The sequence below is a fragment of the Echiichthys vipera genome, assembly GCF_963691815.1.
Source record: "Echiichthys vipera genome assembly, chromosome: 14".
Lineage (NCBI taxonomy): Eukaryota > Metazoa > Chordata > Actinopteri > Perciformes > Trachinidae > Echiichthys > Echiichthys vipera.
This window is the reverse complement of record NC_139839.1, coordinates 7,696,505-7,767,065: the sequence shown is the minus strand read 5'-3', so window position 1 is coordinate 7,767,065 and position 70,561 is coordinate 7,696,505. Positions and strand designations below refer to the sequence as shown.

General features: G+C 41.0%; 7 protein-coding genes across 8 annotated transcripts in view; 6 read left to right on the top strand and 1 right to left on the bottom strand.

The window, feature by feature from the left end:
* The window catches only part of LOC310956303 (uncharacterized protein), a 243,809-nt gene extending 238,132 nt beyond the window's left edge, over positions 1–5,677 (top strand). For both annotated transcript variants that reach the window (XM_083926493.1, XM_083926492.1), the window contains exons 28-34: positions 1–85; positions 1,458–1,633; positions 1,868–2,005; positions 2,251–2,355; positions 3,049–3,141; positions 3,343–3,446; positions 4,153–5,677. The exon at positions 1–85 is cut by the window's left edge and continues 26 nt beyond it. In XM_083926493.1, coding sequence (XP_083782619.1) covers positions 1–85; positions 1,458–1,633; positions 1,868–2,005; positions 2,251–2,355; positions 3,049–3,141; positions 3,343–3,446; positions 4,153–4,267 — 816 coding nt within the window. In that variant the 3' untranslated portion in view covers positions 4,268–5,677. The remainder of the gene's footprint in view (positions 86–1,457; positions 1,634–1,867; positions 2,006–2,250; positions 2,356–3,048; positions 3,142–3,342; positions 3,447–4,152) is intronic.
* A 1,946-nt stretch (positions 5,678–7,623) lies between these two features.
* On the top strand, positions 7,624–14,348 carry camlg (calcium modulating ligand). The gene is made up of 4 exons (XM_083926560.1): positions 7,624–7,849; positions 9,547–10,022; positions 10,365–10,430; positions 11,505–14,348. The coding sequence occupies exons 1-4, from the start codon at positions 7,690–7,692 to the stop codon at positions 11,694–11,696; spliced, it is 894 nt and encodes a 297-aa protein (XP_083782686.1). The 5' UTR covers positions 7,624–7,689; the 3' UTR covers positions 11,697–14,348.
* A 912-nt stretch (positions 14,349–15,260) lies between these two features.
* ddx46 (DEAD (Asp-Glu-Ala-Asp) box polypeptide 46) lies at positions 15,261–28,766 on the top strand. Its single transcript, XM_083927506.1, has 23 exons — positions 15,261–15,365; positions 16,566–16,736; positions 17,807–17,929; positions 18,044–18,131; positions 18,227–18,395; positions 18,814–19,061; positions 19,348–19,458; positions 19,668–19,833; positions 20,231–20,351; positions 21,044–21,219; positions 22,022–22,143; positions 22,808–22,886; positions 24,028–24,110; positions 24,490–24,654; positions 24,825–24,987; positions 25,165–25,358; positions 25,499–25,636; positions 25,825–25,974; positions 26,111–26,338; positions 26,715–26,933; positions 27,802–27,946; positions 28,082–28,155; positions 28,331–28,766. The coding sequence occupies exons 1-23, from the start codon at positions 15,349–15,351 to the stop codon at positions 28,376–28,378; spliced, it is 3,198 nt and encodes a 1,065-aa protein (XP_083783632.1). The 5' UTR covers positions 15,261–15,348; the 3' UTR covers positions 28,379–28,766.
* A 4,653-nt stretch (positions 28,767–33,419) lies between these two features.
* On the top strand, positions 33,420–34,031 carry cUnh5orf24 (chromosome Un C5orf24 homolog; the record flags this gene model as incomplete). The annotated part of the gene is made up of 1 exon (XM_083927389.1): positions 33,420–34,031. The coding sequence occupies one exon, from the start codon at positions 33,420–33,422 to the stop codon at positions 34,029–34,031; it is 612 nt and encodes a 203-aa protein (XP_083783515.1).
* Positions 34,032–41,560: 7,529 nt separating this feature from the next.
* LOC310956849 (uncharacterized protein) lies at positions 41,561–46,608 on the bottom strand. Its single transcript, XM_083927224.1, is given in 3 exon segments — positions 41,561–43,548; positions 44,917–45,431; positions 45,433–46,608. Coding segments are annotated over 3 exon segments (3,357 nt in total). The 5' UTR covers positions 46,585–46,608; the 3' UTR covers positions 41,561–41,858.
* Positions 46,609–47,602: 994 nt separating this feature from the next.
* Positions 47,603–52,527, top strand: txndc15 (thioredoxin domain containing 15). The gene is made up of 6 exons (XM_083926609.1): positions 47,603–47,782; positions 48,878–49,197; positions 49,549–49,695; positions 50,347–50,510; positions 51,533–51,663; positions 51,905–52,527. The coding sequence occupies exons 1-6, from the start codon at positions 47,686–47,688 to the stop codon at positions 52,099–52,101; spliced, it is 1,056 nt and encodes a 351-aa protein (XP_083782735.1). The 5' UTR covers positions 47,603–47,685; the 3' UTR covers positions 52,102–52,527.
* A 320-nt stretch (positions 52,528–52,847) lies between these two features.
* LOC310956219 (pterin-4-alpha-carbinolamine dehydratase 2) lies at positions 52,848–70,067 on the top strand. The gene is made up of 4 exons (XM_083926386.1): positions 52,848–53,001; positions 54,294–54,425; positions 66,914–66,994; positions 69,939–70,067. The coding sequence occupies exons 1-4, from the start codon at positions 52,876–52,878 to the stop codon at positions 70,032–70,034; spliced, it is 435 nt and encodes a 144-aa protein (XP_083782512.1). The 5' UTR covers positions 52,848–52,875; the 3' UTR covers positions 70,035–70,067.
* Positions 70,068–70,561: the final 494 nt, after the last annotated feature.

Sequence of the window (70,561 nt, the reverse complement as noted above, 5' to 3'; positions counted from 1 at the left end):
CTGTGTCTCCCTGTGGTGAATTCTCTGTCAGACATCTTTGCCGGGGCGGATGTTCAAGCCATCACTGGACTGCTGGCTTGTATGGGTAGGTACTAAACTATATAACACCTTTTGATGACCTCCTCCATACATGCTTTAAGACATAAATATATTCTGCTTTAAATATTCATTTGGGACAAATGCTGAAATTGCATATATCCCCTCTCCCTAATTCCAAAGTCTACAATGTAAGAATATACAAATAGTGTTCAATTCAAAAGTTTAACCATAGGGCACAAGATGTCTTCTCTTGAAATCCGAAAACCATGTTCACGAGTGCACATGCTAAACTCAGAATCTTTCCCCCTTCAGCAGATGGATATGAAAACAAAATGAGAAACAAGATGCTCTGGTAATAATTATCTCATAAGATTATTTGCTTTGATGCAGATTAGACATAACTTCAATACCATCTCATTTTCTTCCCCTAAAATGTTAACACAAGCCGAAAAAGACACTTGGATTTGTAAAAAGCATCGCTCCCACAAATTATTTTTCATTGTTGCAGTAAATAGTCTTTTGGCTCACAACTAAATCACTGCAGGGTTTTATCTACTTCACTGTTATGACCACTGACAGATGGAGATGAGTGGCGACAGCTGTGGTTACCTAGCAACTAGCACATACTGAGCAGTCGGATCTGTCCCGGCTCATCTCACAGTCGCTTAGAGAACAGACGCTGATATTTTTGTTCTCTTCAAAATATGGCACAGGATGACACAAACACTGGTGATGCCTTTCCACTGCTGATTTAAACTGGTCAAAAATGTACACAATACTAAAAGTCTTACATTGAAATAGGGCCGTGGTTAGAGAATTTGCCCCATTTAAAGAGGCTGAATGTCCTTGTGGCAACGGCCGTGGGTTCAACTCCGACCTGAAGCCCTTTGCCCATGTCTCTCATAAAAAATCTTTAAAAAAAGGTTACATTTGAATAAAAAACAATATATACAGCTTTTTACAACATATGCCTTTAAAACAACAACATTTACGCTTCGTTTCAACATTCATAAGTTTAAACACAAAGCAGTATTCAATGTGTGAACTCCTTTTTATCTCTCCCTCCTCTTATATACATTGAATTAAAGAATAATGAGTAGCAACAAATATTACAAACTATACTAAATTAATAAACCGTCCTGATGTTTTTTCCAGGTTTAGAAACAAAAACTGTGCACAACAGATATTTTATTTAACATAGATATTCTAAACTCATCATGGTAAGTAGTCCCATCTTACTTCCTAGTCCGTATCTCTTGTAAGTCTTACATAGAGCAATTATATACAGAATTTGTACGTGATTATGACATCTGTCAAAGTATCCACTGGGGGGCGCCAAAGTCAGAGATTTTTAAAATCTCATCGTGGCTGAAAGATTGAGATTCCGGCTGCATATGTATCCCTCTCTCTCTCTCCAGCTGTGGACCGCTCAGCAGCAGCCAGTCTGAGTGACGCCAGAGATGCGATGACCAACGCTGCCATTGACTCCCTGACGTCGTTCCGGCAGTCTGTGTTGACCATCCAGCAGCCCGGCCTGCTAGCCCCGGCTTGCCTCAGACTCTTCCCCCTCTTCATCCTCGCCCTGCTCAAACAGGTCAGCTTGTTACAAGATGCAGTCATTACACTGCACTGTCCACCAGTGCCACATTCAAAACTACTTTCAATAAATCTTAATCTGTTAAGATTTGTTAATTTACTAGTGCAACAAACACAAAAACACTTATGAAAGACTTATTAAACAGCCTTTACTTCAAGTATCTTGTGTTTTTGAACCAATCCATGTACCTTAATTGATTCAGTTTGATGTGTTTCTGTGTGAACCCTGCAGAAAGCCTTCAGGACGGGCACCAGCACCAGGCTGGATGACCGGGTGTTTGCCATGTGTCAGCTGAAGTACCAGCCGCTGGTCTACGCAATGCTGATGATTCACCCTGCTCTGTACCGCATCGACGATCTGACCGATGAGGTGAGGAGGGTGAAATAACATCTCAGAGATTTCTGTGTATTTAGAGGTGAAAAAGGTGGTGACCCTGGATATGAGCTTTTATGAATAGAGTAAAAATTTAAAACAACATAAATAACACGTAACATGTTCTAAATAACGGACAGCTTAAACTCTAAATTCAGTCCATGTGGTGTTTATCTTTTTAACAGTCAACCCAATATATTCCACCCTGAGTAATCTTCTCTTCTGTTTCCTGACCCCCTCAGGGAGCTTTGAACATCAATGAGCGGACCATCCCTCAGCCCGGAGTGCTGCAGCTGTCTGTGGAGAAGCTCGGCAGGGAGGGCGTTTTCCTCATGGATGCTGGAACGGTACAAAGCTTTAAGCTGTGGTTTTAAAATTAGCACTCATAAAAAGCTGAAACAGAACTGCAAAGCTCATGTCTCAAACCTGTCTGAGTCCAAAGGAAAGATCCAACTTGAGATGTCACCCAGTGTCTCTCATTTAATGAGTTGCTACATTTTCTCTAATTTCTTTTCTCAACCATTTGTCAGCACATTTCCGATCCATCATTAGTATAGTAAGCATGCATTAGTTTGGAGGGCTAACATGGCTTACTATTATTACATGAACCTTGCTGTCACCCTGAACTTCACACTGAACGTCACACTGAACCCTTTAAAAATCTTGCAGTTCAAAAAAGCATTGCCTGATTGTCTATAAGAAAGGAAAAAAAGGAACATGTGATGTGTTTCCTCTAACACTAAGTCAGTACCATAGAGCAGAGAGGAGACGGTGGTCTCTGAATTTGGCTGCCATATTTACGTGCCATAAAACTGTCTAACAAGCAATGCACCAGGCAATCATGTCTGCTTCTCCAAACTGGCTGTGTGCTTACCGTCATCCCTAGACTAGGGTAGATAAGTACCTCATACCATCCCACTTCAAAATAGTTTTATCTCGCTTTTATTTCAAGCATCCAGTAACTCTTAATACTGCAATACTTACCCTTTAGTTGTAAGTGATTTGTGATTGCATTTAATATATACATTATTCTGTTGAAGGTGATGTATCTGTGGATCGGGCGGAACTGCCACCCCAATTTCCTCACACAAGTCCTGGGAGTTCCCAACTATGCTGCCGTGCCTGATAACCTGGTAGGAAGCATCATGTTACAGCAGTAACACTTGATGATATATTCTACTTCACCTTAAACTTGTGCAGCAGGATTTACTAACAAACTGTCTTGAGGATGCCGTAAATGCTCTTTTAACTCACAGACGTTACAACTACAGTTGCACTCATTGCATCCTCCTCCCTGATGATGAAAACGTGACTGTCGCTTTCTCTCCTCACAGTATCTGCTCCCAGAGTTGGACACTGCCGAGTCGCAGAGAACCAGAGCTTTCATCGGTTGGTTAAGGGATCAGAGGCCGTTCTTCCCCTCCCTGCACGTCATCAGGTGGGCAACAGTCAACATCCTGTATAAGAGAGTAAAGAATCAAGTAGCAAGAGTGTGTGCAACTTAAAACCAGCTAATAGCCTCTGGTAGATTTTTATTTTGGCAGTTAATTAACTGTCTAATCTGTCTTAAGATCACCTTCTGTTCCACGGAGCAAACCCTTGAGTGCCCTGCTTGCTGGTGCAATCTTAAAAAATTGGTGCCTCTGTGGTTAAGAGTATTCTCCCCATGTAAAGCGGCTGAAGGGTCTCGAAGCGTGGGCCATGGGTTCAAATCCGACCTGTGGGTGGCCTTTTGCTCCCCCTCTCTCTCACCCCATTTCACATCTGTCCTCTGTAATAAAAAGGCTTGAATAACTGCCCAAAAATAACCCACCGAGCAGCAGTGGTTACTCATGAGACTTTCTTTAACTGGAACAGAATTCGGATGAAAACTCTTTAACTTAGAAAACCACTGAGGGCTGCAGTAGCAATCCACAACAATCCATGACTCTCAGCATGGCATCTCTATAAGACCTGGAGTTAGTTTAGTAGCTCTTCTCTGAACATTCTCAATGTTTTTATACATTTTTAATGGACAGGATGGATAATTAGATATGGATATTTAAGGACACCAGATTCTTTCAGAATGAAAGGGCATCTGAGCAACTACAACTAACCATTAATACTAACTTTCTTTCTCCCTCTTTACCCTTTGACTCCATCAGGGACGAGAGCCAGCTGAAACCCACTTTTATGCAGAACATGATCGAGGACCGAACGGAGTCGGCCCTGTCGTACTACGAGTTCCTACTCCACATCCAACAGCAAGTCTCCAAATAATCTTCAGTGGGACTGTGGAGACAAGAGAACACTGAAGCGAGGACGTGCATCGTTGTATGTGTGTGCGTATGTATGTACATGGTGTGTGTATATGTGTGAAAGCAGTGGGAGTCAGACTATAGGACGTGTCTTGCTCAATTTTCAGTTGTGGCCCACCATCTCCCTACGGAACAGCCGAACTGACGTGAAGCGTCACTCAAATCAAACTATGGGGCGGACAGTGCGAGGACGGAGCTCGACAAAGAATTGCTTCTGATGCTTATTAAGCACTTTTTACCCAGCTGGAAAAGAAATCAAGAAATTCATGGTGATGATGTATGTCAATAATGGAATGAATCAGTGTTTATTCTCATAGAACAATGCTGTCTTACTGAGGTATCGTTCAGATACAGTCCAGGCAAACGGATGTGTGAAGTGTTTTTGTTCAAAAAGCACAGCCGTCTTTACTAAAACAAGTCAAACGTGTGTATGTGTGCGCGCGCTTGTATGCTTAAGAATAGGTTCATGAGCAGTTAGTGTGTCTGCGCTCAGACTGTTATTGAGTGTCACCAAGAGTATTTGTACACGGAACACCTGAACTCTTACGGCACTCTTACTCTCGCACCTGAAGGACGACGTGTGCTTTTTTTATTTCTCAGTCATTATAATTGTGTGTCGAACAAACCTGTAGACGCTGTTGGGGGGTAAAGGCAGAAATGTTAAAGTTGTTGGAAGGCAGATCGACCTCGCCGTCGCAGCTGCCTTGAATGTGTGGACTCGGCAGCGGAAAGTTGTTTTCATCGTTCTAGTCTGTCCTTCGGAAACCCTCTGTCATCTTTCCTCTTCTCTGGACATTCAGAACACCTGTGACGCCATCGCTGTTCTGTTTCTTCGTTTTTTGTTTTGTTTTTCCGATTATCTAATAATTTATGAGACTCCCGATCTGATTAAATTCTATAATTGCCTTGTATGGGAAGTCACTTTTTATTATTAAACCTCTGTTTAAATGCAGACTCTATATATAAAATATTTTAATATAATAGGATATGGGAAATTCTTTAACACAGACATAACAAAGCCATTGTGATCTTTTAATCATGCTTATTGATACTTGTATAGTGAAAAAGACTGCGTTATATAAAGGTGAATAAATGCTGATTTTAGTATAAACATCAAGGTGAAATGACGCTAAGGAAATAAAATGTTTGGGACTTTTTAAACGTAGTTTTGTGTTTTGGTGGGTGAACAGTGTTTATTCAGTGAAAGCGAAGACTACGAAACCGAAAATGGACCAATAATAGTCAAGTTTTCCTCGACGTGAATTGAAGGTTTTTTTGATTTGGTCTGATTTCATACCATTTGTAATCTATGTATTATATAAGCAAAAGTGTTTAGGAGTTTAGGAACAGACGTATATGTTTTGGTCTTCATGCACAGAATTGTCTTTCATAAAAAAAAGTGATGAAAATAAAAATAGCCTGTGTTTGTACAGAGTAAATTATATAAGTGGACTCCAGTCACATGACTTGTACTTGAGTCCAAAATTATAACAAAAAAAAAAAAGTGGGCTGGGAATCAACGCTTCACTTTCCTGACAAAAGATACGCTTTGGATCCATTCTGTAGTAGGTCTGGGTGTTGTTGGAAAGGTTTGATACCTTGTCCTTGATAATGGTTCCTGAAAGATACTTTTTTTGATACCAAATTTAGCAAAAAATTTATAACATTACGTTACAGATCTTTACTTTTCCGCTCCTGTGTAACCATGTGACACACTAATAACAATGAAAATAATCACTTGTTGATAGACATTAGAATTAGCTCCACCTCAACTAGCTATAGCTGTAAAATCCTGCTTTTACATCAATGCATGAGTAATAATTAAATTATACAATAGGTTATAACAGAACATTTTCCTGATTATACTTACATACTTGTATTTGGAAAACATTTTAATGCAAGACCTATTTGTAATGTATATTTTACAGTGTAGTATTAGTATCATTTATAAGTATACATCTTGCACAACTTTCTCCTTTCACTAATCCAAAAATGGAAATGTGTGATCTAATCAGGTATAAAGTCAGACAATAGATTGGGAAAGATGTTATAGATGACAGAAATCCTGCAAAAACTCTTGTGAGACTCGCTTCCTGATCACCTGTATCACCTACTAACCTTAACCATTCTACCATATCAGTGCTTAAACCTGACCATCTAACATCTAAAGTGAGCCATTCGAGTTTAATGCCTACCATTAACCATCTCGCGAGACTTTCACATGTATTGGCTTACCCCCTTTATTATAGAGGATTAAACATAACACCCCTAATTATCAATACATAAATCAATAATTGCATTAATAAATGAATAAATAAATGAAAAATTAAAGGGTGAATGTGGACAATGAGCAGAACACCGCCATCTTGTGTCTCAAGATTGAAGTCGCAACAACAAAAAATAATTTCAGCAGTCGGGTTGCCAGGTTTGTTGCTGAGTGTTTCAAATGATCAGCCTGCGCCATGTCAAGTGATGAATCGTACAGGGTAACAACCAATTTTGACAAATCAATGAGTTCACAACGGTATTTAACGTTATCCAGTCTTCAACTGGAAGTCTTTCTTTGAGTGGTGTGTAATCGTTTAGCTAGCTCTCGACTCAAAATTATACCTTGTTTCTGTAGCCTAACAACAGACAACCCTGGCAACCCAGAATGCAGGACGCTATTGGCTGGTACAATGTAAACAGAACGTGACAGAAAGTCATTGTCAAACCCGTCAAAAACAAATTAAAATATTAATTCAGACATAATGTATTTTTTTATGGAAAAGCAATACTTTCAGTCTGTTCCCCTTAAAACGCCCCGTGGATGTATTATTATTATTATTATTTTTTAAATATAGCTTTTAATAAAGATTCTACATATTCAACCTATTAATGAATGGATAAGTAAATAAATGTATACATACATAACATAATAAAAAATGCTTTAGGTATATGTATACATTTGTGTTCACCTACATTTCTGTGTATTTCTGTGTTCAAGTGTTAATGGGGTAGGAGGTCCCATTTCTTGTATTTCATGTACTTATTTATTTATTTATTCGTTTATCTCTTTATTTATTTATGAATAATTCCTATGTTTACTTATTTATTTATACATTTATGCATTCAAGCATTTGTTGTTTCATTTAGTCCTCCATTCCTAATAAGGCGCATGTTGCCTGCAAGTCAGCGCCGAGGGCATTTATTTAAACTACTTCGTCATTCCCGGCCGATACGTCATCATTGCGCGTCGTTTCTCTTCACACAACGCTCTTCTCATTCTGTCATGTACACCGCTTAACTCAGTCGTCTGGGGGCGTTTGTGTCGCTACTGAATCACTATTTTGTTGTGTATGTATCGTGAATATACTTTGTAGTCGACTCTAGTTTGTTTGGAACATGGAGTCGGAGAGAGGAGAGGCCACCGAGGGGGAGAAGGGAGGCTCTCTGTCGGCGGCGCAGAGGAGGGCAGAGATCCGGAGGAGAAAGCTGCTCATGAATTCAGAGGACAGGATGAACAGAATCGTAGGCTTCCCTAAAAACGAGTCTGAAAACAACGGTAGGCTGGCACAACTGATTCACTTACACCATTGAAACACATCGTCGTGACGTACCTGCTTAATCTTACTGCTGCAAATTACCTTCATCCACAAGCACTGTCGTAATTCCACCATTCATGTTCAGTGTAAACGGTGGCGGGGTGTAACGTACATTTACTGCTCTAAGTACAATTTTTGAGGTACTTTACTTGAGTATTTCCATTTTATGCAGCTTTATATTTCTTCTTCACTGCATCAGAGGGGAATATTCTAACATTAACCTGCATTTTAATCCACTACATATGTGTGATATCTTTATTTACAGATTATATTTCTTCATTCCCTTTGCTGTCCAGTGTAAAAATAGCGTCCAAATATACTTAAAATAGCAAAAGTAAAAATGAATCATCATGTATAGTTGTCTATTTCAAATCCACATATCATATTGCTGGATTATAATTAGTGACGCATTAATATGTATCACTAATGTTTTAGGGGTGGCGGCAATTAAAGACATTTGTTTTTGACCTAATTCTTGATTCATCGATAAGTTGATTTATAACAAATTGACAGATCTGTAATGATTTTCTCCACACAAAAAATCATGCAAAAGCATCACTTTACTTCTTGTTTTTTTGAGATGTGTTCATAAGTTTCTTGGTAACTTGGTATTAGTGATAGACCGATACATCAGCCGGCCGATATTTGCGTTTTTTAGGTGTATCGGTATCGGCCGATGCGGGCTGCTGCGTTCGCTGGCATTCTTCTTCTTCTGCTTCTTATTTGAAGACAGGCGTCCACAGGCAGCTCTGTGTTGCTGGAGACGCCTTTTTTAAGTTCAATAAATGTTCCTCTTTTGTAAAATTGAGACTCGTAACATTTGTTATCGTCATTGTGTATTTTTTATGATGTAAATTGAGGGAGCAAAAGTAGTATCTGCAGTCCGTATTGGTCATCGGCTAAGGCTGATGGGGGGGGGGGATCGGCATCGGCCCTAAAAACATCCATATCGGTTGATCTCTATTTGATAATAAGTCATTCAGCATGTAAACAAGCAGAAAAACAGACAGATTGACTAAAGACATCTCAGTCAACTAAGACCAAAACAACTGTGTATTCATCTAATCAACTAAGCTAGGGCAGGCCTACTAATATTGCAACTTTATTTACAGCTAGGTTTTTTAAGCCATAATAATATATCATCATTTATTAGTTTATTTATATTTAGTAATAATAGTCAGAATCTGCAGTGTCAAAGTAACTAATGTTGTCAAATAGTGTAAATATAGTGCTGTAAAAAGTACCAATTAGACCTCCTCTCCTGATAGACTGTGGGGGACATCTCACTCACTCCTGTTATCTTAGTTTCACCTGTTGAGGCAGAAGAGCAGGATTTTTAGGTATAAAATAATGTCACTACTTGACAGAGCCTGGTCCAATCACAAGCAAGCTCCCTCTAACATGTGGATCACTGGCCGTTATTCACTTTGCTGTGTTTAACCTGAAGTAAAGACATACTGTAGCTGTTGTCAAAAGTAGGGTTCCATCTTTTAACTAAATAGTTTATGATGAATCATGACTTGTTTGGTCTTCCCAACAATTCAAAACATAAAGATGTTCAAGTTGCAGTTCCAATTTCCCTTGATAAAAAATGTAAACAATTATAGTACTTAATATTTCAGCACTAGTTAAATTTGATGTTGCCTTACACCCTCAGCTGGAGCACTCCGGCATCCCAAAGAACCCCTCTTCCACCTGGATCTCAATAGGACAGAGCCGTGGTCATCGGCCTCATCTTCCCAGAGACCGTCTCCCTTTCTTCCAGAGGCTTCAGGGCTTAGCAGCCGCTCCCACGGTGCCACCCCGGAGAGGAGGGGCTCGCCTCTGCCAGACTGCAGTGAGTCGCTGGGAGGCTCCCTGGGAGGCTCTCTGGAAGACGATATCGGAGGAATTCAACAGAGACCAAGGGGGGAGCGGGCGACGGATGACATCAGCGGCTCCCCGCGTCGAGGCCTCCAGAAGTACCTGTCCCGCTTTGATGATGCCATGAAACTGCGGGGTCAGCTGGCCAATGAGAAGCCGACTCAGGACGGAGGGTCCGACTCAGAGGAGTTTGATCCCTTCAGAATCTTCCGGCTCATCGGCAGCATCCTCCTCGCTATGTTTGTCAGGGGTTTCGTCTGCAAGTTTCTGGTGAGTCTACTCGCTGACGATACTGTTGCTGTGATAACTGTGATTGGCCCATTGGTCATTTTGACTTTATACCAGCTTCTGGTCTCATTTGATCTCTGAGCAGCTACTAATATTTAACCATACAGATATAGGTTACAGTTTTCAGTCTTTATATGAAAATAAAAGATGCTTTCAGGTGTAAAAATGGATGTGTCATGACATTTTACATGTTGGTTTTTCAATTAAATAAATTGTGGGAATGTTAGATTCCCTCATGTCACCGTTGAGGACTGATATTCCACATTTAATAATAGTGAATCTGACCATCAGAAACATGATATTTTCCTTTTTTTTTCATTCCAGTCAATATTTGCTCCATTTCTGACCCTGGAACTGGCCTACATGGGGTTGTCCAAGTACTTTCCAAAGGTGAGCTTGTATTTCATATTTGATGATCTCTTTCCAGTTGTTAGAGACTCAAATGTTACATGTATGCAGACAGTGAATGCCGATTCTTATATCGAAGCCATGATTTACAAAAATAATGTTTTAGTGACTGGTGTGAGGAGATACTTTGAAGGTGTCATTGTGGAACATTTAACACAGTGACGTGCATGATTTTGATAAAGGTTAGGTAACGTTTTGTCAGAATTATGGTAGGTTTAGGTGAAATGAAGCCTGGCGGAAGGGTGCGGCATGGGCCAAGGAAGAACCCATTAAATTTTGCCGTGAATCCGAATCACAGGGCAGACGGCACATTATTTTGTGTATCTATATTATATATTATTCCTATTGAGATTTTAGGCGTTTGTGCTGCATTCAGGTGGGTCAGAATAATTGAAAAAAAATTAGTACCTGACTGGGAAACTTCAAACTGCATTAACATTGTGAGATTGGGCAGGCCTTAGTGGAGATCTCTGCTTGTTGAGTGCCCCTCTAGTTCTTGTTTTACCTGTCCAGTATCTCATAAGATTTGGCATTACTTCTGACTAAAGTTGGGTTCTATCCAGACACAAACTATTGTTGTTGATCTGACCTCCTTGTGCTCTGGCTGACTGCCCAGTCTTGTGGACTACAACCATCTCACTGCTGGCTACACCCGCGGTACATATCATTGAAAGTTTCTGAGGGTTAGAAAAGAAGATTAACACCACTCTCATGTCTGTATGTGAAATATGAGGCGAGAGCCAGCAGGTGATTTAGCTTAGCTTAGCATAAAGACTAGAAGCATGGGGAAGCAGCTATCCTGGCTCTGTCCAGTGTTCAAGAATACACCAGGCAGCTGCAAGTGACTTTCAGGTGCCTTCGTCACCCTGAGGCTCCTGTAAAACACAACTTGTTGCTTTTGTCTCATCATTTCATCACAATTTTCATTTTACTGACTAAACAATTGGTTGAATTGATTGAATGTAAGTAAATAAATTGGATAAATAATAGATAATTAGAAATTAATCATCAGTTGCAGCCGTGCATCACAGTGTCATTCTTCTCCTGTTCTTCCAGGTAGAGAAGAAGGCCCAGACCACCGTGCTGACCGCTGCCCTGTTGCTGTCCGGCATCCCCGCTGAGGTCATCAACCGTTCCATGGACACCTACAGGAGGATGGGTGACGTCTTTGCCGACCTCTGCGTTTACTTCTTCACCTTCATACTCTCCCATGAGATCCTGCTGCTCATTGGATCAGAGACTCCCTGATGGACCAGGAGGTTCTCAGCGACCCCCCCCCCCCCCCCCCCCCCTTCTTGTTATCCCCTTTGTCTGTCTCCCATAGCAACAAGGCATGGTCATTTACGTCTGCTGACGCGGTGTTGTTGCTGACAGTCTGAAAACCAATCCCTTCTGCCTTATGATCAGGGTCGCATCACATGTGACCAGAGAGTCCAGTGTTGGTTACAGATCTCCGCATCACTGTTAGCTCTGGACCGAACCTGAGAAACAGAAAGACAGCATGTGTTGGCGTGTGCGAAGAATGTAAATGTTATTTACTTGCCGTGTGATATTTATTTGTCTGGTCTCACAGCAAATGGTACATGTCATACTCAAAGAGCGCACACCAGTCCAGTTCATCATCAGTCTGACAGCCACAGAGTCCATTTAACTTATGAATGGTAGTTGTTCAGGGGCTGGGCGATGTTTCTGAAACCAATATTGCATCATTCATTTAAGAAATTGAATAGATTGTATATACAGATGGATGACACATCTCCACTACCGCCCACTGTCAAAAATGAAGCAGAAATATCCCAGATACGGGTGCTGCTGACATTATTTGGAGCCAGAGTCTGCGCAGTACTGTTCGGGGCGGTGGAGCCGCAGTATCGAAGTCCCGCCCATACACATGCCCGACTCAGTCACAGCTGTCAATCATGATGTAGCACCCTCCTTTTAAAGCATCAAATGACTCATTAAAACCAAACTTATAACAAAAATTAGCACCTCAACATACTCGGCCTGATGAGAACTACCCAAAATAAGCATCTTTGGGGAAAATGTATGTCGTGTACTTTTTAGTTCTACCCATATCCCTTCCGCTAACATCCGAGGAGGGTTGATGACCTATGCTGCCGCCAGCCACCAGGGGGGCAATCGAGACTTTCATGTCTTCAATCTTTATATACAGTTTATGTCCAAATCACATCAATTAATCAAACGGGTTTTCAATGCAATGACCTTTATTCCAGTGCTATGCATATCATCCGAAAAACTCTTCATACACTTAAAACAGGGACTTTATAGAGTAACGAACACACCAGGCTGAAGATGTTTTTGCTGCCCTCTGTGGTTGAGCTTTGTTGCACCTGTAACCAGGTAACAATGCTGTCACGATGTACTGACACATCCCTGAGTACACTTGACATCACTGCAGCAGCGTGAGAAGTTACACCAATAGAGGGCAGCAAAATCATGATGACATCACCACAGAAAGAAAGGAGACCGCATTAAAAACCGTCATCTCTCGTGACATTGAACCACTGAAATTGAACTGACTTGACATTCCAGGAGATGGCACTCTGCCGCAGTTACTTCACATCGGGCACATAATGGGAGATTAGGCCATTCTCCAACGCTGTATTATTTGTGTCTAGCTATATACTTCTGAGACGTGATACCTGGCTGTTAAAAAAACAAGCTAACACTAAAATGAAACCCACTGAAATGTCAAAATGAAAAGTAATTGAATTCAAAACTCGTATAACCTTGCTTTGGAGATAAAAGGTTTATTGGGGGACTGGATTCACAGTCGATGGCTGAATTTAGCAGAAAGCCTAAGACCGAGTATCATCAGGACCGACAGAGGACGGGGGTTCCTTTCCCTCCTCATACATATTATCTTCTCCTCTGCACCTCGAGCTGTAGAGACCTTCAGGCTTTTGCATTTATGCCAATAAAAGCAACCATCGTGAAGGTCCAACAAAACATTTCCTAAAAACAAGTGTATACAGCCGGCGATTATTTCCATAGTCGATTCATTTGGAAAACGGGGGCTCTGAGATTCATTTCTGATTTTATTCTCAGGATTCTGACTTTCTTTGAATAATTCCCCCTTTTTTTTTATTCTGTGATTGAAGTCAAAAGGTGAAAAGACCTGATATTGTTTTTTTTTCATATATTGTCCTCTTCTTTGCTAGCTTTCAGTTAGTTAGAGATTAAAAAAAAATAGATTGAGTGTATAACGGTATCCAGTTCCTGATGATTTGAATTGGCGTCTTAAGAACTTGGACTCTTTATTACCCTTTATTACTACCCTTTATTCGGTGGATATGAATCCTATGTGTTTGTGTCGTGGCAGTTTTGCTCATAGGCAGTGCTTTAAGTCGTGTTTTCTGTTGCGATCTGCCATCCAAGTGTTCAGAAGGGTCCGGTCAAGTTTTCTTCCTTCGTTTTAAGTTGTAAAGTCAGACGCAGCATTTAGTCCTTGAATGTGGAGTGTATTATTTTGCACGGCTATGAGCTTAGAAAACGCAGTAACCTTCATACGATGTGTGTATATATATATATATGTGTGTAATGAAAAGTGTGCTTGACTGGGATGTTTTGGATATCACTGGAAGTATCGTCGCTGCAAATTGACGCGGGGCTGTGGGAGTTTGTACGCTAACTTATTTGTGTTGAGTAATTCTGGCGTCGGTCCTGCTTTGCTTTGTTTGAGCCTCATTCATACATAATTCATATTTACTCACTACTACCTGTGTGTCCTCTTTCCATACGTTTAATTTCATCCAAATTAATTTATTAATGTGATTTTATCTTCTTGTTTTCACGTAAATGAACTGGTGTGATATATCCTACGACCTGTCTGACCTACTTGAGTGTTTTTGATAACATCTACAGAAGAACTGTTTTTTGTGGCTCTTACAGTATCTTGCATAAGTAGCAAATTCAGTGTTGACATGAACAGTCTGTTATAAGAAACATGCACAGGAATTAATAACCAGTCAATTCATACCAAATAAATACTACTTGTGTGACACAAACTCTGTTCTTTCTTTCTTTGACTCATGTATTAGGGACAGTGCACGTTCATACACATGTAAGTCATTTTTGTTGCATATCCAAATATACTTATTGGAAACATATTTGTTAATTCTATTTTAACATAATTGGATATTAGGGTATATGAATAAAATTGATATTGATAAATTATTTCAAAGACTTAAAAAGCAAGAAAATTAGTAAACTCAACTAATTTTAAAAAGTATATCAAATAAACTAAACAAAAACCCTATCAAAATGTTATTTTCCTTTGATTAAGTCTCAAAATGTCTCAATAATCATCACTGTTTTATAGTAAATGTAACAAAGTAGAGTATAACATTTTTATAAAATTATTTGACAGAATAAAAAAATATAATAAATATGATATATATATCTGTATATATTGTATTCAAATTCAAACACACTTTCTTTATTCCCAGGGGGGCGATTTGCAGAGGAGCTAATGCAAAAATAAGCTGCACATATAATAGAAATAACCTGTACATATGATAATGCCTGGATAGTATCTGTGATGCAGATGAAAGTAGAATTTTAATAAATAAAGGAACTGCATCAAAGACAAGGAAGGAAGCAAAGGGATGTAATACTCTGATAGAAAATCATTGTATGTAAACAAACGACCCAAGTCTGAAACCATTATCAACCCTATTATTAAAAAACAATGACTTGTAGTTCTGACCTCCCGCCGCGGGGTGGCGCTCCACGCCGCTCACGTTGGTGACGTCGACGCTGTCGCAGTTTTTTAACGTGCGGGTTCAAAGACACAAACAACGTCCATCACGGTACCGGAGTCGGTGCTAATTGTGAACTACTTTGACTTTTTTACAAGACACAACCTCGAGGAATATCAATGGGACGCGAGTCAAGGTATGGCCGAATTACCAGGTTGATTTGGGGCTTTTATCTTCCGCTCAATCGATGTAACAACTTGTAAACTTTAAACGTTTTGTTTCCGGTGGCTAATTTGGATTAGCATGCGAGCTAAAACACACAGATGGGAAAGCACGTCGGCCAACAGTTCCTCTCACCGCGTCGTTACGGAGGACTAAACATGACTTAAGTCTCACTAAACTAATCGATGTATCAATAAATACGAGTGTATATAAATAAGTGCATAAACAAATATATAAATAAAGGTATAAATAAATACATGCATACAGGGATAAGTGCAGAAATAGAATAGAAATATTTTATTGAAATACTTTACTGATCCAAAAATGGGAAATTGCAGATAAAAAAATGATGAATTAATTAATAAATGTTTGGATAAATAATTAAAAACAAGCATCAATAAAATAATGATGCATAAATGAATGTTTTACATTTATTTCAGTATTTATATATATTTCTGTATTGCTGTGTTCATCTGTTAATGAGGTAGGAGGTCCCGTTTATTTCTGCATTTATTATTTAGTCATTTATTTCTGTATTCATTTATTTATTAATGTATTGACAGGTTTTGTACGGGTGATGGAAATCCTTGAAAACAATTGCATTTTGGTGTGGTGTTTCAAGGTTTGAAAAGGGCTCTGGATGTTGAACAAAGTGCTTGAAATGTAATGTTATATAGGATGGCATTTATGATTTAACACAGTGAAAAGAAGATCTCCATATATGACTGACAACAGCATTTTCTGACATTTTTGATGATTAACAGATAAATAAACTAGTTGATTATATTTTTGTCGAACTATTAGTCAAGGTACTTATTATTTAATTGGTCGTTCTCCTATAAAAAGAACTGTCTTAAAACATCATGTTGGTTTTTAAAGGACAATTACATCTAATTTAATCTGATGAACAAGTACAATAATAAGTTTACTAAGTAATGTACTTTTACATGTAGTTTACCACAGCTAGCCGTAAGGGGCTTGAAAAGCATGAAAATGCCCCTTAAAATGCTTGAAAAGTGCTTGAATGTGACTTTGGAAAAGGTGTAGTAACCCTGTATTGAGACTTAAATCATGTTTAGTCCTCCATAAGCCATCAAATATGAAGTAAATGTTGTTGTTTTTTAAATTAAGAGTGTCATCAACAGTTGGATAATTGTGCTGTTTTGGTCTTTAGACACTACAGGAAGCGATCCGCCTCACGGGGACGCTCAGGCAGCCGATCCAAGAGCCGATCCCCGGATAAACGCTCCAAGAAAGACGATCGTGACCGGGACAGGAACAGGAGGGAGCGGTCACGGAGCCGGGACCGCCGCAGGTCCCGGTCCAGAGACAGAAAACGACCCAGGTTGGTGTGCTACGTTATTTTTAACAACTTGTGAGCGTCAAAGAGAAAGACTGCAGCTTTTTACTTTAAAGGAACCGAGCAGAACAAGATGATGCATGAAGGAGAATCATTTTGCTGCAGCACCCTCAAAACTAGATTATGAAGCTTGTTGTACCCCATGATCACCTGCATCAGCCATCCTGAGGGTTACTTTTAGATGCTTGTGTTCTCTGCAGCAAAGATAATAAACTCACAATGGATCTGGCCGATTTTGTGTTCACCATGTGCAAATCATTTTAACTTCAAAGCCAGTCACAATAAAACAACTGCAGTTTATTTGAGGAGGGTCTGAATTTGTTTGCATAATCTGCTTAAAAATCCACGGTTTCAGTCATCGTTTGAGATCACTTGAGATAATGAAATGGATCAATTGTAGAAATGTTCTTCGGGCGCACTCACACTGTCCATCCGTACCGTGTCCAAGATCTATGGAAAGATTTGTAAACAAAGTGATGCGTCGCGATGACGTCAATCAATGCGAAAGACGTGTTACGGCGTGATGATGTATAGGCAGCAAGAAGCATTCGCCGAGGCCCAGGTAGTGTGAGTAAAAACGGGACAAGTACCGTAAAGCCCGGGGCACGGTACGGATGGACAGTGTGAGTGTGCCCATGGAGGTGAAGGAGACATCCTCTCCATTTCCAGGGTTCATACAGGTGCTTGAAATCCTTGACAATGCTTGAAATGCAATGTTCTGTTTTTTAATGTTTGAAAAGTGCTTGGATTTTGAATAAAGTAATTGAAATTGTATCTGTATTGCATTTGTTTCACAACAAATGGCCATAGAATAGTAATTCAACTTCATTTAGTTGTTTATAGCACAGTACCATCTCTTTTAATGGGATAAAAAAGTGTAAAATAATTATTTTTAATATGTATTCGTAGAAGTATGTCATTTCTCACAGCCCTAATGTGCTGGAAAAGCTTGATAATGGACCTTAAAAGTGCTTAAATTTAACTTGGAAAAGCTGTACGAACCCAGCCTTTTGATTTGTTTGTTGTCACATTATATGTTTGCCTTTGCTGTTCAGGCGCTCCAGGAGCAGAGAGAGGAGGAGGTCCAGAAGCCGAGACAGGAGGAGGTCAGGCAGCAGGAGCCGAGCCCGCAGGTCTCGATCTGCTAGCCCCAGCAAGAACAGGAGACCAGATGAAAAGTGAGGTTTTTTTAAAAAAAAAAGATCAAACCTCTCAAGACCTAACTGACTGCTCTGGAAACTAAAGCAATGCTACTGTTTTTCTTTTTCTCTTTATTGATCTCTTCCCTGCAGGCCAAGGAGCAAGGAGAAAGACAACATTGATCCTTTATCTGACAAGAAAAAGATTAAAGAGGAGAAGGAGGATGAGAAGGTTGAGGATGTAAGTTGCGTACACTCAGTTCTTACTAACCTGTTAAAGGTCACTACATGGTAGACGGGGCAACGTTTCTGATCTTTCCTCTTGTGTCCATGCAGCAAGACTTTGATCAGAACAAGCTGGAGGAGGAGATGAGGAAAAGGAAGGAGCGTGTGGAGAAGTGGAGGGAGGAGCAGAGGAAGAAGGCCATCGAAAACATTGGCGAGATCAAGAGGGAATTGGAGGAGATGAAGCAGGGCAAGAAGTGGAGCCTGGAGGATGATGATGGTGAGGAAGCAACCTTATAATAATCATCTTAAAATAACAACTTAGATTACCCCAAAATGGACCGCCTCTAAATGAGAAGGTAAGCATTTTTCCACTGCATGGTACCGGCTCGACTCATGTCATACTTTCCCAACTCAGCGGCTAGACACTTGAAGATGTGTCTTCAGTGGTGTGGCTTTCCAGGGCTACAGCTCTATGGTGGCTGTGTATTTTCACCTTTTCTGTATTATTAAACATGGTAAAAGTATTTCTCATGTAAAAGAAACCACTGAGAGTGAATTTTGTTTTGATACTTTCTTACTGTCAGTGATGTGTTACGTTTGTCTGCCATCTGTCGTCTGGAAAAAGGTATTGGTGTCATCACTAAGGTCGCTAGACAATCACCTTATTTATTATTTTGTAATTATTTTAATTTCAGACGATGATGAGGATGTTTCAGCTCCAATGGAGGGAGATGATGATGATGATGAAGACTTGGAAGGTAAGGCAGAGAGGAAAGACAAAGAGATGAAGGAGGACGATGACAAGGAGGATGACAAGGAGGAGGAGACTCCCATGGAGCAGCAGGCTGAGGAGGACGACGTGGATCCTCTGGACGCCTACATGGAGGAGGTGAAGCAGGAGGTGAAGAAGTTCAACATGGGAGGCATGAAAGGAAATGATAAGGTGAGTGTGAGGGGGGAAATACTGCTTTACTGTTTTAGCCTGGGTTATTTTGCCAGGGTTCTGAAAAGTTATTCGGACGTTAAAGGACATTTTCTTATAGCACGTAACCCTTAACATGGCTTTGAATAATGTATGAAAAGTTGACTTTTATAAAAAAACCTGCAGCAAGACTAACAGCAACCTCTTGTCAGTTGTCAATATCACTTGGTCTGCTAGTGTTGGACTACATTTCGTCTTTGTGGATGTTTTGTCAGATGACACGCATGTTTTTTCCCCTCCTCAATAGAAAGGAGCAACGACAATTTCTAAAGTGGTGACAGTTGTTAAGACCAAGAAAGGACCCAACACTCATAAGAAGAAGGGTGAGCTGATGGAGAATGACCAGGATGCTATGGAAGTGAGTTGATTTTTATTTATCTAACGTTTGTTTGTGAAGGAGGTCACACGCTCAGTTGCATTTCTTCAATACTTTTCTTTCATCAGCTAAAAGTTCTCCCTTTTCCCCCTAGAAACATCCTCTCTCAATTTGAAATCACAATTTGCCTTTTCACAATTTCTACAAGTTTCACAGCTTACGCTCCAAAATGTAACCGATGTGTTTGACAGTACTCATCAGAGGAGGAGGAGGTGGATCTGCAGACGGCTCTGACAGGCTTTCAGACCAAACAGAGAAAGGTCCTCGAGCCTGTTGACCACGGGAAGATCCAGTACGAGTCGTACCGCAGAAACTTCTATGTAGAGGTCCCTGAGCTCGCCAGGATGACTCCAGAAGGTCAGTTAATCGAACATGGCATGTTTACTTACTCTATGTTGCGGTTAACCTTAAAATAAACACTTCAGGGTAAACAGTAGCCATCTGTTTTGAAATGATACTATTAAATCATTACAGAGTAGAAACCATTGTGCATATACATATAGTACTCAGTTGAGCCTCATTTAGCATCGCTGTAATCCGTTCAAATGAGACTATACTGATAGATAAACATAAACCAGTTGTCTCGACGTAGCTTTCCTGCTGTTAAACTTGGAAATACTGTGTGCTTCTCAGCCCTTATATATTCCATGAAAAACTTCCATTACTGCTTTGTAGTATTCAGAACATGTGTCTTTGTAAACCTTCCCTATCCATTTAACATCTTTCTGTTTGGCTGTTTTTTTAATCAATACAGATGTGAACACGTTAAGGCTGGAACTGGAGGGCATTAACGTCAAAGGGAAGGGCTGTCCCAAACCCATCAAGACCTGGGTGCAGTGTGGAGTGTCTATGAAGATCCTCAGCGCAATGAAGAAGTGAGTCTGACTAGGTCTTGCTAAAGAAGATAGCAGTTCCATGAAAGGATAGTTAGGCACTCAGCTCGTGGGCCTGGTTCAAGCAATGATTCTGGTTCATGTGCGAACAGCATCTCCTGATTTTTACGCCTCCGTGCCGACGACAGCATGGGAGTTGTACAGATGTCCCATTAAGGGTTATTCTGGCGCAAAATCATCACAGGGTCTTTTTCAGCAAATTCGATCATCAAATAAGCCATCAAGACTATTTTTTTATGTGTATAAGCGATAACGGAGATATCCCGGAGCGTGGCAAACACCAATTAGCTTAAAACGGCATTTTTAACCACTAACAGGGGTCATGATAACATCAAACCTCTGCGGTAGCATGAGAAGAGTCCCTAAAAATAAAACAAAGCACCAACAACGGAGTTGGTGAACTCAGACTTTATTAGTACAGTATTTTTGAAAGACTTACCTATGGCATTCTTTTTCAAGCACGCCCTCTTTGGATGGGTTTTTAAATAATCATTTAAAAATATAACCACTCGTATCCCATTTAGTCTGTCCTTTTGAAATGAATGTAAAAGTTTTAATCATTTTTTCTCCTTTTTTTTGAGATCCACCAAAATCATATTCAGATTGTACATGACACTGTATTTTTTTATGACCAGAAACCAACACTTCACATTCTGTCTCACAAATGTACCCAGGCACGGCTACGAGAAGCCCACCCCCATCCAGGCCCAGGCCATCCCTGCCATCATGTCAGGTCGAGACCTCATTGGCATCGCTAAGACCGGCAGCGGGAAAACCATCGCCTTCCTGCTGCCCATGTTCCGACACATCATGGACCAGAGGCCCCTGGAGGAGTCTGAGGGACCAATCTGTAAGAGATACTTTCTTTAGGCATCACTCTAACATCTACAGAAATGTTTCTATTTTAGTAACTATATTAAAATAGAAAAAACATGATCAAAGTATGAGCTGGGATTATGGGAAGTGGAATAGTGATGTCTTACTTTTCACAGACTTGGTTCAAATGTAGGTCAAAGAAAGACTAAAATAGGACCCATTTCCACCGGCTGTTAGGTACATTTACTCAAGTACTGTACAATTTTGAGGTACTTGTACTTTACTTGAGTAATTCCATTTTATGCTACTTTATACTTGGTAAGTTTATTTACTTTACAGATTCAGATTAATACAAATATTATCAACAAATGAAATAACATTGACCAAGCTACACAGCAGTATATACATTAAATTAGCCCCACCTTTATAAGCTGCAACATTAACGTGATATTTACATTCATCTGTCAATAATTACAATCTGATAATATAAAATTCTTAAATGGGCTATTCTGCATAATGAGTGCTTTTACTTTTTGTACTTGAAGTACATATTGAAGGTAATGCTTTTGTACTTGTACTTCAGTAACATTTTGAATGCAGGACTTTTATTTGTAACAGTATTTCTGCATTGTGGTTTTATTACTTTTACTTAAGTAAGAGCTCTGAGAACTTCTTCACCGCTGCTGTTAGGCTTGCACAGCATTTCTTATCTTCTTTATCAGCGTAAATTACATCGCATCAAATCTTAGACGTTGTGAAACCGTGAGTGCTCAAAATGGTAAAAGATAAAAAAACTCACGCTCTCTTCTCATCCTGTATTTCTCACTCTCCCTCAGCCGTCATCATGACTCCGACCAGAGAGCTGGCTTTGCAGATCACCAAGGAGTGTAAGAAGTTCTCTAAACAGCTGGGACTCAGGGTGGTGTGTGTTTATGGAGGCACGGGCATCAGTGAACAGGTAAACACACACACACACACACACACTAAGTTAAATTGTTAATTGGATTACAAATTTCAATTAAAGTGTATCTAACACAGCAAAGTATAGGTGATTCAGATGGGATTCTTCACATATAACTGGACTTCATGTCCTGCGTTTTCTCCTCCTGCCCATTTATAGTTTCTTAACTGTTTTAACTGTGTAAATAGCGACTCTTTGCAGAAAATGCAGAAATACAACCCTCTGAGACGTTTTACTCTTATTTTCTTGTTTCTTTGTGCCATTTCTAGGAGTATAGTTCTTAAAATCTATTAAATTATTATTTTGCTGAGCCTTAGATGGGATAATATTTGTATTAAGCATTTAGGGTAAAATTATTTTCTCTTTCTTGCCGAGAGTAAGATGAGAAAATCGATACCACTCATGACTGCACAGTAAAAGTGAAGCTACCGCCAGCAGCCAAACTAAGTTCATGAATCCATTAGTTAAGAAAAACCCCAACTGATTAATCTGATGAAAGTAATAATTGCTTGCAGCCCTACTTTGGGAACAGTCAATTTGAATATTTGAAATACTGTTACACAGTCTGTGAGATAAGTGAGCGCTGCTATTTTTGGCCCGCTGCTATATTTGAACTTTGAACGTTGCATTAACACTTTCCGTTATTGTTGTTGGCTTCCAGATCGCTGAGCTGAAAAGAGGCGCTGAGATCATTGTGTGCACACCAGGAAGAATGATTGACATGTTGGGGGCCAACAGCGGTGAGTTCATACACCGTGGCCCTCTCACTTCTTCATTCTTATAGGATGTCAGTGCAGAAAAGCATTTTTGATGCATTGTGAGCCTTTTGTTAATATTAATCCTGCATGGAATAAATGCTACAATATGATAAAGTACATAAATAACCAAGTCAGTACCACTTACTAAACTGTTGACATTATCTGACCACCCTTGGCATCAGTCATATCTACAAGACAGTGGTGTGTCTCCTGAAGATTGGGGCGAGTACAGGTAGGTGGACCTGGTGATGCCTCCGTGGTTCTTCAAACTCCAATCCGGAGACGATCAAAATGTTTGCTAAGTGTGTTGTAATAACGATGTTTCAGGATGTGTAATCATATTATTTTATATAAGAGTAGCCTGGATGCTTAAGCAGGGTTCTACAGTGTACTGACATATACTCTGATAAATGAATTCAAAAGGCACAGATCGATTTCGATATTCAAATCTCCGAGAAAGATATTTGTTATTTTCACAGATGAAATATCTCATCTGTCCCTAATTAAATTGAATTCGGAGCTCATGTGGCTTCTGGTCATGAATAAAACTGTAGAGCCCTGTACTAAACAGGAGCATACAGATGTGAGGAATACTAGGAATGTGTTTGGAAAGCAGCTATTGTTATTGTTACTGACACTTTTATTGTGCATTGTGTAAGTCTTTGCTGAGCCGATATTATAATGGAAGGTGTTTTTTTTTTTTTTTTTTTGGTGTTTCCACACATGCGAGGTAATCTGTAATATGTTTCCCTTGTAGGTGAAAAGGCGCTTGGTCAGATAATGCTTGATGGGGCTCCATCTCTTGTACAGTATTGTATCTTGAGGCTGTTTTCTGACTTTTACAGGTCCCGCGTGCCCCTGAGATGGTACGCAAGATCAGAGACAACCAAAAAAACTTTTTTTTAATTTCCATATAATAAAACCCTGGCCAAATGAAACTAGTCCACAGAAAGTTAGGATGCCTTGTTTTATTGTCAAGTAATGCCAAGTAGTCTGAGTAAGGTTCTGTGTTTGATAGATGAGTTAATTGGTTGTTCTTTTTTTTGAAGAAGGCAGAATGCTTATGAAGACTGGTTTGTCTTGAAGTAAAAGTATCCTCATGCTCTTCTACTTTGGTTCGTAGGTCGAGTCACCAACTTGCGCAGAGCTACGTACGTGGTGTTGGATGAAGCAGACAGGATGTTTGACATGGGCTTCGAGCCCCAGGTGGGTGCTTCCCGGATTTATATGTTACACACAAACACGGTTTCTCATGTTTTTTCTGTGGTTTATGCCAATTTTGTCAACTATGCATACATGTGTGGCATACACAGAGAGGTAGATAGAAAGAAGAGTTTTTGTTGCTTTGAAGAAAAATAATGTTTACAGTTTATCTCACAGTTAATATCCACTGATTGTATAATGGCACAAATACTCAAAATCAGCACAAATTAATAAATTTAATCATGGAAAAAAATAATTCATGATAACCATACTGTGTTAAAGCAGAGCGTGTTTCTTCTTCAGAAAGATGAAGTGACAATGTCCAAAATGAGACTGTTTTAGACAAAATTAACCTCCAGGTGTCGTCTGGTTCCTCTACCAGGTGATGCGTATTGTGGACAACGTGCGTCCAGACCGTCAGACTGTCATGTTTTCAGCTACCTTCCCCAGAGCCATGGAGGCGCTGGCTCGTAGGATCCTGGCCAAGCCCATTGAGGTCCAGGTGGGCGGTCGCAGCGTCGTCTGCTCTGATGTGGAACAACATGTGGTAAATCCTTTATGTTTTATCTCTATCACACTGAAAAGGCTTAATTTAATGGGCGCTTTGTCCAATATCTAGACAGACTTTTTTTTTTAAATTCATATTGGTAACCCAGTCAAAATCAGTCCCCTCACCTCTCACCGTCTCCCTCTCTCTTTTTGCATTTTTTTCTGTAGCTGGTGATTGAAGAGGACAAGAAGTTCCTTAAGCTGCTTGAGATTCTGGGTCATTACCAGGAGAAGGGCTCGGTCATCATCTTTGTGGACAAACAAGAGCATGCAGACACACTGCTAAAAGATCTGATGAAAGCCTCGTACCCATGCATGTCACTGCACGGAGGTAAGACATGGTGTTTGGGATGTACACTATAGATTTTAACGTGGAGTCCACTGCCAGCCAAAAAGGGTCTGTTTGTCCTTGTATTAGGTCTCAAGTGGTACGATTCCTGCCTTTCCATAACTCTAGATATCTCTAGTATTTGGTCTTTTATATATTCCTTTCCTGCCGTCCTCTTAGGCATTGACCAGTACGACAGAGACAGCATCATCAACGACTTTAAGAATGGAGCATGTCGTCTGATGGTGGCCACCTCTGTGGCGGCCAGAGGTCTGGACGTCAAGCAGCTGATCCTGGTGGTCAACTACAACTGTCCCAACCATTACGAGGACTACGTCCACAGGGCTGGACGCACAGGCCGAGCAGGCAACAAGGTCATTTGAATTTTGTGTCGAGTGTGTTTTTGGGGCTTAATTTTAATATGTAAATGGTCGGTTAGCTCTCTCTAAATGGTTTTAATATCCTGTGGAAGTTTATATCTTTACATCTCTCTACATGTTGTTTCTTCTTCCAGGGCTTCGCCTACACCTTCATCACAGAGGATCAGGTTCGCTATGCTGGAGATATCATCAAAGCCTTGGAGCTGTCCGGCTCTCCCGTCCCACCTGAACTGGAGCGCCTTTGGGCCTCCTTCAAAGACCAGCAGAAAGCGGTAAGATGAAGGAAAAGGGAATCTGAATCTGGTCAGTGCGTGGTGTCTCAGTTATTAAGTAGACCCACTTAGGTAATCTAGAAACCTGTGAAAAAATAATGATTGTGCTGCTTTAAAATGGTCTGTTTTGGCATTGAAGCTACATATTTTTTTCTTTTGTTCTCCCCTCCTCCACCCCTCACCTCCAGGAGGGGAAGATCATCAAGAGCAGCAGCGGCTTCTCAGGAAAAGGCTTCAAGTTTGACGAGACAGAACACGCCTTGGCCAACGAGAGAAAGAAGTTGCAGAAAGCTGCTCTTGGACTGCAGGACTCTGATGATGAGGACGGAGCTCTGGATGTGAGTGACATTTCAATTTCACATTGAATGATTTCAAATTTAAAATCATGAAATTGGCACCGACTACAAAATCATATCAATAAATGATTTTACTGTTACCATCTGAATCACCTCCCCTACTCTTCCCCCTCTTCAGATTGAGGAGCAAATCGAGAGCATGTTCAACTCCAAGAAGAGGGTGAAGGACCTGTCTGCTCCCGGGGCGGCCACTGGTTCTGCAGGATCAGCTGCCACCACAGCAGCTGTCTCCGGAGGGCTGCCAGGCCTCGGACCCACATCTGCCGGAAACATCCAGAAACTGGAGATGGCCAAGAGGCTGGCACTCAAGATCAACGCTCAGAAGAACCTGGGCGCCGAGGCTCAGGTACGTCAAACACAGAGAGAATAGATTGTTGCAGTTGTTTGTGGGTTAGCAAACTTAACTTTTTCAATCCTAGACATGAGCCAAATAAAAAAACTTTAATCAAACAATGATCAGTTGATTAATTGTCACCATTTTTAATTGTACACATCTCAAAAACTGCTAAGATGCAAGTTGTTGTACCACAACATACTGTACTTAATATATCAATGTTTGTTATATTCATCTTTAGTCTCATCATTAAATGTGCAATAACTGTTGTTTTGTTGACTGTACTGTAAGTATTTTTCAGCACAAGATATTTTCATGCGCCATGTTAATATTAATTGTTCCCCACATGGATCAAATAAAGTCAAACTGTTTTTCTCTTCATGTACAGGACGTGATGCAGCAGGCGACCAATGCCATCCTGCGGGGCGGCACCATCATGACACCCTCGGTGTCAGCCAAGACCATCGCGGAGCAGCTGGCGGAGAAGATCAACGCCAAGCTGAACTACACCCCCGTGGAGAAGCTGGAGGAGGAGCGGCAGGCGGCTGAACAGGCTGAGACCATCAAGAGATACGAAGAGGAGCTGGAGATCAACGACTTCCCTCAGGTCAGTAGCAGGCAGTGCAGGGCTGTAGTGAAATATTCAGAAGATCGCTGCTTTGTCTGTCTGTCTTACAGTAGGTTTTCATAAAACTCTAGGTGAGGTTCAGCGTGTACTGCTAGCTGTAGTTTTTCTAAGTCAGATTCACATTTGCTATTTTCTGTTTCCACGAGCAACAGATAAGGGATGAAAATAGCGCATTTTTCTTTTGAGAACATTTTACAAGATCTAAAATGGTTGTGAGGTTCAATCCTACTAGACTTCAACTTTATCTGACTGTCATTGTTTTGTTCCTAAAAAAATAAAAATCTTAAGTATTTCTGAATATCATTAGATGTTCATCAATAAATAAGAAATCAAATTTAGAGATCAGAAAAAAGTGTTTTGCACTCAAACACTCAGCTGATCTGCTTGGCCAGGACTGTAAGGGTGCAGGTTGATCACATTTGATTGACAAATATGTCAACACAGCTTCACAGTTGTCATCAGACTCCGATTCAAATGTTGCTAAATTGTGATTGGTTCTCAGAACTGTTATATAATATGTTTATAGCAGCCCCGCCCACATCAGAAAAGTCAGAAGATCGAAGAGAAAAACTGCTCTCGCATGAGAAATAATCAGAACTGTTTCAACTTTGGTAGAAATTAGCATGTTGATGTAGGAACCCATTGCTCATCTTAAAAACTGATTATTTTTTTTAATTTCAGGGCCTTTAATGTTGATAGACTTAAGTTTTGGTAGCAAGCGGTGTTTTTCCTGAAAACTTTGTGTCTGAGAAAGTGGTATACAGTTCTGTTTTTTTTCGTGCAAATAAAGAAAGAATCTGGCTTTAGAAAGTGTTTAGAAAATGTTCCTCATTCTGTTCTTCCCCAGACGGCCAGGTGGAAGGTGACATCCAAAGAAGCTCTGCAGAGGATCGGTGAATACTCTGAAGCCGCCATCACCATCAGAGGAACCTATTTCCCTCCAGGCAAAGAGCCCAAAGAGGGAGAGCGCAAGATCTACCTGGCTATTGAAAGTATGTATCATGGAAATTGTTTTCCAGTGTTGATTTTTTTTTTTAGCACAACTTCTGGCCTCTGAATTGACTCCTATGCTCTTGGGTTGGATAGCGCTACATATACTGTATGTTGATGTTGTGTTTGTTTTCTAGGTGCGAATGAACTGGCTGTGCAGAAAGCCAAAACAGAGATTACGCGGTTAATCAAGGAAGAGCTCATCAGATTAGTAAGTACCTTTTGCCTCCTTTGGAAATCAAAAACCATGACTGGATCTCATGCTGATATCAGGTTTTGTCTGACACTAGACTTTTTAGAGCAGTAAACGCAAAACAAGGCCGGTTGTTATTCGGCAAATATCAATGAAAGATGTCGCTTATTGCCTTTTTTATTTTTCTTTGCAGCAAAATTCCTACCAGCCGACGAGCAAAGGCCGGTACAAAGTGTTGTAGAGGAGGAACAAAAGCTCGCTGGAGGAGTTTCCATCTCTCAACAGTCCCCCGTCATCTCTACAGTGTCTTCAAAGTGGTTGAAGAATATTTTAGTCTATATTTTTAATACCGTTTTTTTTCCCTTTCCCCGCTTAGTTTCTTTGTGCTTCACTTGAGTTTCCTGTGATTTTGTACCAACCATAAATACCAAAATGTTTGATGCAGTTTTGACCTCCAGTGTCCCTGAACCGTCACAATCTGCAATGAGTCGAGACATTTTCTTTTAATCGTATTTGTTTGTGGGGGCAGGACTTCACCCTGTTGTATGTATAAGCAACATCCAACCATAGTCTTCATGGAGAAACAGGCAGATGAAAGATGTTTGTACTTTTCTGCACAATAAAACTGAGTTGCTAAGGAAATGAATTTGTCCTGCTATTTGCATTAATGTATCTGGTAGATGATGCAAACTCCCATTGAATGTAATTTAATTTAAAGGTTGAATGAGCAGAACACCGCCATCTAGTGTCTAAAGATCGTAGTCGCAACAACAACAAAAAATAATTCCAGCAGACGGGTTGCCAGGTTCGTGTGTGTGTCAAGTGATGAATCATACAGGGTAACGTCTAACTTTGACAAATCAACTGGAAGTCTCTCTTTGAGTGGTGTGTAACAACAGACAACTCTGGCAACCTGCACTGCCAGCTGCTATTGGCTGGTACAATGTAAACAACATGACAGAAAGTCAATGTCTCATCTCATCTCATCTCATCTTCATCCGCTTATCCAGGATCGGGTCGCGGGGGCAGCAGCTTTAGCAGGGGACCCCAAACTTCCCTTTCCTGGGCCACATTAACCAGCTCCAACTGGGGGATCCCGAGGCGTTCCCAGACCAGTGTGGAGATGTAATCTCTCCACCTGGTCCTGGGTCTTCCCCGAGGCCTCCTCCCAGCTGGACGTGCCTGGAACACCTCCCTAGGGAGGCGTCCAGAGGTGGATCGGTCATCTAGAAAGTCAATGTCAAACCCGTCAATTAAAAAAATAATAATTTAGACTTTTTTTTAATGGAAAAGCAATACTTTCATTCTGTACTCCTCAAAACGCCCGGTGAGAGTATTATTTTTGAGTATATAGTTTCTAATAAAGATTCTACATATTCAGCCTTTAATATAAAATAGTCTATGAAATAAATCTCTAAATAAATAAATTGGACAATAAATGTAGAACACATATATTTGAGTCATTGTGATGAAATAGGTTTTTATGTAAAAAAAAAAAAAAAAACGTTTTAATAAAGGACTACTTTGTCGTTTTTGAATAAAAACCTATTTATTGAACTATATTGACTTTTGTATTGATTGGTATTCCCGTTGCCTCGTTTATTTATTTCACAGGCATATTAATTTATTTATTATTGACTTAAATGCTATTCCATACACTGCTGCCGACTCTTTGAATTATTAAACAGCCCCTCTTTGTATTAAGCAGTAATGGGGTGCTGTTTGGGGAGAATTAACTGGGTTATAGCTCAGAACAATAACAACATAAAGCAGAATTGTGCAGCTTTATGTGGTGTCAATAAGCATCTTTGTGTATCTGAGTGTTGGGATGTGACAGCGGTTCAGGAGGAGGGAGAAAAACCCCTCTTTGCATCCTCTGGTTTGGTGCTCTGCGCATGCTCAGACGGAGCTCCCGTCTTATTAATTTTTAATGGAAAATGGCTGCGTTTCTTATCCAAACCTCTGGAGCTGGGCAATAAAAACGGAAGCATCTCACGTCTCGGTAACGTTCACACCGAAACGATCCGATGTGGTGACTAATACGCCAGACAGAGGACGTCCTGCGGTGCCGTGATATTTGGGGAAAATGGATCCACTCACGCTTTGAGCGATGAAAGATCATTTTTCTCCTTAACCCTTTCTGCGCCGAGATCTGCAAACAATCGAGGTACGGTAACCTTAGTGCTAATGTGGGTGACGGGAGGGTGCGTTTGGATGCATTAGAAGGCCTTTAAATAAGCGGTCAAATGTAGATGTGCGCGCTTTTTTCGCCCCTTTGCTTTAAAGATGTGAACCCCTCTCTCCAAACCCCGTTATTCGGGCCAGAGCGAGGCTAAATCCTGCCTTTGGTGTTCACGGGGGCAAGTGACACTGACAGGATCAGGCTGTTTGGTCGTCAACGATGCGGAATCCATGTGCATATTTTTGTGAATGGATATTCCTCCAGACAGTGGAGTGTTTGTGATAGTTTGTGTGAAGTCCACACCTCCCTGATCCCGTGTCCTCTGCAGAAGGGGGACAAAAACACCAACATCTTTCAAATATTCGTAGCCTGGTCATTTAGGAGTCAGGAGCATTGTGTATTCCTCCAATCAAAGAGGGAGAATCCGTGTTAACATTTAGATATGTGTGTGTGTGTGTGTGTGTGTGTGTGTGTGTGTGTGTGTGTGTGTGTGTGTGTGTGTGTGTGTGTGTGTGTGTGTGTGTGTGTGTGTGTGTGTGTGTGTGTGTGTGTGTGTGTGTGTGTGTGTGTGTGTGTGTGTGTGTGTGTGTGTGTGTGCGTGTGAGTGTGTGTGAGACACTAGTACTAATAAAAGGGGAAGTGGTCCTTTCACTGCATCTTCCTTCCACATGGAGGGTCAGGGTCAGCTGCAGACCACCAGCTGGTGAAGAGCTCAACAGTGAGGTTTCCTGAAGTGAAAGTCCCATTCATTTTCTGAACCAGCTCTCATTATTATAGGCATACTGTGGTACCACGAGCTATAAGATTGTGAAAAGATGATAGAGTGTTGTCCCTTTCTTTTTTCTGTTTTCTAATTAGCCCCTAATTCATCTCACTGTCGGTTGGTTTGGGTCCAAACTTAAAACTGCTCAGGCCATATTAGTCAACGGAGTGAATGAATGGGGAAAATATTCAATTGTGGTGGTTTATTCCAAACCTGAACTTTTTTTCCCAGGCCATTTGAACTCTTTTGACCTCTGACCTCTAATCATTATCATTGCCATGTTCTGTCGCTTTAGCTGTGCCTGTTTCTTACTGTTCGCTGTATTAACTGCCATAACTTGTAAGTCGTATTCACATTGCTTTAGCTATCACTACTGTTACTTTGTGGTTGCTTGCATCTCGGGAAGTGTGTCTGTCTGTCTTTGTGTCTGTCTTTGTCTCTCTCTGTCCATCTGTACGTCTTTTCTCTCGTTCTCTCTCCTTCTCTTCCTCCCCAACTGGTGCAGACAGATGTCCGTCCTCCACAGAGCTGGGTCTGTCTGACGTTCCTGTCTGTTATAGGGAAGGTTTTCGTTGCCACTGTACTCTACGGGGGAATTGTTGGGTCTATGTAAATCATAAATAAGTCATAGAGTGTGGTCTTTACCTACTCTGTAAAGTGTCCTTAGATAACTTTTGTTATGATTTGGCACTATAAATAAAATAGAATTGAATTGATTAACTTACCCTCAAGAACACTGCGATCATCTGCTGCTGTTTTTTTAGAGGCTCCAAAACAGACAGAAAATCGTGGACGCAGCGTTTGTAAGTTATGCCCCAAAGCAGTGGAACAAACCTACGTTACACATTAGGGACGCCAGCTCGATACATGTTTAAAAAGCAAGCTAAAACGTATCTCTTCACTTTAGCGTTTAACTAGCTCTGGTCATTTTTACCCAATTTGAACTGAATTTTATTCTATTATCTTTTTTTAATCCTTACTTTCTTCTTTATTGTATTTTTAAGTGGGTCTTATTCATGTGAAGATGTATTTAATAGGTTTCAATGTCAACTTGTTTTACTTATTTTTTATCTGTGGGTTTTATCTTTTATCTTAACTTCAAAAATTGGCACATATTTTCCTGTTTTATGTTCATTCTGTGTCTTTTTAATCTGAATCACTCGGTGCATGTCATTTCTTTGGTGTAAAGCACTTTGGGCTGCATTTCATGTATGAAAGGTACTATACAAATAAAGTTCAACATTATTATTAATATTATTATTAAAGCTTGTGAGGCTTCCGAATGAAAGACGAACCAACAACAGAAAACAGACAGATTTCATGGGTTTAGATACCGAGGCATGGAAAAAAAAACAGCATAACTGAGGGTGACTTTGAAGATCTAAACATCTTCAACATCCAGACGCTCTGACTAAAGTTACACAAATTTGATTCAGAATTGGTTTGACTTATTTTAGAGTGACAATGTTACTGGTGTCCTTTCCACGCCCGATGTCAGCTGGGACCGGCTCCAGCCCCCCCGCGACCCTGACAGGGACAAGCGGTTGAAGATGGATGAATGAATGTTATCGAACCTCAATCAGGCAATAGCGTTTTATTGACAAGGGTTCATTCATAATAAAATAAATGGGAATCCGAAGAACAAGACAAAAGGGTTCCCGTAGAAAATCTCAGGGCAGCGACTCTGCCAGAGGTGGAGAAGTTAACCAGATGTGCATTTTCCAAACCGACCAGTGAGTGTTCACCATTGGAGTCTTTTCTCTTGTGAAACTGAAAAATACAGCTTGAGAAAATTTAAGAGAAAGCAGAAATCTCAGCTTGGGGTCACCAGTTGAAGTTTTCAATCGGCATTGGGCTCATTGTTACCTCCAATGGCCCTTGGGAGGGGGAAAACTACAGTAACTGCAGGTGTTTTCAGCCCTCGGGGGTCTTTAATGGGCACATGATTCAGCACTAGAAAACTGAACTTTGACAAGCGACACAAAGGTGAGGTTTATGTAAAATGTTTTCTAAGTTTATTTTAGGGTTTTACAAGAAATCAATGATGAAGACTACCTGGTTGGTTAGGCCACTGCACGTCTAGTCCAGGGCTTTGTTTAGACCAAAACCTAAGGTTGGCCTCAAACCTAAGAAATATGAGGGTGTAAAGCTCTAAATGTCTCCACGTTTCTTTTCCTTATGCAGGTCACTATATTGACATCAACTTTTTATGGTGCAATTGAAGATGTTTTGCAGTTTGTCTGGCATTTTACAGCCCAGACAACAGCAGAGGCATTAGTATTTTTATCTGTGTGTGATAATAACACTGTTGCAACTCATATTGTCCCCCAGCAGAAGATGATGCGCCAGGTGACAACCACTGACTTCTGCATGAATAGCAGGCCGTCATGCCTAGCAGAGGACGGCCACCACCCTGCCTCCCACTTTGACCTGTGCACCCAGGCCAACAAGTTCTACCCTCCTCCCCCTCCGTCGGCCCTTCAGATGACCCTCGCTCCCATGGCTTTACCCGCCCAGAGCCACAAGACCATGGTGTGCCAGAGACAGGAAGTGCTCGGGGGCACGCCTGGAAAAATAACCGGCATTAAAAGCACTGATCAAGCACCGGATGACAACAAGAAGAAGAGCAAGGCTGCCGGGAAGTCGGGCAGACGCGGGAGGCCTTTGGGAACCACCAAGCTGGCCGGATACAGAACCAGCACGGGGCGACCCCTCGGAACCACCAGAGCCGCCGGGTTCAAGACGAGCCCTGGGAGGCCGCTTGGTACGACCAGAGCGGCAGGGTACAAGGTGAGCCCCGGGCGGCCTCCTGGCAGCATCAAGGGCCTGTCTCGCCTCAACAAACTGGCTTATGGTAGCACCTGCAGTGGAGCGGCTTTCCCCTACCCGCTACCGCACAAGGAAATCCTCTGTGAACCCTCCTGCAAAGAGAAGACAGCTAATGAGTAAAGGCTCTGCTCTGTTTCCACCCGCCCTCCATCAGTTGAATAAGAGACGCATGTGCACAGGTTTCCTGCCAGACATTTGGGGGTGATTGTAATCTTTCCCGGTCTGCTGTGAGGCTGCGAGGAGGAGATTTTCTATCATTTGTGTCATCTGTGTGCAACCTGATATCAATAATACTGTTAGTTTTTCAGTGCTACTGCTGGAGATCTATACTGTGCGGAGAGTCGCACTACAGATCCGTATCCGTTTTCTTTTGGGGGGGATATCAGGTGTTCAGCATTGAGCGAGGGGCTTTTATCTTTCTAACGACGGTAGTGGGAGGTCATGTCGAGTTTAGTGTGCTTTATGTAGCATTTTAACGACACAGTTAAATGATTGAAAGAGTCTTTTTAAAATGTTTTATTACTGTAAACAAAGGAGACCATAATGAGACGTTTGATAGCCACGATTGTGTGAAATCTGTTGGTCTACTTCACAGCACAGCACAAGTACAAATTGAACTCTGTATGTTCATCCCGCTGCAGTTTTAATTCCATGTTAGCTTACGTTGTTGGATCTTCCGTCTTGTTCTCGTTCCTTAAACAAAACACGCAAAACAAGAGCGAGGGGGACAAGTAGCAGCAGGAAGGTTCGTTGGAAATGTGGTCTTTTAATTCAAAAAGCAAAATGTTATATGTAGCACCTTTTTATGTGTCACATTTGTAAATTTGGAGGCATCTCCCATCAGAGGAACACAAGGGGGTCAAGTGCCTTGCTCAATGGCACTTCAAAGACAGATGTAGAGATAATCGTCGAGGCTAACAGCACCCCAGAACTGAAATCCAATTAATCCAACTTTCTCCACTCGGCTCCAGAATTAACACTAAAAAAACAAGACTCTTGCTAATGATGCCTTGTTGTCCACTTTCTTTATGTCACCTCGAGAAATGTTTACGTATTATTTGCATGAAGATAAGCTGACAGATTGTCGTGAGAAATTAAGTTATCCAAGTGCAAACTAATGTTTTGCTTTTTGCTTTTTTTTTTTTAACTAAAAGTATAAAACTAAATAAAAGCAGAAACATTAGCAGCAACACACACACACACACACGCACACACACACACACGCGCACACACACACACACACACACACACACACACACACACACACACACACACAACCTGACATTTCCAAAAACCTGCTAAATGCTAGCGTGGTTTCTTTACTCTGATTTAACACCTCGCCTACATATGCTCTGCCACAGATTCCAAAATAATAGATTTTACTATTTACTTTTTATTTACTACAAACTGTCAGATTTGCTTTACAAAATACCACACATTTCCCCAAAACATTAATGTTTAATCTTGTCTCAACACAAAGCAGCTGAAAAAGACAGAATAAAAACTCAACCAGCTAAAGTCATCAGGAAAGATACAGTTTAAAAAAAGTCTGCCCAGCCATTCAATTCCTCCTTTTTATACCTGGCGGTTTTTGGTCTCATTGCTACAGACACATTTTGTTTTGTTCTCATAAACTATTGGATTTCAAACATGCAGCTTTATCTCTTATCTCTTATCTCTTGGCATTCTTTGTAAAAAGGTGGATTTTGTGGTTATAAATCATCAAATCTGACCACAGTTTGTCATTTTTGTTTTAATGGTCCAACGTCTACAACAAAATCTGGCCCAATCCGGTCTGTCACCCAAAATAACGACTCTGCTTTTTGTGTTATCCATCAAAACCACTGGCTGCATTATTTAAACAATACAAACTTAGCTAACAAGCAAAACTACAAAAAATGTACATCTATCATTCGTTTGAGATTTAGAATTTCATCTTTATAACATGAATGTCGCTGAATGCACTGACTATGATAGATATTGCAGATGCATTAAAGTTATAAAACTCAATCACAGCAACCATCTTTACAGAACACATTCATTGATGTGATGTTTGTGTGACAGACATTTACGTCCAACTAAAGCCTCATATATCTTTATCGCTTGCTTACAGATAAAAAAAAAAGTTTAAGATACATGTTTTGATTTGCAATTTTAACACTGAATGATAAACAAATGAGACCATCACTGACAAGCAACTGCATGCCTCTGTTCTGCGTTTTTACACTGTGAGCCACCAGGTTATAGTTGGTGGGAAATCTGCAAATCGGGGGGGGGGGGCGGGGGGGGGGGGGGGGGTGCTGTTCCAGCCAGAACTGTAGGACTGAGACATTTTATTAGAGACAGAGGGAAACAATGATCTTCCATTACAGTGGTTGTCTTTACTAGATAAGAAGAGAAAGAGTGTGTTGAACTTGTTTTAAAGTGTAATTCTGGCGCATAATCCCATGGTCTTTTTTAGGCACTTAGACACATCAAATAATCCACTGGGACAGTTTTTTTCATGTAGGAACTATTAACGGAGAAATCCGAGAGAGTCGCTAACAGCCGGACGTGGCTAACACTGATTAGCTCGGGGCAGCACAGTGAAGGCATTAAAATGGCTTTAATACTGCTCAAAATAACACCAAACCTCTGCAGTAGCATGAGAAGGGTCCCTTCACACTAATCAGTGTTAGCCACTCATTTGATGTGCCGAAAAAAAAGACCATGGGATGATTTTGCATCGGAATTACACTTTAAGGAGCACTTACAACCTCACAGGTGCGAGACGGACTACAAATCATTTCAATCCTGGTCTCATTTATTTACAACGCTCACACTAGAGTATACGATTTTAAGATGTACCTATTGTTTTCATCTCTACAATGTCTAAAGTTTTGATTTTAACAATGAAAAGGTCAAATCTTGTCTTTTTTCTTTTCATGTTGCTAGGTTACCATAGCCCTGTAGATCACTTGAGTCTGACTGTTGGGGAAGCAGTTGGCTTCAGGAAGTGCAGACAGAAATGAAAGATTGAGTAGGTTTATTGGTTAATGTTTGTCATTTCACAACATGCTTAATGCACCGTGATTACAGCAGATAACATAGTCAAATAATGCAACTGATTGGCTATTTCACTATGTGTCACTGTATTCAAGTTTTTATCGTTTGAAAATTTCAGTCTTTAAACTCCACAACATGGAGTTTTTGGTATTATTCATATACAGACATTTTAATCCAGAGAGTGAAGAAGTGAAGTGCAGCTTCACTGAGTCGCTCTCTTGTGGTAAACTATAAAATTGATAAATTCGGTGCAATAATCTGTTGTATGTGTGTATTGTACTGTGGAAACTTTGATACTATCACTTTTTATTATGGTTGTATTTTTATACTTGTGTACAAGGCCTTCTATCACTTGTTTTGTTGATGTGTGTGTGGTGTTGACAGAGGTTGCTGAAATGTCACATCCTTTTCACCCTCCTTTACCAAAGAAAATGACGTTATCTAACTGTAGGCATTTAATCTATTTGATTCTTTTTTTTTTTTAATTCCAACATCTCACAAAATAACTTTAGCATGAAAGTTACTATGTAAACTGTAAATGAACAAGCACTTGGAGACCACTATCCCACTAAAGGTAGCATGATTGTTTGGATTTGTAAAAAAAACTTAAAAAGGGTAATTCTGTGTTTTTTTAAAGTGGGGCTGAACTTTTCCGTAGTCAGTGGATTACCTACAATAGATGGTTGGCACGCCTCCGGTTTGGAGAAGCAGGCGGGCACGGAAGCTATGGCTATGGATGGGGCAGCAGCTAAATGTAGCTTAGCCACTCAAAAAAAGGTTCAGTATTAGTTTATGCTATTTTTAGAATATTTGTACTGCTTTATCTTGCTGTCAGACAGACTCTGTGTAAGTTTAGTGAAGCCGCCCTATGTGCTCTCGTCAAAGCTACCAGACTCCATTAACAAAAACACTAATTGTCTCATAAAACATGGGAGTTTCTGGTCTACCTCTACCTCGACATGTTAGTTAATGTGACTTTGGTGAATCCGAACCACCCCTTTAAAACACCAAAGTCACACAATTACACAGACTAACCAGCTAGACCAGCAACTCCAGCGTTCTGTAAATGTAAAAGGCAGTTTTTGTCAACTGAGTCTGGTGGCTTTGAAGAGAGCATAGATAATGAAAATTTAAACAGGGCATTCTGACGGCAAGATAAAGCAGTGAGAATATTCTAAATATAGCGCACACTCAACCTTTTTTTTATGTGGCTAAAATACAATCAGTTGCTGCCTCCATCCACAGCAGTCCACTGCTTTGCTTCTGTGCCTGTCCTCCTACCTGCTTCTCCAAACTGTAGACACGCCGACAGCCATGCACTTTAGGTAACACACCGACTATAGATAAGTACCTCATACAACCTCAGTTTAAAAAATCCGAACTATCCTTTTATATATTTGAATCCGAAGCGATTAAAATGCCAGTTTCTTGAATGCATTGTAAATTGCTACACACTGACAATGTAAACTTAATTCCTTGCATCTTGTTGTATTTATATCATCTGTTATTCAACTTTGAAAGTAATTCCCTTTTTATATATAACTCCCACAGTATGTAGCCATGTTTGATATTTAACAGAGTTTTTTGTTGAGTTTATGGTTGACACGATGCCCGGCCCTTTCACATTTTGTGTTTTATTTAGTGTTAGTGTTAGAATATTTGTTTATATATTGTTTTTCAGGCTTTAGATGTATATGACGAGGTGGAGCCTGGTGGGATGTTGGCTGGATAGCAGAAGACATTTTGACATGTCACAGTTGGCCACGGTCACGTTGTCAAGGCTCACTGTCCATCCGTACCGTGCCCCGTGCTTTAGGGTACTTGCCCCCCTCTCCCTCTCCCCCCGCGGGCCAGGCCCGTTTGTACTCACACTACCTGGGCCTCGTGCGAATGCTTCTTGCTGTCTATACGTCATCACGCCGTAACACGTCACACGCATTGATTGACGTCATCGCGATGCGTCACTTTGTTTCCAAATCTTTCCATAGACTTCAGAGTTTTTGTGCTTCTTGTCGACTGCTTTTGAATATTTTCATCGACCCAATCTGCAGTAAACACTCCACCTCCGTATCACACGGTTGCACTCACACTGGTCAAACGAACTAGACTTTAGCCGTGGAACGTGTTTGGGCACGGTACGGATGGACAGCGTGAGTGCGCCCTTAATGTTACTAGTGAGCCCTGTCCTTCTTCTATGACAAGTTAAAATGTCTCTTGTGGAATAGGTCTTTGTCTGTCCCGCTCATTATTTTAGATAGCCTCTCAACTTATTGACCGTTTACTTAAGCCATGTTTCCACCAAGCAGTTCGGTTCAGTTCAGTTTGTTACACAATGCGTATTTTTGCATTTCCGTTGTCAAAAGTGGTGGATGGTACCAATAGAACAGATCCATTCTGTCATGTTCTTTCTTTACCGCTCTGTTGAGGTACCTAGCACACTGATCCAATACTAAAAAGGTGGCTCTAGGGACCTGCCTACATCTTAGAGTTCTGTCTACGGTGGAAATGCAAAACAGATCTAGTGTTTAGGTACATGTCCATTTGGGTTATGTATATGTGTTCTAAGGGAGAAAGTGTTTGATGGAAACGTGGCTTTACTGAAAAGCTGAAATATGTTTTTACAGTTTTTACGTCGATATCCTCGGCTAACTGTACTAAAATGCACCTTATCTTTTAACAAAGCTAAAATAATGATTATTTTCTCGACCTTCAGCGGTTCCAGCTCCCATGAAGCGTTGGCAGCTTGCTGGTAGAAGAGTGGCTAGCCTCTCTACTCCTAACTTCTGTAAATCCATACAATCTCTCAGTGGGGTTGACTTTCATCACTGGTCCGTGGTCCATAGTCTAAGATAAAGGGGTATTCTCATAAAGGTCTTGTGTTTGTGGGAAATGGTGTTTAGTAAAGTCAGCAAAAACAGAATGGTCTCAAGACATATGGAGTGAACCACATCCTGGGTTTTCAAACATTTGTGTTTTTGATTGAGGTTTTCTCACCTCTGGTATTAGATGTTCATTAGGCTCAGAACATGGATGGAAAACTTGAGGACTATGTTTCAGCTTGTTAGAAAGACTGATGGAAGCTGTTGATGGAACAGAGGCTAGGGCAGAGAGAGTGGGACCATCTCGGAGCAGGAACAGGGTTACAAGATGGCTTGGATTTAAGTAAGAACTTAAGAGGGACTTGTTTCTCCATAAGAATGCATGAACATTACATTTATTTTGTGTCATGTTATCTCAGATATTTGGCTTTCCGCACTGTTAACTTGTTCAAAAATCAAAGACCATGACATGGTAACTGATGTGTTTGCCAGCGTGTTAGGTGTAACCTCAGAGCACCCTGAAGGCCTGTGCACATCTGTTTCACTGAGTTCTTATTTCACATACTTTGATAAAAGTTTGGGCATGATTTAAGATCTTATGTTACTAAAAAACCCCAACATCTTTCTTGAATTTTGTTTACCGACGGAAGGCACTGACATTTTGGATTTTGACCACAGGAGGGCAGAAGGAATAAGAGGCTGAGAGGTGATTATGGAAGGTGGATTACCTAAAATAGACTAAATAATATTGTTAATTTATTGACATTCATGTTGTTTTTAGGTGTAATATTTCAAGTTAAATCTGTTCACAGGAATCGATTCCTTTTTTTATTATGGTTTTCTATTTCAGCAATACATCAACATGTGGTCTGGTGTCTGTAGGTGATGATTTCAAAAGTATTAGCTCACATTTTGAGTGTTTTTGAGACGACGTGAAGCCCAGTTATTCCTAAAGTGGGATTGGCAAAGCCTGTAAAGCTTTCTATAATTCCCATTTTATTCCTGCATGATTGTTGTGGAATGTTCAAAAGTTGTGTAATAAATCTGAAAGTAACACATTCTGCTGAAATATTGTCTAAAGATGTTTTCCTTCGCAAAAGAGCCAAATATTCCACCATCAAGGCGTATTTGAGTGTCTTCATCAATCTCCCTGTTTGTTACCATTTATCTTATAAAACTGATTGATTGGAGAGAACAAAATGAGTTGACAGCAGTTACTCTGATGGTGAAGGAAAGAATAGGGAGCATTTGATCAGTGTGATTTTTAAAGTATAGATCAGGGGTGTCAAACTGATCCAGTAAAGGGCCGTGTGGCTGCAGGTTTTCATTCCAACCAAGCAAGAACACACCTGACTCGACTTACTCAATCACCTGAACTGTCTTCACACAGTTGATTTGTTGGACCAGGTGTGTTTTTGATTGGCTGGAATGAAAACCTGCAGCCACACGGCCCTTTACTGGATCAGTTTGACACCCATGGTATAGAAGATTGCTGTTATAAAGGTGATGAGTCTACTCTTTATTTACTTAATTTTGAACAAAGACTTCAAATACATGTTTCCAAAAACTGTTACCATATAAACACACTTAAATCTACTCTTTAAAATATGATTTGCAAACTATTTTAAAAAAAAGGTTACATTTAAGATAATATCAGTTGCAGAACTGACAATTCAACTGCTGTCATGTACGTTTTGCACATGCACAAACATTCAAAAATTCATGTGATTTTGCAATATCACTACAACAGCAGCACAGCACGAACTACAGACAACAGAGTAAAACATTAACATTATATTATACAAATTATGAAGATATGGTATACATCTTTTTGCATAACCAAGCATGTTTATCTAATAACCACTAATAGTTGGACAAAAACTGACTAGACAATTTGCACATGCAATATTTTCAATGCACAGTAAATAATCAAAAATCTTTAGTAAAACATAACCTGAGAATCAAATTGCAACAGTTTAAAACAACATCAATTGTAAGAAAATACACACTCTGTTAGACCTCTGCAGTGCAGGCACACCTCAGTATTTACTGCACAGAGATGAATCCCTCTTTAAACTCCTGCCTACTTGAGCTCACACAGCTCAGCATTATCTCCAGCAGTATTTGGAATCCAAACTCCAGGAAAGAGGGGCTGAGTGAACGTGGTCTGGACTCTGTGGAGGAGAGTCATGGTTTCAGAGAGGCTGTAGTAAGACAGAGTCCCTGCACTGTGATCCAGATAAACTCCTATTCTGGAGGTCTGAGGACCTGAGATGGAAGTAACAATGTTGTTATGTCTGAATTTACAACTATCATTGTAACATTCTAACGACCAAGATTTGTCATTAAATCCAAATCCACATTCATTCCAGGTCCCTTTTCTTCTAATATCCTTGTATGCAACTGCTATATGAACACTCCCGCTCCACTTCACCTCCCAGTAACAACGTCCAGTCAGACCCTCTGTACTCAGGACCTGCCACAATTTAATAAATCTGTCTGGGTGAGCCAAATAGAACTGTTCTCCTTTCATTAATGTTGCTTTTCTGTTTCTGTCACTCAACAACAAACGTGTGTTTGCTGTATTTGGATCCAGTGTGATTTGACGAGAATATTTCATAATTGCAGCTCTGGTTCTTGGCTCTTCTTGAGGCAGTAAAACATCCACTTGAGTCACTGCCAGTGAGATGATTGCCCACTCCTCACTCAGAGCAGCCTGCAGTTTATCTCTGACCTCTGACACCGCCGCTGTCACATCCTCAAAAGAGGACAGAGGACAGATATCAATGCTGGGTAAGTCTGCAGACTCACTCAGACGTGACAGTGAGGGGTGGTTCTTTAGGAAGTGGAGGTGATCCTCTGTGTGTGAGAGCTTCTCCAGCTCAGTGTCTTTCCTCCGCAGCTCAGTGATCTCCAGCTGCAGCTTCTCCTCAAGCTCTTTGGCTCGACTCGCTTGAGTTTGCTGCTGGGATCTGATCTGCTGCTTCACTTCAGAGCTTCTTTTCTCGATGGAATGGATCAACTCAGTGAAGATCTTCTCACTGTCCCTCACAGCTTGATCAGCAGAATCATTCATAGCTTCCACACTGTGCTGAAGCTCCTTGACGACTGCCTCTCTGTCCTGGACTCTCTGTTTGACTTTTTGCCGGCTCAGCCCGAGCTCCTTCTGCCTCTCAGCCCTCTCTGCTGAAGCGGAGACTGTGTCATGGCCTTTATGATCATCCATGGAGCAGAGATAACAGATGCACTGTTGATCAGTGCGGCAGAAAATCTTCATCACCTCGTTGTGGCGAGAGCAGACGTTCTCCTGCAGCTTTAAAGTGGCTTCAACCAGCGTGTGTTTCTTTAATGGCGCTACATCGTAGTGAGGCTGGAGGTGTTGCTCACAGTAAGAGGCCATACACACCAGACAGGACTTGGAGGCTTTCAGCTTCATCCCAGAGCAGAAATCACAGGCCACGTCTCCAGGTCCTGCATAGGAAAGATCAGGTGAAGCAGCTTGAGCTCCTTGTTTCTTCAGGTCCTCCACAAACTCTGCTAACATGGTGTTTTTCACCAGGGCAGGCCTCGGTGTGAAGCTCTGCCTGCACTGAGGGCAGCTGTGTGTGTTCTTCTCATCCCAGAAGTCTTTAAGGCACTTCATGCAGTAGCTGTGTCCGCAGGGAATAGTCACCGGATCCTTTAGAAGATCCAGACAGACTGAACAGCTCAGCTTTTCTTGATCCAGCTGAATTACGCCAACTTGCTGCGCCATTTCTCCTCTCGACGACAGTGAATGTCAGTTAGTTTCACTTGCTGTTTCCAGATAAATGCTCTGCTCATTTCCTCATGCTTGTTCCCTGATCTACAGTGTAGCCTATTGGCTTCTCAGCTCTTACATTTGATCACATGGTGTGTACACTCATTTCTGAACTGGCAGATCTCTGAAAGGGGAGGGAACGATAAATATTTGAGCTGAATAGACTTTGAACAGGAGGAGTCTAGTAAAGTTGTGCTTTATTCAAGGAAGAGGAGGGGTTTATGAGTTTCAGCGTGTCTTCAGCCCTCAGTTATAGTCTGCCTTTCAGATAACTGCAGAATTAAAAAGGAAAACTTGCTCTGGGAACCAGGGTTTCCAATAGAATCTACTCCTGCTGCTACAAAATACAGTACTAATAAATAAACATTACAGTACACAAATAATATTCTTGATGATGCTTTCCAAGCTTAATATTACATTTACAGATGCTCAAAACTCCAAAGGTTCAGAAGATCCTGATAAACGTAAACATTTTGTCATGATGAAGCCCATTTATATGATAACCAAATTCTACTAGCAGTTGGGCGAAAACCGTTTCTTTTAAAGATATTTTGCATAAATACAACATTTCTTATGCAAAGTTTATAATGGAAATGTATGAAAACTTTAGAAGTCATCATAACTCTTTCTGTGTGTTTGTTTGTTACCAAAACATCTTTAAAAACTGATATTGGAAAGAAATGTAGGAGGAAAATGACAGATTTTGGAGATAATCTGACAGTGAAAGGAAGAATAGAGGATGTTTTATCAGTGTGATTTTTTTTAAAGAAAAGAAGTTTCCTGATAAAATGATGACATGTTAACTTTTTATTTATTTGTCGGGTTTTGAACATTAACTCTTCACAAATGTTTCCAAAAATGTTTTACCATGTAAACAAACTTGATGTCATTCTTACAAAGACTATTAGCAAACTATGTTTTAAATAATTACATTTAAAATCATATCCGCTACTGTGGAACTGCCAATTTTACAGTTTTCATTTACTTTTTTGCACACGTTTAAAACATTCAACAAGTCATGTGATTCAGAAATATCACTGCAACAGCAGCACAGTATGAACCACAGACAGCTGAGTAAAACATTAACATTATAGTAAAGACACTATGAAGATATGGTACACATGTTTGGCATAATCAAGCCCGTTTATATAATAACCACTTTTTTTAAAAAGTTGGACAAAAACTGATTAGACATTTTGCATATGCAATATTTTCCATTCAAAGTAAACAATGAACATGTTTAGTAAATCAAGAAAATACACACTCTGTTAGACCTCTGCAGTGCAGGCACACCTCAGTATTTACTGCACAGAGATGAATCCCTCTTTAAACTCCTGCCTACTCGAGCTCACACAGCTCAGCATTATCTCCTACACAACTTGGAATCCAAAATCCAGGAAAGAGGGGCTGAGTGAACGTGGTCTGGACTCTGTGGAGGAGAGTCATGGTTTCAGAGAGGCTGTAGTAAGACAGAGTCCCTGCACTGTGATCCAGATAAACTCCTATTCTGGAGGTCTGAGGACCTGAGATGGAAGTAAGTATGTTGTTATGTCTGAATTTACAACTATCATTGTAACATTCTAACGACCAAGATTTGTCATTAAATCCAAATACACATTCATTCATGGTCCCTTTTCTTCTAATATCCTTGTATGCAACTGCTATATGAACCCTCCCGCTCAACTTCACCTCCCAGTAACAACGTCCAGTCAGACCCTCTGTACTCAGGACCTGCCACAATTTAATAAATCTGTCTGGGTGAGCCAAATAGAACTGTTCTCCTTTCATTAATGTTGCTTTTCTGTTACTGTCACTCAACAACAAACGTGTGTCTGCTGTATTTGGATCCAGTGTGATTTTGACGAGAATATTTCATAAATGCAGCTCTGGTTCTTGGCTCTTCCTGAGGCAGTAAAACATCCGCTTGAGTCACTGCCAGTGAGATGATTGCCCACTCCTCACTCAGAGCAGCCTGCAGTTTATCTCTGACCTCTGACACCGCCGCTGTCACATCCTCAAAAGAGGGCAGAGGACAGATATCAATGCTGGGTAAGTCTGCAGACTCACTCAGACGTGACAGTGAGGGGTGGCTCTTTAGGAAGTGGAGGTGATCCTCTGTGTGTGACAGCTTCTCCAGCTCAGTGTCTTTCCTCCGCAGCTCAGTGATCTCCAGCTGCAGCTTCTCCTCAAGCTCTTTGGCTCGACTCGCTTGAGTTTGCTGCTGGGATCTGATCTGCTGCTTCACCTCAGAGCTTCTTTTCTCGATGGAACGGATCAACTCAGTGAAGATCTTCTCACTGTCCCTCACAGCTTGATCAGCAGAATCATTCATAGCCTCCACACTGTGCTGAAGCTCCTTGACGAATGCCTCTCTGTCCTGGACTCTCTGTTTGACTCTTTGCCGGCTCAGCCCGAGCTCCTTCTGCCTCTCAGCCCTCTCTGCTGCAGCGGAGACTGTGTCATGGCCTTTATGATCATCCATGGAGCAGAGATAACAGATGCACTGTTGATCAGTGCGGCAGAAAATCTTCATCACCTCGTTGTGGCGAGAGCAGACGTTCTCCTGCAGCTTTAAAGTGGCTTCAACCAGCGTGTGTTTCTTTAATGGGGCTACATCGTAGTGAGGCTGGAGGTGTTGCTCACAGTAAGAGGCCATACACATCAGACAGGACTTGGAGGCTTTCAGCTTCATCCCAGAGCAGAAATCACAGGCCACGTCTCCAGGTCCTGCATAGGAAAGATCAGTTGAAGCAGCTTGAGCTCCTTGTTTCTTCAGGTCCTCCACAAACTCTGCCAACATGGTGTTTTTCACCAGAGCAGGCCTCGGTGTGAAGCTCTGCCTGCACTGAGGGCAGCTGTGTGTGTTCTTCTCATCCCAGAAGTCTTTAAGGCACTTCATACAGTAGCTATGTCCGCAGGGAATAGTCACCGGATCCTTTAGAAGATCCAGACAGACTGAACAGCTCAGCTTTTCTTGATCCAGCTGAATTACGCCAACTTGCTGCGCCATTTCTCCTCTCGACGACAGTTAATGTCAGTTAGTTTCACTTGCTGTTTCCAGATAAATGCTCTGCTCATTTCCTCATGCTTGTTCCCTGATCTACAGTGTAGCCTATTGGCTTCTCAGCTCTTACATTTGATCACATGGTGTGTACACTCATTTCTGAACTGGCAGATCTCTGAAAGGGGAGGGAACGATAAATATCTGAGCTGAATAGACTTTGAACAGGAGGAGTCTAGTAAAGTTGTGCTTCATTCAAGGAAGAGGAGGGGTTTATGAGTTTCAGCGTGTCTTCAGCCCTCAGTTATAGTCTGCCTTTCAGATAACTGCAGAATTAAAAAGGAAAACTTGCTCTCGGAACCAGGGTTTCCAATGGAATCTACTCCTGCTGCTACAATATACAGTACTAATAAAAAAACATTACAGTACACAAATAATATCCATGAAGATGCTTTCCAAGCTTAATATTACATTTACAGATGCTCAAAACTCCAAAGGTTCAGAAGATATAGATACTTGTAAACATTTTTCATGATGAAGCAAGGAACATAGTTGCAACAAGCTTGGATACAGGACAATGAAAAAATATGATCGTGTCAATTTCAGGTTTTCCCAGTTGTCCTCATAAAATTAGGAAAAGTCATCAAATATGAAGCAAAAAAATGTTGTCAACCATGTATTTAGAGATGTTAAACTTTGAATGGGGTCGAATTGACTCCAAGGATAACAGGAGGGTTAAACATTTTTTCATAATTAAGCCCATTTATATGATTACCAAACAGTTTGTTTTAGACATTTTACATATATGCAACATTTGTCATTCAACGTGTACAGTGGAAATGTATGAACATGTTTAAGAAATATAGCAATAGAATAAAATTTCAACAAACAAGGTAGTTAAATCCAAAGTTAAATGCCTGGTTTCTAAACTTTATTTACATTTGGCAGACGCTCAAAACTCCGGCGGAAGCGGATTTCAGAGGTGTCACATTTATTTTCCTCCGCCACCGCAGCCTGAAACATTCTTTCCTATGAGCCGAAAAACATTACCTCACGACTCAACATGTCGTGATAACCGTTCAAAACTGCATCTATCTGATTTTGAAAAATATGACGGCGTTTCTGAACACGCGTCGCATGTCGTATGTTTTATTGTTTATCTTATATCACTGTAATGTTTTGAGGTTTTCGGCTGCGACCGCGCAAGGTAAGAGACCGACAGCGGCGTGTTAGCTGAACGGTGCGGACTGACAGTTGGCTCTGAACTAACAGCTAACCTTACCAGGCTAACGTTGAGACGTGTTATAAACATTACACTTTGACATAGTACTTCAATTGGTGAGCTTGTGATTTAGCTACGCATTTTAAAAATACTTGGAAGGACGAGCAAGTCATTGCGAAAGTGTATGACTTAATTGTATTGACAGGACTTATCGTTAGCTAGCTAACGTTAGAGTTGATTCGACATTAACTTCTGTTGACAACACCTATTTTAAACATTTAAAACCAAAAAATGAAACATTATAATCTTCATGAAGATATGATTTATTGCATGGCTTTTGTTTTAGGTGCATTGCTTTGAGTTTTTTATTAACTGGCACCTGAATGCTCATCATATGACTGGTTGAATTGCTATTTAATTGTACCTCTTTTGAATCACACACACACACACACACACAGACACACACACACACACACACACACACACACACACTGTGGGAGGATTTCTTAGTAGTTACATAGCCCAATAAAAAACATTTTTGTCAAACATAAATTATGTTTTTACAGTACTACCCCATTGTAAAGGTGTATATATGTATCTTGATTTTGCTTATGTTGATATTTATATTGCCAATCCTTGAAAGCTGCTTAATTGTGTTTTGTTGTCTAAAAACAACAAGACAGTAAAAATCTATCCATCTATCTATCTATCTATATGTTATATATATATATATATATATATATATATCTTAATGTAATTATGTTAGAGTAGTTAGAAACATAAATAGGGCTATCTTTCACTTCTTGTGTTTTTCATACAAAATACAACATTTTTTCTCACTGTAATATCCCCGTATGACCGACATTTTCTTCACTTTTATTCGTAAACAAACCTCACATGGCACCTGTTGCCCTCTTATGTCATGCCAGAGCTGTATCCAGCCAGTGGCCATAGTATGCGTCGCCAGGCCGATGGTAGTCACCAAGGTGAAAATCGGCTTATACCATTTTTTAGAACTGAGTTGTACACAATCATGAAAGGGGAAATCAATGATTTAATTTTACTTCTTTTATTTTTCAGAGAATGATGACTCACTGGAGCTCATCATGTCGGAGGATGCAGCGTCCGACTTTGAGAACAACCCCAAGTTTGTGGAGTCAGAAGACCTGGACTCTCTGCCGAAGAGGCAGTTCAAGACCGCTGAGATTGCAGATGCTGTGATGGGAACTGAAGCCCCCATCGATCCCTCTGACATTGAGTCCCTATTCCCCAAAAATGTGAAAGACTTCCAGTCAGGCTTCTCCCCGCCTTGTGATGAGAACAGCGCCCAATGTGGTTCACCTGCTCTGGCTGCAAAAGAAGTGTTAACGGAGGAGAAGAGCGACGAAACATCGCAGCAGGTAACTCACCCGAGGAATTACAACGTGAATAGGAGGTTTTATTATACTGCAGTCCGATGTGTAGATTAAGATATGAACACTTGACTTCAGGGAAACCTTGGTAAAGTTTGGCCGCTAACTCCATATTCTTTATCACCTTTTCTGGTGATATACAACAAATACAAAAGTAAATCTCAAAACAGGATCAAAAAAATCTCTAAATATATTTTTTTCAACATGCTTCTAGATATTTGAGTATTTATATTTTTCATTTATTTAACTGTTTTAAGTTTCTTGTAATCTGATAATGAATGAAATCTGATAATCCTGTATTAATGCAGAGATTGATTTTCTCTGGATGTTTGCCTCCAGATCACTCTGGACATAGTGCGTGCGGACATCATGCCAACGGAGGAGCAGAACACCACAGAGGCTGCCAAGACGTACAAAGTGAACTGTGACAAGAGGAACATCACAGGAATGGACAGTTTCTCTGTGCAGGTCCTCAACGCTTCACAGGTATTCATGCTGCCCTGCTCGAGCGTCACGTTAACATCTGATTGTATTTCCTGAATTTCTTCATACATTTAAGACAACTTAGTGCTTAATGCACGTTTTACATTGACCAGATTGTTCTTAATCATACATCCAGAATAAAACCCTCGTAAGAGTCAAATTAACTTTGCTTCATTATAATAGACCTCAGACTATAGGTAAGCTAATAATTGACAGTTCTACCTCCTACCAGGCTTATCCGTTTATCAGATTTAATGGATACCTGTTAGTGTTTGATCTGCTCAAATGCTTTTGACAAACACAGACAAAGAACCTTAGCAGAGGTATTTGCCAAGCACTACATTAACAATACTAACAAACCAGAGTTTGCAGACTCAATTTGCAAATAAAATATGAACAAGAAAGAAAATGTATGCATGTTCTGCATGTGAAGTCACTGCAAGTTTAAGTCATTGTGGTAATAATCAATCCAGGATTTGTTTTCAGTTTACTGTAGGAGTGAAACATAATTTTTAGTTTAGATTTTGTACAAGATGTGATCTGACTATTTTATGCTCATAATTCCCTTAAAACACAGTCAGTTTGTCTTATTTCTTGAATATAATGCCAGAAATCCATCCCTCAGTCTGTCTCTTCACTCCTCATTCCCCTCAGGACCTGATGGAGTTCCTGAATGCTAACAGCACAGAGTGCTCAGTGGTGCTGTTCTTCACCGCCTGGTGCCAGTTCTCAGCCAACCTGGCACCTCACTTCAACGCCCTGCCCCGAGTCTTTCCCAGCATGCACTTCCTGGCACTGGATGCCTCGCAGCACAGCAGGTGAATGGTCATGACTCTGGTACTAATATGTATCATCCCTCCCTCTGTGAAAGCCTACTTTTAAGGGGCATTAAGGAATTTTTATGACCGTCTGTGGTTCGGGAAACATTAGCCAATATCTGGTAGAAATATAACTATAAGTTTTATAAGTAACTAGTAAACTAGCTAATTAAATAAGGGATCCATCAAAAATGTTCTCCAGTGTTGAGAAACTGAAAGTATGCACGTGTGTGTGCATGTAAGCAAAATTACAAACTGTAAAATCAGGTTCTTCGTGCTTTTGAGTGTTAATAATCTTACTTGAAGCAACTTTATGTTCAGCACAAACTGTCAGCACCTTTTAGACCATTTGTTTCCATCCGTTTCAGCTTGTGATCCGCTAAAACAAACCAATGTTTACGTGTGACCCCCACGCTATAGTCTCAGTGTGGTTATGGGTTTTTTAGGAGTTCAGCAGAAGACACATTTTTCCTTCTTGGGTTTATCTCATTTTTAGAGACCCCCTGGAGGTGAAAGTATCCAGTTTTCACAAATAAAAAACTCAAAAATGAGAGAAAAGAGAGATACTTTTTTTGTAACATTATTTATTTGATCCCTTTAAACATGCAGTGACCCCTCAGGTTTACCTTGGGACCCCTTGGTTGGGAACCACTTCCTAAGACAGTGCTTACATGACTGCCTGAGACAATAGAACAAATTAACCGAAGCTAAGTGTACAGTTAGATACCAGGAAAAGCCAAACTTTGTAAATCTTAAAATTTACAGTTTTTGACATGTGTTTTAATTCCTTCCTGTGGTGGACTGTTATATTGGGACCTGACGTTAGAAACAACCTAGAATATAATGCAGATCAACACAGCATCATTACAGCCTCAAAAACACCACAGAGATCAATCAACACCCCTTTGAAAGAGTCAAAACTTTGCTTAGATCGATTAATCACATCCGACCACATCAGCAACTCAGTTGGATATCTAAAACTCTTCATGTGTCATTCTTGTGTCTTATCCATGTTCCACCAGCCTTTCCACAAGGTTCGGGACTGTGGCAGTGCCCAACATCCTGCTCTTCCAGGGGGCCAAACCCATGGCTCGCTTCAACCACACCGACAGAACACTGGAGACGCTCACCTCCTTCATCGCTAACCAGACAGGTACGAACCAGAGTAGATGCACTCCAAAATATTAAAGCTTTTATGTTTGAGAAGCTGTGAAACTGAAGGACTGGGTTCCCCATTTGGTTGTAAGGTTTGGGTGGTCCAAAGACATTTTCTATAACATAAATACCATGTCTGTTTTTTCTGGGGGTCATCTGTTGCCATCAAAAAGAACATTAAAACATGTATTCTGTTAGTGCAAATCCAGCCCGCTGTATGATCCTGTAAACTGTTCCAGGGTTTGAAGTCGGCCCCGACAAAAACGTGACAGATACAGACCGCCTCGGCCCCCTCCCCAGCGTCCCGGTGAAGAGCATCGACTGGCTGCTGGTCTTCTCTGTCCTCTTCATCACAGGCTTCTCCACGTACGCCATCCTGCGCACAGATAGCATCCGCTGGCTCATACCGGGACAGGAGCACGAGCATCAGGACTGAAAACCCACAGACTGCGAGTCACTGGATGTAAACAATTATTTGATAAACAATTTCATGTGTTGCTAATTTGCTTATGTTTCAAGTATGTGATGAACTAAATAAATTAATGTGAACCATTGTGATTTCTAATAAAGAAAGTAATGATTTGTAGCTTTTAACATTTAAGTACTTTTGGCTGTCTTAGAGTCAAGGCTCGTGCTCGTGTGTAGTTTGCTATTTTTATTAGATATTCTTTTTCAGCCACAGTCCTTTCAAATATGTTTTATTAGGTTTTTTTTAACAATTATAAATCCCGAAAACAACACATTTCCCTCACCTTAAAACCCCTTTACCAAAAATAAATAGATAACATATTGGTTATGACTGTTCTAAAGTACAAAGTGCAAAAAAAGCTGTGACTACTGTGGTGAAGTAGGAGCATGATCATGCAACAGTTGCAGTGAGGTCCACTAATGTCATTTTTCAGAACCAGGAATCATCCTCCTTTTTAAGCTGACTTAAAAGTATATGAACACACAATTAAAGATTGTTTTCAGTAAGAATATATGTGTTGAAATCTCACTTTGAATACATTTGAGCATGCTCACAGACTGGAGGATGTGGTGTGCAAGAAATCCATGCATCACTTCATGAAACACACTAACCAGACTCCCATGGAAAAAGTGGGGTTTCAATCAGGCAGTACATTGAACAGCTATGGTGACGTGTGTGAGAGGGCACGCAGAGAGCACAAGAAGTGGCGGAGAGGGGACAGCAGTTGACAAAGCGCTGGTTATGTCTGGGTTAATATTTACCCTGAGGACGGGCAGCTCATGGCCCTGCAACCGTCTGTTGAGGCTGAGCAGTCTGCTGCTGCCGCCGCCGCCGCCGCCGCTGTCCGACAACCACGCGTCTAAAATGGTGAGTGCTGCTGACAGTCACTCTTTCAGCATTAGTCTAAGTGTCTTATGCACCACTGTGAAGCTGGAGGTGTGTACGTGTGAGCGTTATCTCACGAGACAAGCGAGAACTGTAGGAACGTGTCGCGATAGTCCCATGGCTCGCCAGACTCCCTTTGAAATGCTCTGGATTAAATGTCTACATGCACACCTGTGGAAGGACACACCTGTCAAGCAGCTTTTGTGGTATTTCTCAATTGCTTCGGGGCTATTCTTCAATTCGGCGTAAATATTTTGATAGTTAAAACTCACCAGACGATTCTAACTTGACATTTCACCTCTATGAGGCATTCGTGCCCTTTACCTCCTAACGTGAGTTGGGACTTCAACTCGGAGTATTTGCGATGTCACAATGAAAAAAACGTGCACGTTTAGTTCTGATGTGTGGATTATTAAGGTGCCGAATTGAAGAGTGGGTTGTAACAAGTCAGACAAGGGTTATGTTGTTATTACTGTGTGCGTGAATTTGATAATAAGCAAAGAAACATTAAACACATTGAGAAGTAATAATGGAGTTTCGTTTGCGTTTCAGTACAGATGGAGGATTCACGCGCAGTAATAATACAGCTCAACAGGAATACCACGCTAATATGACTTTATTTTTTATTTCTGTGTGGTCATTGCTTGTTGGGTCCATGAAATAGGTTAATCATATTCGGTGCCAGGCTGCCACCGTGTGGACACAGTAATAATAGCACTCCGGTCACTGCTACAGAGAAAGTGACATCAGTGTGCTGTACAATGAAGCACATCTCAAACTTTACAACATCTAATGTAGTTTATTATAGAGCACACCACACAGCAGATGGGGCGGCAGTAGTTCAGTCCATAGGTGACTTGGCTGGGAAGCGTAGGATCGCTGGTTCAAGTCCCTGTGTGGACCATGTATGGAGCATGGACAGGTGGCTGGAGGTGCCAGTTCATCTCCTGGGCACTGCCAAGGTGCTGTTGAGCAAGGCACCGTACCCCCAACTGCTCAGGGCGCCGGTCACTGGCAGCCCCCTCGCTCTGACATCTCTATTTATTGCATGTATAGGTCCTGTCTGTGCATATGTGTATTTCGGGCCTGTGTGTAACATGATTAATAATAAGAGTGAAAAAATTTAATTTCCCCGTTGCGGGATAAATAAAGTAATTGTTCTTCTTCTTCTGAAATGAGAATAAACACACAATTAGTGCTTCTTCCAATGTAATAACTATGAAGTAAGAACAGCAAAGTGAAGTTGTACACATTTTGTGCGTGTTTGTCTCCAGTCGTCAGACTCTCACTGGCTCTCTGCTGCAGACCGGGATCAGCAGGTGATGGACCTCAGGGTCTCGGGATGGGTGGAGGTGGAGGACCGCGATGCCATCTTCAAAGAGCTTCATTTCAAAACCTTTAATCAGGTGTGTGTGTGTGTGTGTGTGTGTGTGTGTGTGTGTGTGTGTGTGTGTGTGTGTGTGTGTGTGTGTGTGTGTGTGTGTGTGTGTGTGTGTGTGTGTGTGTGTGTGTGTGTGTGTGTGTGTGTGTGTGTGTGTGTGTGTGTGTGTGTGTGTGTGTGTGTGTGTGTGTGTGTGTGTGTGTGTGTATAAAGTGAGATTAATATGTCACTTTAGTTCAGATTAAGGTTAAGATTTGGCTGAAGGTTCACTCTGCACAAGAACACAGTGTATAGCAGCAGGTCATCATTTACAAGTTGTGTGTATTGCAGGGGTGTGAAACTCAGGCCCTTGGGCCAAATCTGGCTTGCGGTGTAATTATGTTCGGCCCGCAAGATCATATCAAGGTTCTCTGACGGCTGGCCCGCGAGTATAAAGCACATCCACCGCTACTTTTCTGTTGACAAACATGAGCATCCATGCTACCAGACTCTGCAGACAAACTTAATCCACCCCTCCCCAAAAACGCCCAAAAGAAAGATGGAGAACAGGAGCTTTAAGCAGCGGTGGGAGGCAGATGATCTGTGTGTGAAGGTAAAGAGCTGTTTGTCTCGTCTGCAGAGCCACCGTGGCTGTAACCAAAGAATCAAACATGAGAAACACCACGACAAGAACAAGGACCTGCACTGGAAAGGTTCAACATTACATATCTGGAGAGAAGGGAAAACATGCACATTTGCAGTCTTTTTTTTTGTTGAGTATATTATTATATTGAGTTTGTCCCGCAGCTTTGTCCCAGTTTTTAAATTTGGCCCACTGTGAATTGGAGTTTGACACCGCTGGTGTATGGGATTCACCTCTCTAGTAAATTAAAGGGAAACAGCAATGACTTTAAACAGAATCGCACACACAATAGGGGTGTTTTTAGTTTCAGTGTTAAATACAGGGTAGGTACAGGTGCTTGAAATCCTTGAAAATGCTTGAATTTTAATGTTGTGTTTTCAAGGTTTGAAAAGTGCTTGAATTTTGGATAAAGTGCTTGTAAATGCTTGAAATTGTATCGGCATTTCTTTCAAAACAAATAGCTATAGAATATTAATGTAATTTCTTATCCTTCTGGTGTTACGGGACATCATTTTAGTTGTTTGTAGCGTAAAACTGTCTCTCTTGACGTGATTAAAAAAAATGAAATAATACTTTTCAGTTTGTATGTATTCATAGAAATATGTAATTTACCACAGCTGTAAGGTGCTGTAAAACCTTGAAAATGGACCTGTGAATGTTCTCATTTGTCCAGGTCATCGTTATCCTCAAAGCAATTTCAGTCAAAAAAACTGGACTGGTTCAATTGTTCAGTTGTTTTTGACTGAAATTGTTTTGAGGACTTGAAAATGGACCTTTAAGTGCTTGAATTTTACCTTGGAAAAAAGTCTACGAAGCCTGTAAACACTAAACTCTTACAATATTGACTGACAGCACAAAAACATCAGTTCACTGCTATCATTAGATACATCAGTTAAGAATTGGATATACGTCGGTAAAAGTGTGAGTAAAAAACAGTTCAAATGATTTAGATTAACAGTAAGGCTCGAACTATAAGGGATTTCTGAGCTGAAACAAAACCTGCGGTGCTGCAAATAAAATAAATTGCTAGACACCATTTCTAAATCAACCCAACCAGTTTTCTGCATTATGAATTCTGTAAAAAATGGTTTTCATATTCATTACTTCATTCATTCATCTTCAACTGCTTGTCCCTGTCGGGGTCACGGAGGGCTGGAGTCGATCCCAGCTGACATTGGGCGTGAGGCGGGGTACACCCTGGACAGGACACCAGTCTATCGCAGGGCACATAGAGACAAACAGAGACAGACAACCATTCACACCTACGGGTGATTTTAGAGTCATCAGTGAACCGAACACCTGCACGTCTTTGGATTGTGGGAGGAAACCGGAGAACCCGGAGAAAACACACGCAGACACGGGGAGAACATTCAAACTCCACACAGAAGGGCCCCAGCCGGGAAGCGAACCGGGAACCTTCTCGCTGTGAGGCGACAGTGCTAAGGTTTTCATATTCGTGATAGTAGTAACAACGAATCACTGGGATCACAAGATCGGACCAAATCTGCATCACTCTGCAGTTGGTGAAAGTGTTTATCAGCTTTTCACAACATAAAGAACACACCAACACAATTGGCTGACGTCTGCTTCAGTCTTTTGTAGTTTTTTTGTATTCCAGATGGCCGCTAGAGTGATGAAACTGTGATTCTTCAGTATTTTTGAGAAATGTCTCGGCCTGTGCATTCTGGTGTGGTCCTCAGGGGGCTGTTGTAAGCTGACTGTGTTTTAGTTTGATGGGGATCAGGGCGCAGACCGCCAGACACACGACCATCTCGCTAACCATCGGAAACACACAAATTCATCTGTGTTTACGCGCTGATTGGTTGCAGGTGTGGCAGGGAGCAGGTTCCTCTCTGCTCTCATTGGATTTTGTTCCTGCCTGCAGAGAAACACCCTGTTGACTCTTGAGAGGTTGCTGTTGATGAGAGAAGCTGTTATTCCTACTGGCTGTCTGCGTTAAGACAGAGCATGCCAGGCACCTCACATGTGCACCGGTGTTTTTTAGTTGGCTTGTCTTTATCCAACAATCTGCACTTTCACAGGAGCTTGTGAAATAAGATTGTGTGACTTTAGTGAATCTGAACTAACCCTTCAAAACATAAAAAGTCACTTAAAGTGTAATTCTGGCGCAAAATCATCCCATGGTCTTTTTCGGCACTTACATTCATCAAATAAGCCATCAAGACAGTTTTTAACGGAGAATTTGGAGAGTTGCTAACAGCCGGACGTGGCTAACCCTGATTAGCTCGGGGCAGTACGGTGAATGCATTAAAACAGCTTTTTTAACCACTAATACAGCTCACAATAACACCTAACCTCTGCAGTAGCATGAGAAGAGTCCCTACACCTAAAACGAAGCACCAACAGCGTAGTAAGTGAACCCGGAGTTTATTAAAAGAGTGTTTTGAATGACTTACCTACTGGCCCCGGTACCAGCTTAAAATGCAATCCAAAAGGAAGGAGCCCATTGGTTGTTCCTTTTTATGTGTAGGGACTCTTCTCATCCTACCGTGGAGGTTTGGTGTTATTTTGAGCAGTATTAGTGGTTAAAAAAGACAATTGAATGCCTTCACAGTACTGCCCAGAGCTAATCAGTGATAGCCGCATCCAGCTGTTAGCGACTCTCTGTGATTAGTCCGTTAATAGTTGTTACACGAAAAAAACTGTCGGCTTATTTGATGTATGTGAGTGCCAAAAAGGCCATGGGATGATTTTGCGCCAAGATTATACTTAAACATTTTTTTTTTGGTGGCTAAAATACATTTAGTTGCTGCCCCCTTCCACAGCCATACATTGCGGGATCCAAGGGATAATATTGAAAGCTCCAGAAAACAAGCTAGAACCTTTATTAGTATATTTTACCACACATACATACTGTATTTGTAGTATGCTTTGTTGTGAAAAGGATTTTTCTTCGCACCTTCCTCAGGGCCTACCTCTTTTGTGTTTATAGACCTGTCTCGAGTAGCACCGCAAACAACCTGAAGTGTTTAATTGAACTTTCCTGTTTTACCAGACAGGTGTGGTCTATCACAGCACAGGAAACTTGCCACAGAAAAGTATTGCTTTCCAGTGACTGCATCACACTTATTGTGACCCATGTGGCTGGATGGATGTGAAAGCAACACTTTAAGTTATATGCTTTTTTGGCAGCCTGCTACTTTACCTCAGCCCTGTGTTGGGCGAAGTAAACTGCAACATCTCAAGGCCACTTAGCGGACTTCCTCTAATCCTGTCGTTAGTTGTTTTAGCCCCTAAAATAGTCTGTTTTTACACTTCCCCGTGTTTGAAGTCGAGGGGTGAGTGCTGACCTCCCCCATCTCCTCCTCCTGGCTCTAAAGCCTCTCCTCTTACCCCGACACGTCAGGCTGTATTACACTGAGACACGCCAGGCGGCCAGTTGGCAGCAATTGGGGTTTCGATCAGAATGATTTCTTTCACAAACAATCAAATTGGTTAAAATGTTTCATCTGGTTCACAAACCACTAACAACCCCATCATTCCTTCTGGTAGATGGGCTTTGCTTTCTGTTGCTTTTTATTTTTCTTGCTCGTTGCCACCCTCCTTTCCCCATCTCCGTCTTTGTCTGTCTCTCATTCTCATTCTGTGCCCCATGTTATTGGGGGAATGAGCTCATGTTGTTCCAATCTTACATGTTGGCAGCTCTCTCCGTCTGTCTCTCCGTCCTTCTCCTCACTCTTTTATTCTCTCTCCAGTTCTCCGGTGCAGTTTCACAAACTCTCTAGCTCATTTTTAATGGCGGTTCTTAAAGGGCTTTTTTTCTGGAGTGGAATTGAGATGAGAAGCGACACACTGGCTGATTTCCATCGGCCACTTATCTGCGAGTGATGGGCTTGAGGAAATCAGATCCCCGAGAGTTTATAATGAGAATAACAAATCCCCTCACTGGGAGTTGAAACACTTCCTCTCGTGGTCTCTAGGGGGCAGTAGAGGCGTGTCTATGAGTGTAGGTGGCAGTGTGTTGAAGTGGAGCTGAATGGTCGAGGCACAGAGCCACTCATGGCTGCAAATGAACTAAGAAAGAACATGACAGCTGGATTTGCTTTTTTTTTTTTTAAAAGAAGTTATTTTACTTTGATTACGGCAAGTGGAAAGTGTTAGGATGCTGTCGCAGCTCGGTAATTTATCTGCGGCATGTGGGTAAACTGTGCGCTGAGAGTGGCAGTCGTCTGGGAAGTAACTGAGATAGTTTCCTCATCAAGTCCAGTGATGTTTAATCAGTTTTGAGAGGTGAAATCCTCTGTCTGGAGACACTTTGGTCAGTGAGAATCCCTGCAATCACATGTGGAAACATCTGTGTGTGTGTGTGTGTGTGTGTGTGTGTGTGTCTTTAATACTGTAAATTTTGGTTGGAATTGTGCTTGTTTTTCAGTTGCAGTCACTGATATTGTTTACGCATCGAGCTTTATGTTCTATATGTTTACAGATGACCATCTGCTTTACGTTTCAGTGGCTGAAGTGGAAACATTCATGCGACACAAGTGAAATGGGCATCCTTAAGATGCAGTTTGTATAAGAGGGGTGAGCTGTGCATGCTCAACTGTTGTGACCATCTTTCCTCACAAATATTCAGTCATGAAGTGATGGGGAGGGGGGGGTCACTTAAAAGCTGATTTGGGGATGGAAAAAACGACTGTGTATTATCTCTAATGCCTCCTGCAAAGTGAACAAGCTCCTCCTAGAACAACTTTTAACCAGGTAGATGTCTGTGAGTGCACTGAATCGTTTTTTATTCACGTGTTGACCAGGCAGATGAGGGCGTCCACCAGTGAAGAGTTAATTTAGTTTTTTAGACATACATGGGTGATTTTTCAGGATAAGCGCTGAATTGATTATTCCATTCATCAAAAAATGGACGGGCGACAATTTTGATGATTGCTTAAATAATTGAAAAATTCTATTTTATTGTAAATTGAATATCACGTGTTAAATATTGTGTAATTGGTTGCCAACTTGAAGACTTTACTCATTGTGATAGATTTTCACTATTTCCTCATATTGCAAAGATTAAATGATTTATCAATTAAATTACCACTTTATCAACAGATTCCTAGAAAAAATTAAATTTTAGTTTTAGCCCTATTAACGGTAATTGTCAACTGATTTCATCTTGTTCATTTAAGTGGGATAGCACAAATCGCCAGCTTAAGGGTTCAGTCCATATATGCAGTAATGGTACAGCCACTGCGGCTACCAAAGAGTTAGAAATTAGTTGAATTGTTATTGTAGTTAGATTTTGGCCTATTTCCTTGCATGTCAAAGTCAAATTAGCATTAATTAAAGATAGTTTGGGTGTAAGGATTCACCAAAGTCCTGGTTTTATAGGAGACATTACTGTATTATGCAGTATTATGCACCGTATTGTTATAGGTGTAGTGAATATTTGCAGTATTCTGAGTCAGGCATATATTACATATATGTTCTCCTAACCTTTCAATGACTTCTGTACATGTCTGTGTATAAGATGAAAAGATGTATATTGAAAATCCATTTGAAACGGTCAGCATCAGGCCTACAGATATTTAAAAGACCTAATTAACCTCCCAATGAGCACATACGTGTCACAAACTGATGCCACCATGCAGTGAAACTCCACAAAGCTGCTTTAGAAACGCGTTTGTGGTCATATTAGAAAGCTATTCTGTGTCAAAATATTTTTATTTTGATTTATAAATTCACATTTAAAGTCATATGCATGCATGCAAAAAAAAAGAAATAATGCAACAGCAAAAGAATATGAGACAAACTTCACACCAAAGTTGTGGTTAACGACAGATAATAACTGCATTACAAGCACCAGGAGAAGCTGCAGCGTCCTCATGGCTTCTGGACTTAAGTTGCAATTTCGCGACTGGGGAGAGCGCTGCTGTGTTCCGACAGCTCCGCTCTCGGAGGCTGATCCCCCTTTTTTATATTCAGTCGGGGGCTTCCTCTCCACCAAATCTCCTTCAAGCCTCTGCCTCTCGTTACGGGCCTTGCTTTGCTTGTGTTGAATACGTTGTCCTACAACTAAAACTGAGCCCCTGGGTAAACCAAACTCCCCGAGCCATCCTACTTTATACACACACACACACACACACACACACACACACACACACACACACACACACACACACACACACACACACACACACACACACACACACACACACACACACACACACACACACACACACACACACACACACACACACAGAGAGAGACTCTCACTCAGCATGCACAAGTGCTAGTCTGATGAAATACTTTGCTGACATTAGCCACTTCCTTGGTCTCACCTTGCTGTGCTCCCTACATTTGAAGAATGCCATAGAATTTACAAAAAGTGACAATTAAAATGTAGTTTTTTTGCACAATTAAACAACTTATTTCCGTTTTTTTGTTTGTTGATTGACGTTGAATTGTGATAAGAAGTTATTATTTTGGTCAGTTATCAAGTAAAAATAATCATTTGCTGGCTACAGTAAAAATACTATGATTAGCACGGTTTTCTTTGTGTCTTATTATAAAATTATTACTTTTTGAATATAAAACTAATGGATAGATTTGGCAGTGTACTAACTAATCAGCCCTAACTCAATTAATTGTTTTATAAAATGTTGTGTATGGGGTTCGCTGAGTATCGTCTTAACCATAGGATCGGTGCGGTGAGTCGAGTTATTTTTAAAGAGCTGCTAACCCTTAAAGAATTCTGTCGATAGTCAGCTTAAGTGTCATTAATAAATGTTTCAACAGCTTTTCCACCCTGACAAAAATTTGATTCTGACGGAAACACAAATGGGCCATTTTCTGGCATGAAATGTTTAAAAGACATTAAATATTCAGTCTACCAGTCTTGAAAAAAACCTACATATCTAAACCCTAGTATTTACACACACATGTATACATAATCGCCCTACAAAAGCGCTCATGCCATATCCTTTACTTATACCGAGAGGCCGGTTAATCGGCTCAGCGGTGTTCAGTTCCCGTCTCCGTCTCTAAAATGGAACTTTCCCTGGGAACATCTTGTGAAAATGGCTGCAGGGAAGCAGCAAGGTGTGGCGCCTGCGCGGAGGTGGTTAGATAATCTGGCTATCAGTCTTTGGGTAAACTAAGATGGCCCTGACGTCTGCTGTCTTTTGACAAGCCCAATGTCTTTTTAAGCCCTTGCTGGTAACCCTTTATTTAAAGAAGGGGTTTGTTCAAGTTGGCCTTAACGCCGTGCCTGAGCATTACATGACACTCGTTACATAAATAGGAGATGACTTGCGTGAACATTTGACACAGAATATTAGTCACTTACTTAGCATGCATCACCTTTGTCAGGGTATCAGATTGAAGCTCGTCTCTGTGTTTCTCAACATGCATTTGAGAAGATTAGAATGTTACACAAAGTCTGTCCACTACATGAGAGAACTTCAGCGCTTGGCAGCTTTGCTTCATAATTATTCAATATTTTTGCTTTAAGTTACATGTCAACTTAACGGGCAGCCTCGTCTGGCCAGCTGGAAGCTGGTGAAGAGCTGTTTGGGGAAAGAAGAAAAATGAGACATAAGAGGGAGGTGGTGTCATCATCATCATCATCACCACCACTACCACCGCCGCCGTACAATTCTCAGCGTTCTTGCCTTTCACTGCGGAGGAGCAAAGGTTTTCCAGCAGGCTGGCGCTGACGCGGGTGATGATGGGGCTCGCAGGGTAATCATCGGGTAGCCATGGTGGTGTGTAATGGAGGAGAGCAGCTTGTCTTCATGTGTGTGTCGACACATACTTGTGTATATGCTCAGGAGGTTTGCATGTGTGCATTCATACATGCATCAGTGTGCATGTGTGCATCTGTCAGGGGCTAGTAAGAGTAGGCACAATCTGCATGCACTTAGTCCTGGCAAGATGGAGCAGGCGTTTCTAAGCCCCTGGACCGCGCGGCGGTGGAAAACCGATCTGTAAATAACAGACACATGTGTTTGAAAGCGAGTCCTGTATTCCAGCCCGCGGCCGCAATGAGAGAGAGAACACCACTCTGCTCCGACGTCAAATTGTCTCATCCAGTGTTGTATGACAATCATGCCGTAATAGCACCAAATCGACTTCTCAAAAGCGGGTGCGTGAGGAAAAGGGCCATAGCGGGGGGCTGCCGTCGGGTGTTTCTGATTATTTGAGATGGGGGCCTGCATAATGTCATGTCAAATTATCTGACTCTGACAGCTACAGCTTGTTGGGCCAGTTGGAGAGAACGTCTGGTAAGCTGAATGGTTGGATAGCCAACTGACCTGTTGGCTCGAGAAGTGCTGCCCAGACAATACAAATGGGGTAAACAAAGCACTCTGAGGGGGAGAGTCCTTGACCTCTTGACATAAGACCTCAACTGGGAGTTGAAAGTTGGTTTTATTTCCTTGTTTGGCCCAAGTGGAGGACGTTGTAGATGACCTACAGGTGACAGACAGGCGTAGCACCGCCAATTGGCCAGTATTGTGTCCTGCTACTCTCCTTACTGCCCCCGAGGGACCACCCCCTGTGAGAGAAGGCCAATGTAGGGCGACTTTTCAGGCCAATTTCAGGTTATTTCAAATTCAACCCCAATTCATTTGTAGAGGGAGATTACCTTGCTTTTTTCTCTCCTCTTTTTTTTGTCTTCCATGGAGATGAAGAGTCTTCTCTCAGGGTTCCTGATGCATATGAGCTGAACTTGTCATCTTCTGTTTCACATAACGTTTTCTTCCAAATTCCACTTTCCCCTTTCGTTCGTTTGCACATTAATGAGGTCTACATGTGGACACAAAGCTTTTCTGGAAGTGTGACAAATTGCTTGATAAAAGCAGCGCAGCCCGTGTTTTGTGCAATACTTTGAAGTTTGGATAAAGGGAATAAGCTCTGGTTGCGGTTCGTTACTGTCGATTCAATGGATTCAAAATGCAAATCGAAAGCACACTTATAATACATCATTTGTTCTTTATCATTAGCAACCTTTATCATGCCATGAGCTGGCTTTGGGAAAAAATATATACTTCTTGAATTAAAACTGAACTGAAGTGACCAATTATTCATCCAGACTACAAGTTTCTTCTTCTGCCAGGTTTGGAAACATATCGCACAGATGGGACTGCAGATGTTTGCAGTTGCAGACCCGTCGTAATCTACAACAGCGTTATTGTGATAATGTTGCTGTGTAAAGTGCTGTGACCCAGTTGGCAGACATATAGTGTTAAAAGGGATCCTCCCTTTATTAAAGAGAAAAGTACAACCATCATTCACACATGCTGATTAAGGCCTGGAGCCTGAAAGTGGTTCATGTCCAGGGGGAATAAATATGAAACTGTTTCAGTAAAAGTCAACCCTATTTTCTTACAGCCATGTAGACGGCCATAATCAGCCTACAACAATTGGACTACTGGGCAAAATCTTCAGGTTCAGCCAACAAATTTAAAAGGCATAAAGCAGAGCCAGGTCTGATCTTTTAGGCTGATACTGATATTGATACTTTTCAGATAACAATGGCTCTAATCATCTAGTATAAGCCCAGAATCATTCAACAGTTTTTGGTAAGGATCCCTCAAACTTGGGTATTAAATCATAAGATACACTGCACATTTTACAGTTGAAAAAGAAACTGCATCTAAACTACCTAAAATATAGTTTTGGCATTTCTGTACTGCAATTTACAATTGTCACTTATCAGCTATATGTGTCAGCTTCCAAACATATATGTAACTAGAAGGGCACTTATGCCAAGGCCATGCTCTATCTTGCAATGTTAGTTAGTAAAAAATGATGTTGTATCCACCCCGTGATTCAGATCCGCTACACAGTTTAATGGTTGTTTTTTTTTTTTGGTCCATGCTACAACCTTCCACCAAGTTTCATGAAAACCAGTCCAGTAGTTTTCCTGTGATCCTGCTGACAGACAGACAGACAGACAAACCAAACCAAACCAAACCAAACCAGAAACAGCCTCCTTGGTGGGGTTTTAAGTCAAGATTGGGCTCTAGCATTAAGTCATCTATGACAAACAAACACATAAGTAGGTGGGGACTGGTATGCTAGCTATCTGCATCAGAGATACCACACTACACAGCATATGTAGTATATACAGAGATACAGTGATGTACAGTAGTTACAGAATCCTTAGCATCTGCAACTGAAAGGCCCAGAGAGTGTAGATCCTCCACAGCAACAAGCGGCAATTAAAATTTGATTGATTTATTTTTAAAAAACTGTCTTCACACATATTCTTAGGCCCAGTTTGGACGATCGGGAGTGTGTTGTAACGCCAAGGGGGGCGACTTTATGTTCCATAACAGAGTCCAGGCAGGAAAGTGAGTTTTTGAAAGAACACGGTGTTATCGAAATGGGGACAATGTGCAGGAACCCTTAAGTGTTCACACAGAATCCTTTTACCTGTCACTCAATGTTCCTCAGCTGCAGATTAGCCTGAGCACGGCCCTGAGAGAGAGACGACATGTTTGGACAACACCTGACATGACAGGCTGCTTAGCCATCTCCATTAGAGCCAATGAGAGCTGAGAAAAAGCAGACCGCCTCAGACTCAAAATTGGTGCCAGCGGGGTCAAGTTGCAGGAATATGCCAATTACTTAAATTGATCAGGAGACGGTTTCCTTGATAACCAATTTGATCAAGCTGCCGATCGTGTTACACTTGTCGCGCTGCGCGGGCACCGCACAGGACATTTCAGAAATTGGTTACAACGTACTAAAAAGGCTAAACGCAATTTCTTCTGCGAGAGTAATTCTGTTTCGTCATGTCAGGTGGTGGACGGGGCCGCAGCCACGGTCTGTAAACAATGGCGTTTCAGTTGATTTAATTAGGCAGGGAGGAAGTATTTAGGGGCTTAATTGAGATTGCAGTGGGAAATTGCTCTGAAATAGGTCTACCTGATTCTTTTTTTTCTCCCTCCGCTCTTCACAGTGGGCATGACGAGGGATTTCACTCTCCTCTTTGTAGATAATTAGAATAATCATAATCACTCCTTGGATGGCCTGTGATTGGAGAGAGCCACATGCTGAACTCGAAATATGAAGAGTGTGTATGTTTTCTGAGTGTGTCTGCATGCTGTCTGCTCCTTACGTGGGTGTGGAAGTATGCACACACATGCCTTCATGAGGGCTTCCCACACGCACAGAGACGCCGCCTTGTGCTTCTCTGTGCCTCAGATGGCAGCATTGCTCCTTGTGCTGCACGTGTCTGCCGCTGGACATGTTTGACTCATTTCTTTTACAGCTGCAGTAATTTGTCGATTAATCAACCTCCCAGAGAATCAGTTAATTGTCTTGAGCCAATGTTTAGTTCCAGCTTCTCAAATATGAATACTTCCTAGTTTATTTGGTGTTCTGCGAATGTAAACGAAATATATTTGGGTAATAAACAAAATGCCTCCTTGAGCTTTGGTAAATTTTGATGGCCATTCTTTACTATTTTCTGCCAATTTAATAAACCGAATGGATTAATTTAGGAAAAATTGCCAAATGACTGATCTTTAATGAGACAATCGTTAGTTGGAGCCCTTCTTTTTTCATCCTTTATTGATTCTGACCTTATTAGATAAAGTCTAAGTCTTCAGGAGTATTTTTGTGTGTGTCTTTAATAGTTTCACTAAATGATTAATATTGTTGGACAATTTTTTTATGAATCCCATTTTTACGATCAATTACCTGGAAGCTACTGAACCGGTTGTTCTCCGGTGTTTAAATGTATTTGTAACCATATATTAAATGTTTCTACGCTATGTTTGAGATTCTGTTTAACTGTTTTTTATTCTACTAAAAATTGTTTCTAATGTTGTGTCCGCCCCATTAATAACAAGGAGGGTAGACAGCAGAAATCCACTTCCTGAGTAGTTTTTGATTGACTGTTTATTTTGTTTTTTTCTATCCAGGCGTTTGGCTTCATGTCACGCGTGGCTCTGCAGGCAGAGAAGATGAACCATCACCCAGAATGGTTCAACGTTTATAATAAGGTAATAACTTTCCTCACATTATGGCCCAAATCACAATTTGTAATAGTGATCGAGGAGTCACTTAGAGCGCTGCATTTGTTTAGTATCCATTACAGAAATCTCGGCTTGTAGAATCAAACGGTGTTATCGCGGCTACGTGTTTGAGTTACTGCCATATTTGCAAACGCTATGGTTGGCTTATGACAAATTACAGACACACCGAGATCAATCACCCCCGGATAAAGTCAGATTTTTTCATGTCAAACAATCCTCACTGGTTCTGGAGAGCTCTCCGCTCAAAGCCTGAAACACACTCCGTTAGGCATAACGACGAAAACGCAGTAGCTTCACACTCTAATCCCATCGTTTTTCTTGTGAAAAGCTCTGCAAATATCTCTACCTCCCCTCCACAACCCCAACGCTCACGCACACTCTCACTTTCTCTGCCTCAGAAATAAAGTAGTGCTTGATATGACAAACCCAGTCCCTGAAAATCTCTCAGCATTAGGCTGTAGCCACTGAGTTACTGTGTGGTGGAGCGCGCCGCTCTGACAGGAATGCTGCTCCTAATCCACTCTTTATTAAAGTGGTTGTATGATGGTGCTACAGGTCTCTGGGCCCCCACAGCACTTTCCACCAGACACTTACACATAAATCCCACTCAGACTGAGCTTCAGGCGCGACAAAATAGATGCTTTATACTGAGCTGCTAATATTCTATTAATATTCATTCATACTCTGTTTTGTTTTATTGGCTCTCAATATTAAAATGTGAGTTCAGAAGCATTTAGTTCTGAGCCAGAACTGCTCTCCAGGGACTAACCTCATTTGCTGAATCATACCACAATGGGTGGAGCCAAATGCAGCCTGCTGGACGTAGAGTTGGACATCCGCTGAATTTATCAGAGTTCCTGCCAAATAATGGGACAATATCTGTCACTCTATGTCCATCAAGGCTGAAGGGAAGACACTGCAGACGTAAATGCACTGGTCAATTTTGAAAATGTTGGCTTTTTGGCTTCCGTAACATGTCCTCTGTCAGACTAAAGGAAAGAAAGAACCAAACAAATACATTAAGACAATAATACAAGTTTTCTGAAATGTTACGTTTAAATATGCAAATGAGGCATTATCAGATGCTAACTTTTGATGAACTTAGCAGAAATATACAGACACAAATAGAGAAAGTGTAGTAAAATAAACACTTAAATATACAAGTAATCAACAGGTAGATTCATGATGGTATCCATTAGTTAACATTTTTTACTCAAGACATTACAATACATATCTTTAAAGGCTGTTTTGTCTCCATCTGAGGCAGAAATCTCCACTTCAGTAGCTCTTACATACACCAAACCTTCCAGTTTCATTCTCACATCTGAAGGTTTTTATGCAGGGATTTGTTTTATCATTCATACCCTGCTCTATAGAACTAAAGAAGGGATCCAGTCCAAAATGCCATCTTCATAAAATCATTTGACTAATATTTCAAAAAAATAAAGCAAGGATTTTGAACCTGGCTTCATCCAATGTTCAGATTTCTGTTCTGGAAATGTATGCTAATTACCTCATAATTAATAAGATAATACAATTTTACAATATTCACATGTAGTGTCCCCTTAAAGAAATAGTTTTGGGAGTTTTTGGGAAATTTACTTCACTTTATTTTCAAAATTGAGATCATAAGTCTGTGCGTCAGGTTACAGAGCTGCAGACAGCACGTGGAGTCTGCATATTATGACTGGAGACAGGGGAAGAAGCTAGCCTGGCTCTGTCCAAAGTTCAAATAAAAATACATAGCAACATCTCTAGAGCTAAACAGAAATATGAAAAAGAACACTTTGTGGTTTTAGGGGGAGATGTGTGCTATAAGTAAATCATGTCACACAAACACCAAATCAAAACCTGTGCTCTCCGGCTGAATCTGGCAAACCCACGCTGGAACAGGAGGCGCTGCACACAAGTACTGGGTTGATGAATAAACTGTTGTTAGTCACGAAATACCTCCAACACCTAACTCACCATGAAAGTAAGCTTTTAAGTCAAATACAAAAATAACCAGCTGCAATTACACCTACTCATAAACAGTAAGGTCAACTTCTGCTTCCACAAGCACATATAAAAGCTTCTGCTGTCAGACAGACTTCTCTACTCAAAAACGGTGTCCTGATGATCAAATAGTCCTGTGGTCTTGAAAAGTGGGTCTGAAAAGTTCTTTTTGGAGAACTGCAGTTTTCGTCAGCAGTTACAAGGGAATCTCTATGGCGCCCTAGATTCGTACATAGAAACCACTCCTTCAACATAATCCTCTATATTGATTCACATGAGTTCACTAAAATATGTTGTTTTTCAGATATCACTCATTGCTTGATAATTAGATTACATGCACTCTGAAAATGTTTGGAATTATTTTGTAGTAAAACTATGTGTAGGAGGTACACACATGTTTTCATGTAGTGGCCATTTCTCTGCAAAAACAAACTTAAACGTGGATTCAAAGGGCCACTGATGCTCCTACAGTATGCAGGCAAATCAATTGTCCGTGCAGAGCTCGAGTTTCTTCATGATTTGTTTTTCTCCAAAAACAAGCAAGCAAAGAAATCATGGCTCCTGCTGCCTCTCTGGTAGAAAGAAAATAGGCCACCCAGGTGCATGCTGGTCCTATACCTGCCTACCTGGTGCCCACAATGTTACTCAGTTCCCAAACAAAACAAAAAAAACACTTATTACTCAAAACCTAAATATGCAAAACTAAAAAACAATTAAACTAAACTATTAACAAGCAAAAAACAATTAAAAATCAAATAAATGAATCAAACGTCAAAAAAACAACACCCCTTATACTAAATAGCTGAATACTAACAACAAATAAATGGCGTGTGCACTGATTCGAGCACAAATTATCCTGTTCTTCTGTTGACCTGTATTTGTTTTGTGATTGCAAACGATGTATATTTGTCCTCAGGTCCAGATTACGCTGACTACACACGACTGTGGAGGACTGTCAAAGCGGGACATCAAAATGGCCAAGTTTATCGATAAAATTGCACTTTCAATGTGATGTTTTCTTCTCGTAATCACAGCTTTCAATCACAATTGACCTCTGGGTTCGGCTTCAATAAAATCTGTGAAAGATGTTCTATTTTGTATTATGTTTGCAGCATATTTGTACATATTCTGTAAGAATAAAACTTTGATTCTGTGAAACGTTGGTGTCTGTAATTGTTTCACAAATATGTATCTGCACTGATTCTTGAAAGAGATGATATTTCTAAGGCTGGGAGGAAACTCCCCTGATCCTGGCGTATTTCGTTTCATCGTGTGTCACTGTGTGGTGCTCTTGTTGTCTCTCTTCACACATGGAATTAAAATGGAGTGTAATTGCTCTGCAACACTCTGTCCGGTACTTGCCAATGATCCAGAAGCTACTATTCCCTGTCAGTCCTCCACCAAGACCACATGTTCTCCTTTTGGCTACGGAGAGTGTAGCAAAATGAGGAAGGGGTCAAAGTCAGTAGGAAGCGGATTTATGTGATTTACGGTTTGGTGAGGGATGAGTCAAATAGGGCTGCTCTTTTTCCTGCCTGG

Excerpts from the sequence above, each read along its gene's own strand:
- LOC310956219 (XM_083926386.1), top strand. The coding sequence starts at position 52,876 with ATGTCTGGGTTAATATTTACCCTGAGGACGGGCAGCTCATGGCCCTGC. Across the intron at positions 54,426-66,913 it reads ATTTCAAAACCTTTAATCAG|GCGTTTGGCTTCATGTCACG; the intron begins GTGTGTGTGTGT and ends TTTTCTATCCAG. Across the intron at positions 66,995-69,938 it reads GGTTCAACGTTTATAATAAG|GTCCAGATTACGCTGACTAC; the intron begins GTAATAACTTTC and ends ATTTGTCCTCAG.
- txndc15 (XM_083926609.1), top strand. The coding sequence starts at position 47,686 with ATGACGGCGTTTCTGAACACGCGTCGCATGTCGTATGTTTTATTGTTT. Across the intron at positions 49,696-50,346 it reads AGGTCCTCAACGCTTCACAG|GACCTGATGGAGTTCCTGAA; the intron begins GTATTCATGCTG and ends CATTCCCCTCAG. Across the intron at positions 51,664-51,904 it reads CTTCATCGCTAACCAGACAG|GGTTTGAAGTCGGCCCCGAC; the intron begins GTACGAACCAGA and ends AAACTGTTCCAG.
- ddx46 (XM_083927506.1), top strand. Across the intron at positions 22,144-22,807 it reads GCACGGGCATCAGTGAACAG|ATCGCTGAGCTGAAAAGAGG; the intron begins GTAAACACACAC and ends GTTGGCTTCCAG. Across the intron at positions 24,655-24,824 it reads CTGATGTGGAACAACATGTG|CTGGTGATTGAAGAGGACAA; the intron begins GTAAATCCTTTA and ends TTTTTTCTGTAG.
- camlg (XM_083926560.1), top strand. The coding sequence starts at position 7,690 with ATGGAGTCGGAGAGAGGAGAGGCCACCGAGGGGGAGAAGGGAGGCTCT. Across the intron at positions 10,023-10,364 it reads GTTTCGTCTGCAAGTTTCTG|TCAATATTTGCTCCATTTCT; the intron begins GTGAGTCTACTC and ends TTTTCATTCCAG. Across the intron at positions 10,431-11,504 it reads TGTCCAAGTACTTTCCAAAG|GTAGAGAAGAAGGCCCAGAC; the intron begins GTGAGCTTGTAT and ends CTGTTCTTCCAG.